At 42.0% G+C, this 72089-nt stretch overlaps 4 protein-coding genes across 5 annotated transcripts in view; 3 read left to right on the plus strand and 1 right to left on the minus strand.

The window, feature by feature from the left end:
- Positions 1 to 24141: 24141 nt before the first annotated feature.
- LOC139456287 (zinc finger protein 420-like) lies at positions 24142 to 34319 on the plus strand. Its single transcript, XM_071237908.1, has 7 exons — positions 24142 to 24191; positions 25209 to 25269; positions 25922 to 26024; positions 27382 to 27458; positions 28409 to 28603; positions 30592 to 30847; positions 31150 to 34319. Exons 2-7 carry the CDS (start codon positions 25258 to 25260, stop codon positions 33738 to 33740), a joined length of 3234 nt encoding a protein of 1077 aa, XP_071094009.1. The 5' UTR covers positions 24142 to 24191; positions 25209 to 25257; the 3' UTR covers positions 33741 to 34319.
- Positions 34320 to 40146: 5827 nt separating this feature from the next.
- Positions 40147 to 54944, plus strand: LOC139456289 (zinc finger protein 616-like). The gene is made up of 8 exons (XM_071237910.1): positions 40147 to 40218; positions 40651 to 40711; positions 41553 to 41655; positions 43729 to 43805; positions 45221 to 45415; positions 48969 to 49224; positions 50871 to 51107; positions 51858 to 54944. Exons 2-8 carry the CDS (start codon positions 40700 to 40702, stop codon positions 54836 to 54838), a joined length of 3861 nt encoding a protein of 1286 aa, XP_071094011.1. The 5' UTR covers positions 40147 to 40218; positions 40651 to 40699; the 3' UTR covers positions 54839 to 54944.
- An 8861-nt stretch (positions 54945 to 63805) lies between these two features.
- On the minus strand, positions 63806 to 68565 carry LOC139455517 (thioredoxin domain-containing protein 17-like). The gene is made up of 4 exons (XM_071237062.1): positions 68385 to 68565; positions 67945 to 68026; positions 66744 to 66825; positions 63806 to 64142 (listed from the first exon to the last, which is right to left on the minus strand). The coding sequence occupies exons 1-4, from the start codon at positions 68521 to 68523 to the stop codon at positions 64074 to 64076; spliced, it is 372 nt and encodes a 123-aa protein (XP_071093163.1). The 5' UTR covers positions 68524 to 68565; the 3' UTR covers positions 63806 to 64073.
- A 233-nt stretch (positions 68566 to 68798) lies between these two features.
- LOC139455518 (transcriptional adapter 2-alpha-like) overlaps positions 68799 to 72089 on the plus strand; it is a 13868-nt gene continuing 10577 nt past the window's right edge. The window contains exons 1-4 of one of the 2 annotated variants that reach the window (XM_071237063.1): positions 68799 to 68871; positions 69435 to 69612; positions 70596 to 70687; positions 71511 to 71608. In XM_071237063.1, the coding sequence (XP_071093164.1) occupies positions 69445 to 69612; positions 70596 to 70687; positions 71511 to 71608 (358 nt within the window). In that variant the 5' untranslated portion in view covers positions 68799 to 68871; positions 69435 to 69444. Of the gene's footprint in view, positions 68872 to 68920; positions 69061 to 69434; positions 69613 to 70595; positions 70688 to 71510; positions 71609 to 72089 lie in introns of those variants that run through there. The other variant, XM_071237064.1, reaches the window with a different exon arrangement.

The following is a 72089-nucleotide window of genomic DNA, read 5'->3' on the forward strand; positions in this document are numbered from 1 at the left end:
TTATGGGGACACAATAAACAATGACGTTGCTTCATTGTTGACGTCACAGATTCCTGCTTGGCGACATCACCACTGTGTCCCCAACCGTTTGTGGACCCCTGTATTTATTTGGCAAGCGTCGCTCCTGATTATACGGGCCACTGAGACAGACATGCTCCCTTTATCAACCCAATAAGATGCTCTCTGTCATCAATTAGCACAGGTTGCAAACAAAATACACAAAATTTACAACAAAGAACGCACATCAAATCCTAGCAACGAAACCAAGCTCAGGTAGACCACCCGCGTTTTTACAGTAATACATGCGGCAGTATTTGGAAAGGGCCCTCACACTTACAACTGAATTCTATTCAAACAATCTGAAGCATCGTTGCACCTGCCGAGTAAATGAAGTGAACATTCTGTAATATACACCAAATAACTTCCTTCCAGCAAAGTGGCGGTCGGGTAGCCTAGTGGTTCAAGCGTTCGCTCGTCACGCCCTAGACCCGGGTTCCATTCCCGACATGGTTACAATGTGTGAAGCCCATTTCTGGTGTCCCCCGCCGTCATATTGCTGGAATATTGCTAAAAGCGGCGTAAAACCATACTCACTCACTCACTCCGTCAAGCAAATAGTTACTGATGGCACAAACGCAGACTCATGTTATAACTACGTCTGCGACTTGCTGATTTAATTTCCAAACAAAGACTTACGTACTAATTATACCTGTGTTAATCATGCAACATGATAGTTACGGTGGATGACAACGGAATGATTTTCCTTACTGACTGCGACTTCAATACACAAGAATGGATCCATCTGAACATCAACCTCAACACAAGTGATACTTTCCTTTTTACAACTACGCGATCTCATCTAGGCACACACATTCAAGGCATATTATGTGACGGCAACCAACAGTCACTACACAAATCCGAACGTTAACTCTGTACATTTCCTGGAAAGGGCAACATACTAGTTATCCAATCACATTCAATTAAAAGCACATTTAACGCTCGTAACAAGCCCATTCATTCACTACCACAATGCCGACGCTGCCAACAACACTTTCCTCGTCACCATAAGCTTTGTCTATTATTCATACTAAATTACTAGACACAGGAATTTAGGATACAATCACCAAATCTAAACAGTCGTCTGCAGTGAACACACGTCACTGGATAACGCGAAGGTCTGTTTGAATATTGAAAGGAAATGGTTTCGCATCAAAGAATATAGCCTCTGACTTACCTCTGACTAATCGTAACAAGCCCATTCATTCACTACCACATTGCCAACGCTGCCAAGAACACTTTCCTCGTCACCATAAGCTTTGTCTATTATTCATACTAAATTACTAGACACAGGAATTTAGGATACAATCACCAAATCTAAACAGTCGTCTGCAGTGAACACACGTCACTGGATAACGCGAAGGTCTGTTTGAATATTGAAAGGAAATGCTTTCGCATCAAAGAATATAGCCTCTGACTTACCTCTGACTAATCCCGTTCCTGTCACAACAAAACCTGCTTTTGTCATACATCCCGAAAGCAACACGTCCTCCGGCAGCGTACACTGCCGATAATCTGAGTTTCTATGACGTCAGCTGATTGTTGACGTATTTATTCTATGATGTCATTACTTATGGGGACACAATAAACAATGACGTTGCTTCATTGTTGACGTCACAGATTCCTGCTTGGCGACATCACCACTGTGTCCCCAACCGTTTGTGGACCCCTGTAATTATTTGGCAAGCGTCGCTCCTGATTATACGGGCCACTGAGACAGACATGCTCCCTTTATCAACCCAATAAGATGCTCTCTGTCATCAATTAGCACAGGTTGCAAACAAAATACACAAAATTTACAGCAAAGAACGCACATCAAATCCTAGCAACGAAACCAAGCTCAGGTAGACCACCCGCGTTTTTACAGTAATACATGCGGCAGCATTTGGAAAGGGCCCTCACACTTACAACTGAATTCTATTAAAACAATCTGAAGCATCGTTGCACCTGCCGAGTAAATGAAGTGAAAATTCTGTAATATACACCAAATAACTTCCTTCAAGCAAAGTGGCGGTCGGGTAGCCTAGTGGTTAAAGCGTTTGCTCGTCACGCCGAAGACCCGGGTTCCATTCCCGACACGGGTACAATGTGTGAAGCCCATTTCTGGTGTCCCCCGCCGTCATATTGCTGGAATATTGCTAAGAACGGCGTAAAACCATACTCACTCACTCACTCACTCCGTCAAGCAAATAGTTACTGATGGCACAAACGCAGATTCATGTTATAACTACGTCTGCGACTTGCTGATTTCATTTCCAAACAAAGACTTACTAATTATACCTGTGTTAATCATGCAACATAATAGTAACGGTGGATGACAACGGAATGACTTTCCTTACTGACTGCGACTTCAATACACAAGAATGGATCCATCTGAACACCGACCTCAACACAAGTGATACTTTTCTTTTTACAACTACGTGATCTCATCTAGGCACACACATTCAAGGCATATTATGTGACGGCAACCAACAGTCACTACACAAAAATCCGAACATTAACTCTGTACATTTCCTGGAAAGGGCAACATACTAGTTATCCAATCACATTCAATTAAAAGCACATTTAACGCTCGTAACAAGCCTATTCATTCACTACCACAATGCCGACGCTGCCAACAACACTTTCCTCGTCACCATAAGCTTTGTCTATTATTCATACTAAATTACTAGACACAGGAATTTAGGATACAATCACCAAATCTAAACAGTCGTCTGCAGTGAACACACGTCACTGGATAACGCGAAGGTCTGTTTGAATATTGAAAGGAAATGCTTTCGCATCAAAGAATATAGCCTCTGACTTACCTCTGACTAATCCCGTTCCTGTCACAACAAAACCTGCTTTTGTCATACATCCCGTACACTGCCGATAATCTGAGTATCTATGACGTCAGCTGATTGTTGACGTATTTATTCTATGATGTCATTACTTATGGGGACACAATAAACAATGACGTTGCTTCATTGTTGACGTCACAGATTCCTGCTTGGCGACATCACCACTGTGTCCCCAACCGTTTGTGGACCCCTGTATTTATTTGGCAAGCGTCGCTCCTGATTATACGGGCCACTGAGACAGACATGCTCCCTTTATCAACCCAATAAGATGCTCTCTGTCATCAATTAGCACAGGTTGCAAACAAAATACACAAAATTTACAGCAAAGAACGCACATCAAATCCTAGCAACGAAACCAAGCTCAGGTAGACCACCCGCGTTTTTACAGTAATACATGCGGCAGTATTTGGAAAGGGCCCTCACACTTACAACTGAATTCTATTCAAACAATCTGAAGCATCGTTGCACCTGCCGAGTAAATGAAGTGAACATTCTGTAATATACACCAAATAACTTCCTTCCAGCAAAGTGGCGGTCGGGTAGCCTAGTGGTTCAAGCGTTCGCTCGTCACGCCCTAGACCCGGGTTCCATTCCCGACATGGTTACAATGTGTGAAGCCCATTTCTGGTGTCCCCCGCCGTCATATTGCTGGAATATTGCTAAAAGCGGCGTAAAACCATACTCACTCACTCACTCCGTCAAGCAAATAGTTACTGATGGCACAAACGCAGACTCATGTTATAACTACGTCTGCGACTTGCTGATTTAATTTCCAAACAAAGACTTACGTACTAATTATACCTGTGTTAATCATGCAACATGATAGTTACGGTGGATGACAACGGAATGATTTTCCTTACTGACTGCGACTTCAATACACAAGAATGGATCCATCTGAACATCAACCTCAACACAAGTGATACTTTCCTTTTTACAACTACGCGATCTCATCTAGGCACACACATTCAAGGCATATTATGTGACGGCAACCAACAGTCACTACACAAATCCGAACGTTAACTCTGTACATTTCCTGGAAAGGGCAACATACTAGTTATCCAATCACATTCAATTAAAAGCACATTTAACGCTCGTAACAAGCCCATTCATTCAATACCACAATGCCGACGCTGCCAACAACACTTTCCTCGTCACCATAAGCTTTGTCTATTATTCATACTAAATTACTAGACACAGGAATTTAGGATACAATCACCAAATCTAAACAGTCGTCTGCAGTGAACACACGTCACTGGATAACGCGAAGGTCTGTTTGAATATTGAAAGGAAATGCTTTCGCATCAAAGAATATAGCCTCTGACTTACCTCTGACTAATCCCGGTCCTGTCACAACAAAACCTGCATTTGTCATACATCCCGAAAGCAACACGTCCTCCGGCAGCGTACACTGCCGATAATCTGAGTGTCTATGACGTCAGCTGATTGTTGACGTATTTATTCTATGATGTCATTACTTATGGGGACACAATAAACAATGACGTTGCTTCATTGTTGACGTCACAGATTCCTGCTTGGCGACATCACCACTGTGTCCCCAACCGTTTGTGGACCCCTGTAATTATTTGGCAAGCGTCGCTCCTGATTATACGGGCCACTGAGACAGACATGCTCCCTTTATCAACCCAATACGATGCTCTCTGTCATCAATTAGCACAGCTTGCAAACAAAATACACAAAATTTACAGCAAAGAACGCACATCAAATCCTAGCAACGAAACCAAGCTCAGGTAGACCACCCGCGTTTTTACAGTAATACATGCGGCAGTATTTGGAAAGGGCCCTCACACTTACAACTGAATTCTATTCAAACAATCTGAAGCATCGTTGCACCTGCCGAGTAAATGAAGTGAACATTCTGTAATATACACCAAATAACTTCCTTCCAGCAAAGTGGCGGTCGGGTAGCCTAGTGGTTAAAGCGTTCGCTCGTCACGCCCTAGACCCGGGTTCCATTCCCGACACGGGTACAATGTGTGAAGCCCATTTCTGGTGTCCCCCGCCGTCATATTGCTGGAATATTGCTAAAAGCGGCGTAAAACCATACTCACTCACTCCGTCAAGCAAATAGTTACTGATGGCCCAAACGCAGACTCATGTTATAACTACGTCTGCGACTTGCTGATTTAATTTCCAAACAAAGACTTACTAATTATACCTGTGTTAATCATGCAACATGATAGTTACGGTGGATGACAACGGAATGATTTTCCTTACTGACTGCGACTTCAATACACAAGAATGGATCCATCTGAACATCAACCTCAACACAAGTGATACTTTCCTTTTTACAACTACGCGATCTCATCTAGGCACACACATTCAAGGCATATTATGTGACGGCAACCAACAGTCACTACACAAATCCGAACGTTAACTCTGTACATTTCCTGGAAAGGGCAACATACTAGTTATCCAATCACATTCAATTAAAAGCACATTTAACGCTCGTAACAAGCCCATTCATTCAATACCACAATGCCGACGCTGCCAACAACACTTTCCTCGTCACCATAAGCTTTGTCTATTATTCATACTAAATTACTAGACACAGGAATTTAGGATACAATCACCAAATCTAAACAGTCGTCTGCAGTGAACACACGTCACTGGATAACGCGAAGGTCTGTTTGAATATTGAAAGGAAATGGTTTCGCATCAAAGAATATAGCCTCTGACTTACCTCTGACTAATCGTAACAAGCCCATTCATTCACTACCACATTGCCAACGCTGCCAAGAACACTTTCCTCGTCACCATAAGCTTTGTCTATTATTCATACTAAATTACTAGACACAGGAATTTAGGATACAATCACCAAATCTAAACAGTCGTCTGCAGTGAACACACGTCACTGGATAACGCGAAGGTCTGTTTGAATATTGAAAGGAAATGCTTTCGCATCAAAGAATATAGCCTCTGACTTACCTCTGACTAATCCCGTTCCTGTCACAACAAAACCTGCTTTTGTCATACATCCCGAAAGCAACACGTCCTCCGGCAGCGTACACTGCCGATAATCTGAGTTTCTATGACGTCAGCTGATTGTTGACGTATTTATTCTATGATGTCATTACTTATGGGGACACAATAAACAATGACGTTGCTTCATTGTTGACGTCACAGATTCCTGCTTGGCGACATCACCACTGTGTCCCCAACCGTTTGTGGACCCCTGTAATTATTTGGCAAGCGTCGCTCCTGATTATACGGGCCACTGAGACATACATTGTCCCTTTATCAACCCAATAAGATGCTCTCTGTCATCAATTAGCACAGGTTGCAAACAAAATACACAAAATTTACAGCAAAGAACGCACATTAAATCCTAGCAACGAAACCAAGCTCAGGTAGACCACCCGCGTTTTTACAGTAATACATGCGGCAGCATTTGGAAAGGGCCCTCACACTTACAACTGAATTCTATTCAAACAATCTGAAGCATCGTTGCACCTGCCGAGTAAATGAAGTGAAAATTCTGTAATATACACCAAATAACTTCCTTCAAGCAAAGTGGCGGTCGGGTAGCCTAGTGGTTAAAGCGTTCGCTCGTCACGCCGAAGACCCGGGTTCCATTCCCGACATGGGTACAATGTGTGAAGCCCATTTCTGGTGTCCCCCGCCGTCATATTGCTGGAATATTGCTAAGAGCGGCGTAAAACCATACTCACTCACTCACTCCGTCAAGCAAATAGTTACTGATGGCACAAACGCAGACTCATGTTATAACTACGTCTGCGACTTGCTGATTTCATTTCCAAACAAAGACTTACTAATTATACCTGTGTTAATCATGCAACATGATAGTTACGGTGGATGACAACGGAATGACTTTCCTTACTGACTGCGACTTCAATACACAAGAATGGATCCATCTGAACACCAACCTCAACACAAGTGATACTTTCCTTTTTACAACTACGCGATCTCATCTAGGCACACACATTCATGGCATATTATGTGACGGCAACCAACAGTCACTACACAAATCCGAACGTTAACTCTGTACATTTCCTGGAAAGGGCAACATACTAGTTATCCAATCACATTCAATTAAAAGCACATTTAACGCTCGTAACAAGCCCATTCATTCACTACCACAATGCCGACGCTGCCAAGGACACTTTCCTCGTCACCATAAGCTTTGTCTATTATTCATACTAAATTACTAGACACAGGAATTTAGGATACAATCACCAAATCTAAACAGTCGTCTGCAGTGAACACACGTTACTGGATAACGCGAAGGTCTGTTTGAATATTGAAAGGAAATGCTTTCGCATCAAAGAATATAGCCTCTGACTTACCTCTGACTAATCCCGTTCCTGTCACAACAAAACCTGCTTTTGTCATACATCCCGAAAGCAACACGTCCTCCGGCAGCGTACACTGCCGATGATCTGAGTATCTATGACGTCAGCTGATTGTTGACGTATTTATTCTATGATGTCATTACTTATGGGGACACAATAAACAATGACGTTGCTTCATTGTTGACGTCACAGATTCCTGCTTGGCGACATCACCACTGTGTCCCCAACCGTTTGTGGACCCCTGTAATTATTTGGCAAGCGTCGCTCCTGATTATACGGGCCACTGAGACAGACATGCTCCCTTTATCAACCCAATAAGATGTTCTCTGTCATCAATTAGCACAGCTTGCAAACAAAATACACAAAATTTACAGCAAAGAACGCACATTAAATCCTAGCAACGAAACCAAGCTCAGGTAGACCACCCGCGTTTTTACAGTAATACATGCGGCAGTATTTGGAAAGGGCCCTCACACTTACAACTGAATTCTATTAAAACAATCTGAAGCATCGTTGCACCTGCCGAGTAAATGAAGTGAACATTCTGTAATATACACCAAATAACTTCCATCAAGCAAAGTGGCGGTCGGGTAGCCTAGTGGTTAAAGCGTTCGCTCGTCACGCCCAAGACCCCCGGGTTCCATTCCCGACATGGGTACAATGTGTGAAGCCCATTTCTGGTGTAACCCGCCGTCATATTGCTGGAATATTGCTAAAAGCGGCGTAAAACCATACTCACTCACTCACTCCGTCAAGCAAATAGCTACTGATGGCACAAACGCAGACTCATGTTATAACTACGTCTGCGACTTGCTGATTTCATTTCCAAACAAAGACTTACTAGTTATACCTGTGTTAATCATGCAACATGATAGTTACGGTGGATGACAACGGAATGATTTTCCTTACTGACTGCGACTTCAATACACAAGAATGGATCCATCTGAACACCAACCTCAACACAAGTGATACTTTCCTTTTTACAACTACGCGATCTCATCTAGGCACACACATTCAAGGCATATTATGTGACGGCAACCAACAGTCACTACACAAATCCGAACGTTAACTCTGTACATTTCCTGGAAAGGGCAACATACTAGTTATCCAATCACATTCAATTAAACGCACATTTAACGCTCGTAACAAGCCCATTCATTCACTACCACAATGCCGACGCTGCCAACAACACTTTCCTCGTCACCATAAGCTTTGTCTATTATTCATACTAAATTACTAGACACAGGAATTTAGGATACAATCACCAAATCTAAACAGTCGTCTGCAGTGAACACACGTCACTGGATAACGCGAAGGTCTGTTTGAATATTGAAAGGAAATGGTTTCGCATCAAAGAATATAGCCTCTGACTTACCTCTGACTAATCGTAACAAGCCCATTCATTCACTACCACATTGCCAACGCTGCCAAGAACACTTTCCTCGTCACCATAAGCTTTGTCTATTATTCATACTAAATTACTAGACACAGGAATTTAGGATACAATCACCAAATCTAAACAGTCGTCTGCAGTGATCACACGTCACTGGATAACGCGAAGGTCTGTTTGAATATTGAAAGGAAATGCTTTCGCATCAAAGAATATAGCCTCTGACTTACCTCTGACTAATCCCGTTCCTGTCACAACAAAACCTGCTTTTGTCATACATCCCGAAAGCAACACGTCCTCCGGCAGCGTACACTGCCGATAATCTGTGTGTCTATGACGTCAGCTGATTGTTGACGTATTTATTCTATGATGTCATTACTTATGGGGACACAATAAACAATGACGTTGCTTCATTGTTGACGTCACAGATTCCTGCTTGGCGACATCACCACTGTGTCCCCAACCGTTTGTGGACCCCTGTAATTATTTGGCAAGCGTCGCTCCTGATTATACGGGCCACTGAGACAGACATGCTCCCTTTATCAACCCAATAAGATGCTCTCTGTCATCAATTAGCACAGCTTGCAAACAAAATACACAAAATTTACAGCAAAGAACGCACATTAAATCCTAGCAACGAAACCAAGCTCAGGTAGACCACCCGCGTTTTTACAGTAATACATGCGGCAGTATTTGGAAAGGGCCCTCACACTTACAACTGAATTCTATTAAAACAATCTGAAGCATCGTTGCACCTGCCGAGTAAATGAAGTGAAAATTCTGTAATATACACCAAATAACTTCCTTCAAGCAAAGTGGCGGTCGGGTAGCCTAGTGGTTAAAGCGTTCGCTCGTCACGCCGAAGACCCCCGGGTTCCATTCCCGACATGGGTACAATGTGTGAAGCCCATTTCTGGTGTAACCCGCCGTCATATTGCTGGAATATTGCTAAAAGCGGCGTAAAACCATACTCACTCACTCACTCCGTCAAGCAAATAGCTACTGATGGCACAAACGCAGACTCATGTTATAACTACGTCTGCGACTTGCTGATTTCATTTCCAAACAAAAACTTACTAATTATACCTGTGTTAATCATGCAACATGATAGTTACGGTGGATGACAACGGAATGATTTTCCTTACTGACTGCGACTTCAATACACAAGAATGGATCCATCTGAACACCAACCTCAACACAAGTGATACTTTCCTTTTTACAACTACGCGATCTCATCTAGGCACACACATTCAAGGCATATTATGTGACGGCAACCAACAGTCACTACACAAATCTGAACGTTAACTCTGTACATTTCCTGGAAAGGGCAACATACTAGTTATCCAATCACATTCAATTAAACGCACATTTAACGCTCGTAACAAGCCCATTCATTCACTACCACAATGCCGACGCTGCCAAGAACACTTTCCTCGTCACCATAAGCCTTGTCTATTATTCATACTAAATTACTAGACACAGGAATTTAGGATACAATCACCAAATCTAAACAGTCGTCTGCAGTGAACACACGTCACTGGATAACGCGAAGGTCTGTTTGAATATTGAAAGGAAATGCTTTCGCATCAAAGAATATAGCCTCTGACTTACCTCTGACTAATTCCGTTCCTGTCACAACAAAACCTGCTTTTGTGATACATCCCGAAAGCAACACGTCCTCCGGCAGCGTATACTGCCGATAATCTGTGTGTCTATGACGTCAGCTGATTGTTGACGTATTTATTCTATGATGTCATTACTTATGGGGACACAATAAACAATGACGTTGCTTCATTGTTGACGTCACAGATTCCTGCTTGGCGACATCACCACTGTGTCCCCAACCGTTTGTGGACCCCTGTAATTATTTGGCAAGCGTTGCTCCTGATTATACGGGCCACTGAGACATACATGGTCCCTTTATCAACCCAATAAGATGCTCTCTGTCATCAATTAGCACAGCTTGCAAACAAAATACACAAAATTTACAGCAAAGAACGCACATTAAATCCTAGCAACGAAACCAAGCTCAGGTAGACCACCCGCGTTTTTACAGTAATACATGCGGCAGTATTTGGAAAGGGCCCTCACACTTACAACTGAATTCTATTAAAACAATCTGAAGCATCGTTGCACCTGCCGAGTAAATGAAGTGAAAATTCTGTAATATACACCAAATAACTTCCATCAAGCAAAGTGGCGGTCGGGTAGCCTAGTGGTTAAAGCGTTCGCTCGTCACGCCGAAGACCCCCGGGTTCCATTCCCGACATGGGTACAATGTGTGAAGCCCATTTCTGGTGTAACCCGCCGTCATATTGCTGGAATATTGCTAAAAGCGGCGTAAAACCATACTCACTCACTCACTCACTCACTCACTCCGTCAAGCAAATAGCTACTCATGGCACAAACGCAGACTCATGTTATAACTACGTCTGCGACTTGCTGATTTCATTTCCAAACAAAGACTTACTAGTTATACCTGTGTTAATCATGCAACATGATAGTTACGGTGGATGACAACGGAATGATTTTCCTTAATGACTGCGACTTCAATACACAAGAATGGATCCATCTGAACACCAACCTCAACACAAGTGATACTTTCCTTTTTACAACTACGCGATCTCATCTAGGCACACACATTCAAGGCATATTATGTGACGGCAACCAACAGTCACTACACAAATCCGAACGTTAACTCTGTACATTTCCTGGAAAGGGCAACATACTAGTTATCCTATCACATTCAATTAAAAGCACATTTAACGCTCGTAACAAGCCCATTCATTCACTACCACAATGCCGACGCTGCCAAGAACACTTTCCTCGTCACCATAAGCTTTGTCTATTATTCATACTAAATTACTAGACACAGGAATTTAGGATACAATCACCAAATCTAAACAGTCGTCTGCAGTGAACACACGTCACTGGATAACGCGAAGGTCTGTTTGAATATTGAAAGGAAATGCTTTCGCATCAAAGAATATAGCCTCTGACTTACCTCTGACTAATCCCGTTCCTGTCACAACAAAACCTGCTTTTGTCATACATCCCGAAAGCAACACGTCCTCCGGCAGCGTACACTGCCGATAATCTGAGTTTCTATGACGTCAGCTGATTGTTGACGTATTTATTCTATGATGTCATTACTTATGGGGACACAATAAACAATGACGTTGCTTCATTGTTGACGTCACAGATTCCTGCTTGGCGACATCACCACTGTGTCCCCAACCGTTTGTGGACCACTGTAATTATTTGGCAAGCGTCGCTCCTGATTATACGGGCCACTGAGACATACATTGTCCCTTTATCAACCCAATAAGATGCTCTCTGTCATCAATTAGCACAGGTTGCAAACAAAATACACAAAATTTACAGCAAAGAACGCACATCAAATCCTAGCAACGAAACCAAGCTCAGGTAGACCACCCGCGTTTTTACAGTAATACATGCGGCAGTATTTGGAAAGGGCCCTCACACTTACAACTATTAAAACAATCTGAAGCATCGTTGCACCTGCCGAGTAAATGAAGTGAAAATTCTGTAATATACACCAAATAACTTCCTTCAAGCAAAGTGGCGGTCGGGTAGCCTAGTGGTTAAAGCGTTCGCTCGTCACGCGGAAGACCCCCGGGTTCCATTCCCGACATGGGTACAATGTGTGAAGCCCATTTCTGGTGTCCCCCGCCGTCATATTGCTGGAATATTGCTAAAAGCGGCGTAAAACCATACTCACTCACTCACTCCGTCAAGCAAATAGCTACTGATGGCACAAACGCAGACTCATGTTATAACTACGTCTGCGACTTGCTGATTTCATTTCCAAACAAAGACTTACTAATTATACCTGTGTTAATCATGCAACATGATAGTTACGGTGGATGACAACGGAATGATTTTCCTTACTGACTGCGACTTCAATACACAAGAATGGATCCATCTGAACACCAACCTCAACACAAGTGATACTTTCCTTTTTACAACTACGCGATCTCATCTAGGCACACACATTCAAGGCATATTATGTGACGGCAACCAACAGTCACTACACAAATCCGAACGTTAACTCTGTACATTTCCTGGAAAGGGCAACATACTAGTTATCCTATCACATTCAATTAAAAGCACATTTAACGCTCGTAACAAGCCCATTCATTCACTACCACAATGCCGACGCTGCCAAGGACACTTTCCTCGTCACCATAAGCTTTGTCTATTATTCATACTAAATTACTAGACACAGGAATTTAGGATACAATCACCAAATCTAAACAGTCGTCTGCAGTGAACACACGTCACTGGATAACGCGAAGGTCTGTTTGAATATTGAAAGGAAATGCTTTCGCATCAAAGAATATAGCCTCTGACTTACCTCTGACTAATCCCGTTCCTGTCACAACAAAACCTGCTTTTGTCATACATCCCGAAAGCAACACGTCCTCCGGCAGCGTACACTGCCGATAATCTGAGTTTCTATGACGTCAGCTGATTGTTGACGTATTTATTCTATGATGTCATTACTTATGGGGACACAATAAACAATGACGTTGCTTCATTGTTGACGTCACAGATTCCTGCTTGGCGACATCACCACTGTGTCCCCAACCGTTTGTGGACCACTGTAATTATTTGGCAAGCGTCGCTCCTGATTATACGGGCCACTGAGACATACATTGTCCCTTTATCAACCCAATAAGATGCTCTCTGTCATCAATTAGCACAGGTTGCAAACAAAATACACAAAATTTACAGCAAAGAACGCACATCAAATCCTAGCAACGAAACCAAGCTCAGGTAGACCACCCGCGTTTTTACAGTAATACATGCGGCAGTATTTGGAAAGGGCCCTCACACTTACAACTATTAAAACAATCTGAAGCATCGTTGCACCTGCCGAGTAAATGAAGTGAAAATTCTGTAATATACACCAAATAACTTCCTTCAAGCAAAGTGGCGGTCGGGTAGCCTAGTGGTTAAAGCGTTCGCTCGTCACGCGGAAGACCCCCGGGTTCCATTCCCGACATGGGTACAATGTGTGAAGCCCATTTCTGGTGTCCCCCGCCGTCATATTGCTGGAATATTGCTAAAAGCGGCGTAAAACCATACTCACTCACTCACTCCGTCAAGCAAATAGCTACTGATGGCACAAACGCAGACTCATGTTATAACTACGTCTGCGACTTGCTGATTTCATTTCCAAACAAAGACTTACTAATTATACCTGTGTTAATCATGCAACATGATAGTTACGGTGGATGACAACGGAATGATTTTCCTTACTGACTGCGACTTCAATACACAAGAATGGATCCATCTGAACACCAACCTCAACACAAGTGATACTTTCCTTTTTACAACTACGCGATCTCATCTAGGCACACACATTCAAGGCATATTATGTGACGGCAACCAACAGTCACTACACAAATCCGAACGTTAACTCTGTACATTTCCTGGAAAGGGCAACGTACTAGTTATCCAATCACATTCAATTAAAAGCACATTTAACGCTCGTAACAAGCCCATTCATTCACTACCACATTGCCAACGCTGCCAAGAACACTTTCCTCGTCACCATAAGCTTTGTCTATTATTCATACTAAATTACTAGACACAGGAATTTAGGATACAATCACCAAATCTAAACAGTCGTCTGCAGTGAACAGACGTCACTGGATAACGCGAAGGTCTGTTTGAATATTGAAAGGAAATGCTTTCGCATCAAAGAATATAGCCTCTGACTTACCTCTGACTAATCCCGTTCCTGTCACAACAAAACCTGCTTTTGTCATACATCCCGAAAGCAACACGTCCTCCGGCAGCGTACACTGCCGATAATCTGAGTTTCTATGACGTCAGCTGATTGTTGACGTATTTATTCTATGATGTCATTACTTATGGGGACACAATAAACAATGACGTTGCTTCATTGTTGACGTCACAGATTCCTGCTTGGCGACATCACCACTGTGTCCCCAACCGTTTGTGGACCCCTGTAATTATTTGGCAAGCTTCGCTCCTGATTATACGGGCCACTGAGACATACATTGTCCCTTTATCAACCCAATAAGATGCTCTCTGTCATCAATTAGCACAGGTTGCAAACAAAATACACAAAATTTACAGCAAAGAACGCACATCAAATCCTAGCAACGAAACCAAGCTCAGGTAGACCACCCGCGTTTTTACAGTAATACATGCGGCAGTATTTGGAAAGGGCCCTCACACTTACAACTATTAAAACAATCTGAAGCATCGTTGCACCTGCCGAGTAAATGAAGTGAAAATTCTGTAATATACACCAAATAACTTCCTTCAAGCAAAGTGGCGGTCGGGTAGCCTAGTGGTTAAAGCGTTCGCTCGTCACGCCGAAGACCCCCGGGTTCCATTCCCGACATGGGTACAATGTGTGAAGCCCATTTCTGGTGTAACCCGCCGTCATATTGCTGGAATATTGCTAAAAGCGGCGTAAAACCATACTCACTCACTCACTCCGTCAAGCAAATAGTTACTGATGGCACAAACGCAGACTCATGTTATAACTACGTCTGCGACTTGCTGATTTCATTTCCAAACAAAGACTTACTAATTATACCTGTGTTAATCATGCAACATGATAGTTACGGTGGATGACAACGGAATGATTTTCCTTACTGACTGCGACTTCAATACACAAGAATGGATCCATCTGAACACCAACCTCAACACAAGTGATACTTTCCTTTTTACAACTACGCGATCTCATCTAGGCACACACATTCAAGGCATATTATGTGACGGCAACCAACAGTCACTACACAAATCCGAACGTTAACTCTGTACATTTCCTGGAAAGGGCAACGTACTAGTTATCCAATCACATTCAATTAAAAGCACATTTAACGCTCGTAACAAGCCCATTCATTCACTATTACAATGCCGACGCTGCCAAGAACACTTTCCTCGTCACCATAAGCTTTGTCTATTATTCATACTAAATTACTAGACACAGGAATTTAGGATACAATCACCAAATCTAAACAGTCGTCTGCAGTGAACACACGTCACTGGATAACGCGAAGGTCTGTTTGAATATTGAAAGGAAATGCTTTCGCATCAAAGAATATAGCCTCTGACTTACCTCTGACTAATTCCGTTCCTGTCACAACAAAACCTGCTTTTGTGATACATCCCGAAAGCAACACGTCCTCCGGCAGCGTATACTGCCGACAATCTGTGTGTCTATGACGTCAGCTGATTGTTGACGTATTTATTCTATGATGTCATTACTTATGGGGACACAATAAACAATGACGTTGCTTCATTGTTGACGTCACAGATTCCTGCTTGGCGACATCACCACTGTGTCCCCAACCGTTTGTGGACCCCTGTAATTATTTGGCAAGCGTTGCTCCTGATTATACGGGCCACTGAGACATACATGGTCCCTTTATCAACCCAATAAGATGCTCTCTGTCATCAATTAGCACAGCTTGCAAACAAAATACACAAAATTTACAGCAAAGAACGCACATTAAATCCTAGCAACGAAACCAAGCTCAGGTAGACCACCCGCGTTTTTACAGTAATACATGCGGCAGTATTTGGAAAGGGCCCTCACACTTACAACTGAATTCTATTAAAACAATCTGAAGCATCGTTGCACCTGCCGAGTAAATGAAGTGAAAATTCTGTAATATACACCAAATAACTTCCATCAAGCAAAGTGGCGGTCGGGTAGCCTAGTGGTTAAAGCGTTCGCTCGTCACGCCCAAGACCCCCGGGTTCCATTCCCGACATGGGTACAATGTGTGAAGCCCATTTCTGGTGTAACCCGCCGTCATATTGCTGGAATATTGCTAAAAGCGGCGTAAAACCATACTCACTCACTCACTCACTCCGTCAAGCAAATAGCTACTGATGGCACAAACGCAGACTCATGTTATAACTACGTCTGCGACTTGCTGATTTCATTTCCAAACAAAGACTTACTAGTTATACCTGTGTTAATCATGCAACATGATAGTTACGGTGGATGACAACGGAATGATTTTCCTTAATGACTGCGACTTCAATACACAAGAATGGATCCATCTGAACACCAACCTCAACACAAGTGATACATTCCTTTTTACAACTACGCGATCTCATCTAGGCACACACATTCAAGGCATATTATGTGACGGCAACCAACAGTCACTACACAAATCCGAACGTTAACTCTGTACATTTCCTGGAAAGGGCAACATACTAGTTATCCAATCACATTCAATTAAACGCACATTTAACGCTCGTAACAAGCCCATTCATTCACTACCACAATGCCGACGCTGCCAAGGACACTTTCCTCGTCACCATAAGCTTTGTCTATTATTCATACTAAATTACTAGACACAGGAATTTAGGATACAATCACCAAATCTAAACAGTCGTCTGCAGTGAACACACGTCACTGGATAACGCGAAGGTCTGTTTGAATATTGAAAGGAAATGCTTTCGCATCAAAGAATATAGCCTCTGACTTACCTCTGACTAATCGTAACAAGCCCATTCATTCACTACCACATTGCCAACGCTGCCAAGAACACTTTCCTCGTCACCATAAGCTTTGTCTATTATTCATACTAAATTACTAGACACAGGAATTTAGGATACAATCACCAAATCTAAACAGTCGTCTGCAGTGAACACACGTCACTGGATAACGCGAAGGTCTGTTTGAATATTGAAAGGAAATGCTTTCGCATCAAAGAATATAGCCTCTGACTTACCTCTGACTAATCCCGTTCCTGTCACAACAAAACCTGCTTTTGTGATACATCCCGAAAGCAACACGTCCTCCGGCAGCGTACACTGCCGATAATCTGAGTTTCTATGACGTCAGCTGATTGTTGACGTATTTATTCTATGATGTCATTACTTATGGGGACACAATAAACAATGACGTTGCTTCATTGTTGACGTCACAGATTCCTGCTTGGCGACATCACCACTGTGTCCCCAACCGTTTGTGGACCACTGTAATTATTTGGCAAGCGTCGCTCCTGATTATACGGGCCACTGAGACATACATTGTCCCTTTATCAACCCAATAAGATGCTCTCTGTCATCAATTAGCACAGGTTGCAAACAAAATACACAAAATTTACAGCAAAGAACGCACATCAAATCCTAGCAACGAAACCAAGCTCAGGTAGACCACCCGCGTTTTTACAGTAATACATGCGGCAGTATTTGGAAAGGGCCCTCACACTTACAACTATTAAAACAATCTGAAGCATCGTTGCACCTGCCGAGTAAATGAAGTGAAAATTCTGTAATATACACCAAATAACTTCCTTCAAGCAAAGTGGCGGTCGGGTAGCCTAGTGGTTAAAGCGTTCGCTCGTCACGCCGAAGACCCCCGGGTTCCATTCCCGACATGGGTACAATGTGTGAAGCCCATTTCTGGTGTAACCCGCCGTCATATTGCTGGAATATTGCTAAGAGCGGCGTAAAACCATACTCACTCACTCACTCCGTCAAGCAAATAGCTACTGATGGCACAAACGCAGACTCATGTTATAACTACGTCTGCGACTTGCTGATTTCATTTCCAAACAAAGACTTACTAATTATACCTGTGTTAATCATGCAACATGATAGTTACGGTGGATGACAACGGTTCGAATGATTTTCCTTACTGACTGCGACTTCAATACACAAGAATGGATCCATCTGAACACCAACCTCAACACAAGTGATACTTTCCTTTTTACAACTACGCGATCTCATCTAGGCACACACATTCAAGGCATATTATGTGACGGCAACCAACAGTCACTACACAAATCCGAACGTTAACTCTGTACATTTCCTGGAAAGGGCAACGTACTAGTTATCCAATCACATTCAATTAAAAGCACATTTAACGCTCGTAACAAGCCCATTCATTCACTACCACAATGCCGACGCTGCCAAGAACACTTTCCTCGTCACCATAAGCCTTGTCTATTATTCATACTAAATTACTAGACACAGGAATTTAGGATACAATCACCAAATCTAAACAGTCGTCTGCAGTGAACACACGTCACTGGATAACGCGAAGGTCTGTTTGAATATTGAAAGGAAATGCTTTCGCATCAAAGAATATAGCCTCTGACTTACCTCTGACTAATCCCGTTCCTGTCACAACAAAACCTGCTTTTGTCATACATCCCGAAAGCAACACGTCCTCCGGCAGCGTACACTGCCGATAATCTGAGTTTCTATGACGTCAGCTGATTGTTGACGTATTTATTCTATGATGTCATTACTTATGGGGACACAATAAACAATGACGTTGCTTCATTGTTGACGTCACAGATTCCTGCTTGGCGACATCACCACTGTGTCCCCAACCGTTTGTGGACCACTGTAATTATTTGGCAAGCGTCGCTCCTGATTATACGGGCCACTGAGACATACATTGTCCCTTTATCAACCCAATAAGATGCTCTCTGTCATCAATTAGCACAGGTTGCAAACAAAATACACAAAATTTACAGCAAAGAACGCACATCAAATCCTAGCAACGAAACCAAGCTCAGGTAGACCACCCGCGTTTTTACAGTAATACATGCGGCAGTATTTGGAAAGGGCCCTCACACTTACAACTATTAAAACAATCTGAAGCATCGTTGCACCTGCCGAGTAAATGAAGTGAAAATTCTGTAATATACACCAAATAACTTCCTTCAAGCAAAGTGGCGGTCGGGTAGCCTAGTGGTTAAAGCGTTCGCTCGTCACGCCGAAGACCCCCGGGTTCCATTCCCGACATGGGTACAATGTGTGAAGCCCATTTCTGGTGTAACCCGCCGTCATATTGCTGGAATATTGCTAAGAGCGGCGTAAAACCATACTCACTCACTCACTCCGTCAAGCAAATAGCTACTGATGGCACAAACGCAGACTCATGTTATAACTACGTCTGCGACTTGCTGATTTCATTTCCAAACAAAGACTTACTAATTATACCTGTGTTAATCATGCAACATGATAGTTACGGTGGATGACAACGGTTCGAATGATTTTCCTTACTGACTGCGACTTCAATACACAAGAATGGATCCATCTGAACACCAACCTCAACACAAGTGATACTTTCCTTTTTACAACTACGCGATCTCATCTAGGCACACACATTCAAGGCATATTATGTGACGGCAACCAACAGTCACTACACAAATCCGAACGTTAACTCTGTACATTTCCTGGAAAGGGCAACGTACTAGTTATCCAATCACATTCAATTAAAAGCACATTTAACGCTCGTAACAAGCCCATTCATTCACTACCACAATGCCGACGCTGCCAAGAACACTTTCCTCGTCACCATAAGCCTTGTCTATTATTCATACTAAATTACTAGACACAGGAATTTAGGATACAATCACCAAATCTAAACAGTCGTCTGCAGTGAACACACGTCACTGGATAACGCGAAGGTCTGTTTGAATATTGAAAGGAAATGCTTTCGCATCAAAGAATATAGCCTCTGACTTACCTCTGACTAATCCCGTTCCTGTCACAACAAAACCTGCTTTTGTCATACATTCCGAAAGCAACACCGTCGTCCGGCAGAGTACACTGCCGATAATCTGTGTGTCTATGACGTCAGCTGATTGTTGACGTATTTATTCTATGATGTCATTACTTATGGGGACACAATAAACAATGACGTTGCTTCATTGTTGACGTCACAGATTCCTGCTTGGCGACATCACCACTGTGTCCCAAAACGTTTGTGGACCCCTGTAATTATTTGGCAAGCGTTGCTCCTGATTATACGGGCCACTGAGACATACATGGTCCCTTTATCAACCCAATAAGATGCTCTCTGTCATCAATTAGCACAGCTTGCAAACAAAATACACAAAATTTACAGCAAAGAACGCACATTAAATCCTAGCAACGAAACCAAGCTCAGGTAGACCACCCGCGTTTTTACAGTAATACATGCGGCAGTATTTGGAAAGGGCCCTCACACTTACAACTGAATTCTATTAAAACAATCTGAAGCATCGTTGCACCTGCCGAGTAAATGAAGTGAAAATTCTGTAATATACACCAAATAACTTCCATCAAGCAAAGTGGCGGTCGGGTAGCCTAGTGGTTAAAGCGTTCGCTCGTCACGCCGAAGACCCCCGGGTTCCATTCCCGACATGGGTACAATGTGTGAAGCCCATTTCTGGTGTAACCCGCCGTCATATTGCTGGAATATTGCTAAAAGCGGCGTAAAACCATACTCACTCACTCACTCCGTCAAGCAAATAGCTACTGATGGCACAAACGCAGACTCATGTTATAACTACGTCTGCGACTTGCTGATTTCATTTCCAAACAAAGACTTACTAGTTATACCTGTGTTAATCATGCAACATGATAGTTACGGTGGATGACAACGGAATGATTTTCCTTAATGACTGCGACTTCAATACACAAGAATGGATCCATCTGAACACCAACCTCAACACAAGTGATACATTCCTTTTTACAACTACGCGATCTCATCTAGGCACACACATTCAAGGCATATTATGTGACGGCAACCAACAGTCACTACACAAATCCGAACGTTAACTCTGTACATTTCCTGGAAAGGGCAACATACTAGTTATCCAATCACATTCAATTAAACGCACATTTAACGCTCGTAACAAGCCCATTCATTCACTACCACAATGCCGACGCTGCCAAGGACACTTTCCTCGTCACCATAAGCTTTGTCTATTATTCATACTAAATTACTAGACACAGGAATTTAGGATACAATCACCAAATCTAAACAGTCGTCTGCAGTGAACACACGTCACTGGATAACGCGAAGGTCTGTTTGAATATTGAAAGGAAATGCTTTCGCATCAAAGAATATAGCCTCTGACTTACCTCTGACTAATCGTAACAAGCCCATTCATTCACTACCACATTGCCAACGCTGCCAAGAACACTTTCCTCGTCACCATAAGCTTTGTCTATTATTCATACTAAATTACTAGACACAGGAATTTAGGATACAATCACCAAATCTAAACAGTCGTCTGCAGTGAACACACGTCACTGGATAACGCGAAGGTCTGTTTGAATATTGAAAGGAAATGCTTTCGCATCAAAGAATATAGCCTCTGACTTACCTCTGACTAATCCCGTTCCTGTCACAACAAAACCTGCTTTTGTCATACATCCCGAAAGCAACACGTCCTCCGGCAGAGTACACTGCCGATAATCTGAGTTTCTATGACGTCAGCTGATTGTTGACGTATTTATTCTATGATGTCATTACTTATGGGGACACAATAAACAATGACGTTGCTTCATTGTTGACGTCACAGATTCCTGCTTGGCGACATCACCACTGTGTCCCCAACCGTTTGTGGACCACTGTAATTATTTGGCAAGCGTCGCTCCTGATTATACGGGCCACTGAGACATACATTGTCCCTTTATCAACCCAATAAGATGCTCTCTGTCATCAATTAGCACAGGTTGCAAACAAAATACACAAAATTTACAGCAAAGAACGCACATCAAATCCTAGCAACGAAACCAAGCTCAGGTAGACCACCCGCGTTTTTACAGTAATACATGCGGCAGTATTTGGAAAGGGCCCTCACACTTACAACTATTAAAACAATCTGAAGCATCGTTGCACCTACCGAGTAAATGAAGTGAAAATTCTGTAATATACACCAAATAACTTCCTTCAAGCAAAGTGGCGGTCGGGTAGCCTAGTGGTTAAAGCGTTCGCTCGTCACGCCGAAGACCCCCGGGTTCCATTCCCGACATGGGTACAATGTGTGAAGCCCATTTCTGGTGTCCCCCGCCGTCATATTGCTGGAATATTGCTAAGAGCGGCGTAAAACCATACTCACTCACTCACTCCGTCAAGCAAATAGCTACTGATGGCACAAACGCAGACTCATGTTATAACTACGTCTGCGACTTGCTGATTTCATTTCCAAACAAAGACTTACTAATTATACCTGTGTTAATCATGCAACATGATAGTTACGGTGGATGACAACGGTTCGAATGATTTTCCTTACTGACTGCGACTTCAATACACAAGAATGGATCCATCTGAACACCAACCTCAACACAAGTGATACTTTCCTTTTCACAACTACGCGATCTCATCTAGGCACACACATTCAAGGCATATTATGTGACGGCAACCAACAGTCACTACACAAATCCGAACGTTAACTCTGTACATTTCCTGGAAAGGGCAACATACTAGTTATCCAATCACATTCAATTAAAAGCACATTTAACGCTCGTAACAAGCCCATTCATTCACTACCACAATGCCGACGCTGCCAACAACACTTTCCTCGTCACCATAAGCTTTGTCTATTATTCATACTAAATTACTAGACACAGGAATTTAGGATACAATCACCAAATCTAAACAGTCGTCTGCAGTGAACACACGTCACTGGATAACGCGAAGGTCTGTTTGAATATTGAAAGGAAATGCTTTCGCATCAAAGAATATAGCCTCTGACTTACCTCTGACTAATCCCGTTCCTGTCACAACAAAACCTGCTTTTGTCATACATCCCGAAAGCAACACCGTCGTCCGGCAGAGTACACTGCCGATAATCTGTGTGTCTATGACGTCAGCTGATTGTTGACGTATTTATTCTATGATGTCATTACTTATGGGGACACAATAAACAATGACGTTGCTTCATTGTTGACGTCACAGATTCCTGCTTGGCGACATCACCACTGTGTCCCCAACCGTTTGTGGACCCCTGTAATTATTTGGCAAGCGTCGCTCCTGATTATACGGGCCACTGAGACAGACATGCTCCCTTTATCAACCCAATAAGATGCTCTCTGTCATCAATTAGCACAGGTTGCAAACAAAATACACAAAATTTACAGCAAAGAACGCACATTAAATCCTAGCAACGAAACCAAGTTCAAGTAGACTGGCGTTTTTACGGTAATACATGCGGCAACTGAATTCTATTAAAACAATCTGAAACATCGTTGTACCTGCCTAGGAAATAAAGAGAAAATTCTGTAATATACACCAAATAACTTCCTTCAAGCAAATAGTTACTGATGGCACAAACGCAGTCTCATGTAACTACGTCTGCGACTTGCTGATTTTATTTCCAAGAAAGACTTACTAATCATACCTGTGTTAATCACGCAACATGATAGTTACGGTGGATGACAACAGAATGCATTTCCTTACTGACCGCGACAAGTCATATTATGTGACGGCAACCAACAGTCACCACACACACACACACACACACACGAACACACACACACACACACACACACAGAATCCCACGTACCAACAGCGTTTCAACTTGAAGGGTTGGCGGCTTCCTGTATGTTGTATATATATATTAATAATGCGAACTGAAAATTAAACGCGTACGTGTATTAGAAACATACTTATGCTTTCCCGCATTCTTGGCCGTTTTACTAAGGTTTGTCAATGGCCGTTTAATGGCATGGCCGTTTTAGCTAAACCCAATCGCAACTGGGTTACCAGCCCATGCCTGCGCCGGCTTGTTTACAAGGGACCACAAGACACAGGCGGTGGGTTGCATGTTTAATACAAATGCCAAGTCTGGTTAATCTAATGTGCTCTATTAGCCTAATACACGTGTTCATCATACGTGTTGTAAGAAAGGTGCATGCATCTTAGTGGGTGTTTATATGTATGTAGTGATGGGTTCTGACAGTCAAAAGATTACCTAAAAACACAGAGTATAGGTTAATCTACATGGTGCACACCAGGTCAGCTTTCCATGTTGTCGTTGATGGTGTTGACTTCGAGGGATGTGTCTATATTGAAAGTTGTGGTTTCAGTGAACGAGACTTCGTCCTGGGGTGAAAAGTGCAATACAAATAATACACTATGGTCCCATGCCAAAACGGCCCAACCCGGAACCATTCTAGATTGACTTCTTTGAGAGTCATCGAAAATTTGGAGTACTAAGTAAGGATAAGATATATGCCGGAACAAATTCTTCTTTACGTCTCTCCTAATTATAATAAATAAGTTGTTCATCCTTACTCATTCGAGATTGATCAAAATGCCCGGTTCTTTCCTGAAAAACTCAGTTGAAATCTGGGGCTGTGTTATGAAGAAGTAAATACGTTTTATAGCTTTTCTTTCAAACTTTAGTTCTGAGAAATGAGTAACTGTGATGATATAGAACTAAGAAGATAAACATCCCCTTCTTGACTAACTTTAACATGTTTAAAGGTAATAACTGGGGCGGTCGGGTAGCCTAGTGGTTAAAGCGTTCACTCGTCTCGCCGAAAAACCTGGGTTCGATTCCCGACGTGGGTACATGTATGACTCCCATTTCTGGTGTCGCCCACCGTGATATTGCTGGAATATTGCTATAAGTGGTGTAAGACCATACTCACTCACTCACTAAAGATAATAACTGATTGATCAGCGTTCATGCTATGTGCGATTTGATGATTAAACACACTCATCATTTGACTGTTAATTTGCTGTCTGGCTTGTAATGTTTTGGCATGTATTTTTCAGGCCACTGTACAGCGATGTCTACTTTCTGATTATTTCTTTATGATGTTCAGGTTACAGAGAAGGGTGTTATACTTTCTTCGTGGATGAAGAACTTTAAAGATGGACTTTATTGTAAGTACCACAAGAATCCAATCTCATTCATGTTATGTCTGTTTTTTAACTATCAAACACTGTCAAACACCCCAAAACAAATCAAATTAATGTGATCACAAAAATTATGATCTCTAATTAACGTGTCACATTTCAATGAAAATCATTGCAATCAGGATGGGGATTTACGGGTTAGAATTTGTGCAAGCAACTGTACTGGTTGTAAGAGGCGACAAAGCAGATCAGGTAGTCACACCCATAGATTTATTGAGGGGCGGTGGGGCAGCCTAGTGGTTAAAGCGTTCGCTCGTCACATCGAAGACCCGGGTTCTTTTTCCGCCATGGGTACAATGTGTGAAGCCCATTTCTGGTGTCGCCAGCCGTGATATGGCTGGAATATTGCTAAGAGTGGCGTAAAACCATACTCACTCACTCACAAATTGGTGGATAGTTGATGCTCGTACCCTAACGGCCTGGATTGTTGTCATCACAATGTCGACCACTGACAAGACAAGATTATTTAATGGCCTTCATCCTACTGCTGGAGTATTAGTCACTGGTTTGTCTTGTTAAGACTCAGTTACTTTTAAGTAATGACACTTAGTATGGGGACTACAATGTTAAAAAATTACAACTATGCATAATATCATGTGTTCATGATGTGGAATTTCAGGTGAAACGGGAGCCATGTGGAGAAAGTCCGTCTTCTCCAGTGTGTGAGAGACTCCAGAATAATTACATGGAAGTTGAGGCACCAGGTGATGACCGTTTTCTGTGTAAGTAACATTTCTGTGTAAGTAACATTTCTGTGTAAGTAACATATCTGTGTAAGTAACATGTCTGTGAAAGTAGCTTTTCTGTGTAAGTAACATTTCTGTGTCAGATATATTTCTATGTCGGTAACATTTCCGTGTCGGTAACATTTCTGTGTAAGTAGAATTTCTGTGTAAATAACATGTCTGTGTAAGTAGCTTTTCCGTGTAAGTAACATTTCTGTGTAAGTAGCTTTTCTGTGTAAGTAACATTTCTGTGTCAGTAAGGTCTCTGTAGTTTGATGCGCACTTTTCCAGCTTTATGACGGCAAGGTGAAAGGTGAGAAGGTTTACATTGAAGAGAATGAGAGCACATGTTTGTGTGTAGGCATCATGTAAGGTACTGAAGCAAGCACATGTTTGTGTGTAGGCATCATGTCATGTACTGAAGAGAGCACATGTTTGTGTGTAGGCATCATGTCATGTACTGAAGAGAGCACGTGTTTGTGTATAGGCTTCATGTCAAGTTCTGAAGAGAGCACATGTTTGTGTGTAGGCTTCATATCATGTACTGAAGAGAGCACATGTTTGTGTGTAGGCATCATGTCATGTAGTGAAGAGAGCACATGTTTGTGTGTAGGCTTCATGTAATGTACTGAAGAAAGCACATGTTTGTGTGTAGGCATCATGTCATGTACTGAAGAGAGCACATGTTTGTGTGTAGGCTTCATGTAATGTACTGAAGAGAGCACATGTTTGTGTGTAGGCATCATGTCAAGTTCTGAAGAGAGCACATGTTTGTGTGTAGGCTTCATGTCATGTACTGAAGAGAGCACATGTTTGTGTGTAGGCATCATGTCATGTACTGAAGAGAGCACGTGTTTGTGTGTAGGCTTCATGTCAAGTTCTGAAGAGAGCACATGTTTGTGTGTAGGCTTCATGTCATGTACTGAAGAGAGCACATGTTTGTGTGTAGGCTTCATGTAAGGTACTGAAGCAAGCACATGTTTTTGTGTAGGCTTCATGTCATGTATGGAAGAGAGGACATGTTTGTGTGTAGGCTTCATGTCATGTATGGAAGAGAGCACATGTTTGTGTGTAGGCTTCATGTCATGTACTGAAGAGAGCACATGTTTGTGTGTAGGCTTCATGTCATGTACTGAAGAGAGCACATGTTTGTGTGTAGGCTTCATGTCATGTACTGAAGAGAGCACATGTTTGTTTGTAGGCATCATGTCAAGTTCTGAAGATAGAACACGTTTGTGTGTACGTATCATGTCAGGTATTGAAGCAAGCACACGTTTGTGTGTAGGCATCATGTCAGGTACTGAAGCAAGCATATTGAAAAAGCTAATACAGTAACCCCTGTGTTGTACCTCAGATTGCCAGGACTGCAACAAGGAATATGAAGGGGACTGTTCAGTACACGGACCTCTTCTCATGGTGGCAGACACCCAGGTAGTCTCCATGTACACTGATGGATAATAATGGTCTTTTTAGAATGTACCATTAGAAAACATTATTGAAGTAGATCCAAGTGAGTGAAGTTTTTTTATCAGTATTTGTTAGTTATTCATATATACAATTCTTTATAAATAGTCAGAATTTCACAACAAACTCTGATTCACACTGAACTCTGCTTGTTCTACTTTATGTCTTCACCCATGAAGATCCAGGTTTGAGTAGGTTTTCACTAACCATGATAGTTGTAACAGGCGACATTGATGGCCGTAAGAGGCAACTGACAGGATCGGGTGGTCAGGCTCGCTGACTTGGTTGATGCATGTCATTGTATCCCAATTGTGTGGATCAATGTTCACAACATCAATCACTGGACTGTCTGATCCAGACTTGATTATTTACAAACCTCTGTCATATAACTGGAATATTGTTAATGACGGTGTTAAACTACAGCCTTAATGCCCAGGTATCGACAGTTTCTTCTGTACTAAAAGGGTTTTGACAAGGGTTGTATGACACTATGAACATGATATCAGTTACTTCATGTCAGAATAGCTTCATTAGGTAGAAAATCTAAAAGTGAAGCAGATGTAGACATTTGCCACTTTGTTGAAAACCTATAGCAATAAATAAATAAATAAATAAATAAATAAATAAATAAATAAATAAATAAATAAATAAATAAATAAATAAATAAATAAATAAATAAATAAATAAATAAATAAATAAATAAATAATCAGTTTTAGAGGCAGTATATGTAGTATACTCCGGCATTTATAGCCCTCTTGTTTCAAAAAAGATTTTAGAAATGCAGAGGTGTATGACTGAGTGACAAACAACGAACGACAGTATGAGCTGTAATCAGTATAAGACAGTGACACACTGACATTCTCTCTATGGAAGTAAACACAAGTACAATGTATTTTCAAACGTGGAATGATTTCAGGAAACACCCGGAAGCTCAGACCGAGCGTGGAAAACGATGCCTGTTGGTCTGGAGATTGAGGAATCTGGGATCCCAGGCGCTGGTCTTGGAGTTTGGGCGTCTCGGGACTTTGGTCCACGCACCTGCTTTGGGCCGTACGAGGGAGACTCCATCCAAGATGAGGACACTGCTCATGCATCAGGATACAGTTGGCAAGTATGTTTGGTACTAAAATACTGTCAGAAATCATAGAAATGTACTTTTTGCCATTTTAATACTTCATTAAACATCAAATACGTGTTCGTTATGAAAAATGAAAAAGATGACCATATGTTTCGTCAACACTGTTCCCATTATGCATGCTGCATTGAGGGTTTTACATAAGCTTGTAAAAATGGGAGTCATAATGACTGACCACATATTTTGAGGGGAGTCCTTTACAAAAATTGATTTTCTTTAAACTTATACAGTTGTTTCTATTTTATGGAAGTTGTTTCAGTCTCATTTAATTCTGAAAGTTTGTAGAGTTGTTTTTTTCTTAAACTGATATGTTTTTCAAATATTGTAGATACTCAGCCTGAATTTAGATGTCTTTAGTGAAGTTACTGTGTTAGTTAATACTAGTATGAAATCTTTGCGTGTTTTTCAGGAAATTATTGCGTCAAATACGTTATAATGCTAATATGACTGCGTATTGTCTATGGAAGGTGCAAGAGCAGTATTTATTTATTTATCTATCTATCTATCTATCTATCTATCTATCTATCTATCTATCTATCTATCTATCTATCTATCTATCTATCTTTTATTTTTATTTATTTATTTTTTATTTTATTTTATTTATTTTTTTTTTTTTATATATATATATTTATTTATTTATTTATTTATTTTTATATATTTTTTTTCAAATATTGTAGATACTCAGCCTGAATTATGATGTCCTTAGTGAATTTACTGTGTTAGTTAATACTAGTATGAAATCTTTGCGAGTTTTTCAGGAAATTATTGCGTCAAATACGTTATAATGCTAATATGACTGTGTATTGTCCATGGAAGGTGCAAGACCAGTGGACAAGACTCCCTCAAATTGTCACTGGGAGTTTGATTCGGACCATGCCAAACCATATACACAGATGTTTGGCCAATCTTTGGGACTTGACACTCATCTCAAACATTCATTTTTTACTACACAACTTCTTTCTTGGCTGTCAGCGCCCTTACAATTCATTGTCAACATGTTCTGTTGATTGTCATGTCACACCTAGTTCTTCCTTTTTCTTATCATCCATCACTATCACTCAATCCATTGTCATAAGAGGCGACTAATGGGATCAGGTGGTTAGGCTCGCTGACTTGGTTGATGCGTGTCGTCAATCCCAATTGCGTGGATCGATGCTCATGATGTCAATCACTGGATTGTCTGGTCCAAACTTGATTATTTACAGGCCGCCGTCATATAGCTGGAATATTGCTAACAAACGAACAAACCAAATCCTTTTTGTATTTCTCTTACCATCTTCTTTTTCAAATATCCCATACTTTTTTAGGAGAGAATATGCATGACCAAAATCTGTGACCAAAGATTCTTTTCTGTGATACCTTAATGTCCATAAAAAATCCGCTTGAGTCCCAAGATTTGCTCAAATACAATTATCAGAAAAACGGGGGTGGGCCACGGGTGGCCCAGTCATCTAAGGCGCCGCGATTCGCTGTGCAGAGTTACATCCCTTGGACACGCCAGAAACCTATGGTTGTGGGTTCGAATCCCGGTTTGCCCTGATGATGTTTCTAGGTTTGTTAGAACCATACCCGTGCTCTTGGCTTTCACCGAAGTGGTGGACTTGAGACCTGCTGAGACCGGCATCACTTCGAGCTTTCCTCCCAAGTTAAGCTGACACGTCGCAATATAACTGAAATACTTTTAAAAGCGGCGTTAAACCCAACTCACTCACTCACTATTAGAAAAACACTTCAGGAAAACCACTAAAATCAGCTGTTTGACTGATTTTAACTTTATCAATACATATTGTGTTGTAATAAGTCTTAGTATGTGCATGCTGAAATTAACATAGTCTAATTGTCATTCATATTAATACATTTCATAGTGTTTGGATTATTCTTAAACCATGCAGATGCTGTGGGCTAAAAGGAGTTCTCATCACACCTTGTCATCTATAGTGTATTTTGTATTTGCTTTCAATCAGATCCACACAGATGGACAAGCTTCCCACTTTGTAGATGGCCAACACTGCCACACAGCCAACTGGATGAGATATGTCAACTGTGCTCGTACAGAGGAAGAACAGAATCTGACAGCATTTCAATACAATGGGCATATCTACTACAGAGCCTACAAGAAGATCGGTGTTGGTTGCGAGCTGCTTGTATGGTATGGACACAAGTATGCAAGGAACCTTGGTATCGAGAGACAACTTACACTCCAAGAGGGGCACACTGAAGGTAAACACTACAATGATAATGCAAGTAGAGAAGCTGCATTGGTAAAGGATACAAGTCAATATTTCACTGAGGGTACCAATTGTGCTCTCTCCTTGTTAATTATGCCCCGCCCAACAAAGTTGGCGGGGGATATAGAAACGGGCTCCGTCCATCCGTCATGTTGCGTTTCCGGAGCATAACTCAGAAACCGTTAAATATTTTTTCATCAAACTTTTCAGGTATGACAAGTACATGCTGAACTTGTCCCCTATCAGGTAGTATCAAACATTACAATAGCTTTTGTCTTGATCTTCCTTTTCCAGACATGTACCCGTGTGACAGCTGTGATCTTGGGTTCTCATCTGTGGTGTTCTTGTGGAAACATCTGAAAAAGATGCATGGAGGAAAACTGACAGCTCAGTTGAGGTTCATAGTGAACACTCAGGGCATTAATCTTTGTGACTTTAATGGGGAGATAGCTAGCCAGAAGCAGAAGCATGACACTAAGGGCACTGACTTCAGTGAAAGCCAGAAGCATGACACCAAGGGCGTTAACATCAGTGAGAGCCAGAAGCATGACACCAAGGGCGTTAACATCAGTGAGAGCCAGAAGCATGACACTAAGGGCGTTAACATCAGTGACTTCAGTGGGGAGATGGTGACCCAGAAGCAAAAGATTGACACTAAGGGCGTTAACATCAGTGACTTTAGTAGGAATGTAGAGAGCCAGAGACAGAAGCAAAAGAGTGACACTAAGGGCGTTAACTTCAGGGGGGAGATGGCAGTCCAGAAGAGAGGCACTAAGAGCGTTAACATCAGTGACATCAGTGGGGAGATAGAGGACCCAGAAGAGGACAGCAACAATGTCCTTAATGAAGATGCAAACACTGGAGGTGACGGAGCAGAAACAGCTAATCCCGGGAGACACAAACAGCATCAGAGACGGCCACTCCTTGAGTGTGGGGAGTGTGGGGAGGGATTCAATGCACCAAGTAAACTGCAGACACACATGACCTGTCACACAGAAATCCAGCCTTTTCCATGTAAGGAGTGTGGGATAACATTTACTCAACTAGAACACCTAAAGACACATATGAGGCGTCACATTGGAGTGAGACCTTATTCGTGCAGGGAGTGCAAGAAAACATTTAAACGGTTAGGAACCCTGAAGACACATATGAGGCTGCACAGTGGAGTAAGGCCTTATTCATGTACAGAGTGTGAGAAAACATTTACCGAAGCTGGTCACCTGAAGACACACATGAGGTGTCACAATGGAGAAAGACCTTATTCGTGCAGTGAGTGTGAGAAAACATTTACACAATTAGGAACCCTGAAGACACACATGAGACATCACAGTGGAGAAAGACCTTATTCATGTACAGAGTGTGGGAAAGCATATACACAATTAGGACACCTGCAGAAACACATGAGACTTCACAGTGGAGTCAAGCCTATTCCATGTAAGGAGTGTAGGAAAACATTTACAAGCTCACATGACCTAGAAAGACACATGAAACTACATGGGGAAAAACCTTTTGAGTGCACAGAGTGTGGGAAAACATTTATACAAGCAGCTTATTTGCAGAAACACATGAAGTATCACAATGGCGTCCGCCCACACAAGTGTAGTGAGTGTGGGAAAGCCTTTGTTCTAGCATCTGAGCTTAAGATGCACATGAGGTATCACAATGGAGTCCGTCCGTATCAGTGTGGTGAGTGTGGGAAGGCATTTGCACAATCAGGTGCCCTTAGTATACACATGAGGAGTCACAGTGGTATCAAGCCTTATAAATGTAGCGAGTGTGGGATGGCATTTGTTGCATCAGGTAGCTTGCAGCATCACATGATGGGTCACACAGGGGTCCGACCATTTCAGTGTGGTGAGTGTGGGAAGATGTTTGCAAAATCGGGAAACCTGCAGACACACATGAGGAGCCACAGTGATGTCAAGGCGTATGAGTGTGGTGAGTGTGGCAAGGCATTCGTACGATCAACTGGTTTGCAGAAACACATGAAGTGTCACATGGAAGTCACGCCTTATAAGTGTGATGAGTGTGGGGAAGAATTTACAGAGTCAGGTGACCTGAACCAACATACAGAGTGTCACATGGAAGTCACGTCTTATAAGTGTGATGAGTGTGGGAAAGAATTCACAGAGTCAGGTGACCTGAAGCAACATACAAAGTGTCACATGGACGTCAAGCCTTTTAAGTGTGATGAGTGTGGGAAAGGATTTACACGATCTTATAGCCTCAAGATGCACTTGAAATGTCACAGTGGCATTGAATGTTATCAATGTAGTGAGTGTAGGAGATCTTTTACTGAGTCAGATGACCTGAAGCAACATATGAGGTGTCACAGTGGTGACAAGCCTTACAAGTGTTTAGAGTGTGGGAAGGCATTTACACAATCAGGCAACCTCAAGACGCACATGAGATGTCACAGTGGTGACAAACCATATCAATGTAGTGAGTGTGGGAAAGAATTTACACAATCAAGTAACCTCAAGACGCACATGAGATGTCACAGTGGTGTCAAGCCTTATCAATGTAGTGAGTGTAGGAGATCTTTTACTGAGTCAGGTGACCTGAAGCAACATATGAGGTGTCACAGTGGTGACAAGCCTTACAAGTGTTTAGAGTGTGGGAAGGCATTTACACAATCAGGCAACCTCAAGGCGCACATGAGATGTCACACTGGTGTCAAACCATATCAATGTAGTGAGTGTGGGAAAGAATTTACACAATCAAGTAACCTCAAGACGCACATGAGATGTCACAGTCGCATTAAACTTGATGAAAATAGTGAGTCTGAGAAGGAATTTACACAATCGGGTAACCTTCAGAGACCTAGGACTGTTGACAGTGAGGCCAAATCATACAAGTGTAGTGACGTTTACACAGCCATCTAACCTTCAGGCAACCTCAAGAGTGTAGTCAAGCCACCGGAGTGTAGTCAGTGTGGGAAAACATTTGCACAGTCATCTAACCTTCAGACACAGGTGTCAAGCCTCCGGAGTGTAGTCAGTGTGGGAAAACATTTGCACAGTCATCTAACCTTCAGACACAGGTGTCAAGCCTCCGGAGTGTAGTCAGTGTGGGAAAACATTTACACAGTCATCTAACCTCAAGGTGTCGCTGAGATGTCACAAATTACTTATAAACCTACTGGCTGTTTGTGTAACTCGATATGGCGTTTTTGAAATTGTGATAACACCTCGTAGGCGGAATTACAACGATTGTAACAGCTTGCAGGAGGGCTTACAATCAGTGTAAACCCTTGATAGAACAAAAACTACGAACAGCCTACGAGACGCACGTGCAGATTTCGCACTGTTGCGAAACCCACGTGCTGAGGTCACCAGTTTCATTGAACGGCGTTCACGACTGCAGGCGATATTTCATCTCCGATACAGGTTATACATTTGAGAGTTTTTTATTACACTTGTTTAATTAAAAAACGTTGTCTATGCGATGAGTTGGGTTATAAGTTGGACAAACCATGTCTCCTCGAGATTACAAGAGATTGTAAACCCTCACATTCGGGAACGTCCCTCATGTGAGGGTTTACAATCTCTAGTAATCCCTCGGAGACATGGTTTCTCCTACACATAACACCTTGACCCTGTGGGAAACATTTTTCACAATCAATAAATATCTGTATGAAGGCATACATGAATTGCCTCGGTTAATTTGGAGCCTATGTTGTCATGAGTGTGAAGAAGATCATGCTGTCAACGAGTTTATTTCAGTGGGGAGTGTTGTGTCCATTACGATGATAACATGTTTCTGGTCAATCATATGTTGTGTGTTTCTTTTGTTCATACACAATCTCATAAAAATCAGATCTTAGTTCTCACTCTCGCGAAACAAAGATCTGAGGACATCCCATTACGGGTCACGTCAGAACGACCTTTCATCCGACCAATCAAAGCGTCGCTTACCAGATCATGAAAGTGGCAGTTGGAATGTGAAAGGTCGTTGTGACGTGACCCGTAATGGAGTGTCCTCAGATCTTTGTTTAGCGGCAGCCAGATACTTCCACTGGTGAGATCATTTTCCGCTGTAAACCTCTATATTTTATCTCACTAGTGGAAGTATCTGGCGGCCGCCAGACAAAATATAGAGGCATACAGTGAAAAATGATCTCAACAGTGGCGGGTATGGGCCACCGTACATGTGCTATCGAGTTCACTCATGAATAAATGACATTAACAACATAACAAAGCCAGTATATACCTAAAACTCAGACTCATGATCATCAAAGGTTATTCATGTCTGTGTGACGAAAGGTTAACAAGATAAAACAAATACACTTACATTTACATATATTGAATTGCCATAACATTAACCTTCTTACAAGAAACAAATGTACATATACTGAACCGCAAAAGAAACGTCACCCCAAGTCACAATACATGAACAAGTATCCTTTAAATATCTGGGGAATTTTTGTCAAAGTTTCTAAAATTTAACATTACCTTGTCCGGAAAAAAATAAATTTGATGATAAAAAAACAAAGCAGATGACAATAAAACCGATCGCCCAAACGCATCACGGCAACGGCCATGGTAACCAGATGCACGTGAATTCCGTGCAAATTGAAATCCACATGCGCACCCCCATTTCTTGCCCTATAACAATCCACCCAGATCGGATAACATTCGTTCGTTATTGAATTGCTGCCACATGCCAAGATTGACAAGAAATCAGCGACACCAAGCCCTTGGACGATTGCAAGCTGGACAAACCGCCCGGCAAGTAGCCAATGCATTTTAAGTCCACGTAAGGACCATATACAGGCTCCAGCAACGGTACCAGACCACCAACACCACAGATGACCGACCACGTAGTAGAAGACCAAGGGTCACCACCAGACGTCAGGAATGTCAGATTGTGCGACAGCATCTTCAAGATCGCTTTGTTACTGCTGCGGACACCTCCACTGTCACGGGCCACACCGAGGACCCGTTTTGACACCACGTCATCGCCGGGACGTCTTCATTGGGCAACACAACACCAGCATTGGCGCCACTAGCAGTGGAGAAGAGTCCGCTTCTCAGACGAGAGCCGTTACTGTATCTCAACAGCAGATGGCAGACAGAGAGAGAGAGAGAGTCTGGTGACGCCGCGGAGAACGTTATTCGGATGCTTGTGTTTTTGAGAGAGACTCGTTGGGTGGTCCGAGCATTATTGTGTGGGGTGGAATTGGTCTTGCACAAAGGGTCGGCCCTGTGGTCTTCCAGGACATCGGTCCAGGGAGTTGCAATGGTGTCATGGCAGCTGGGTACATTGATCAAGTCTTAAGACCACACGCCATACCCCATTTGGCACGTCGCCGCAACCACGAGTTTCAGCTTGATATCGCCCATGCCCACACTGCGAGAGCAACAAAAGACTTCCTCCAGCAGAATGGCATCAGACCCATGCAGTGACCCGCCCTCAGTCCCGATTTAAATCCCATTGAGCACCTGTAGGACGAGATTCAAAGACGACTGAATGACGTCCGACCAAGGCCGACAACTGCAGCTGAACTGCGTCAGGCGTTCCTCAAGAGTGTGGGCTCAAGTGCCTATGGCCTTCATCAACCGCCTCATCCATTCCATGTATCGACATTTCACGGCAGTCTTCAATGCACATGGCGGACACACGAGATCCTGACTTGTGATGCAATTTTCTCAGAGACTAGTGTTGTGTTTCACTTAAGAACATTTGACACTTTAATTTCAACCTTGATGATCAGTTTTGCCAAGTTTCATCTTTTTAATATGTCTCGAAGTATGTTTACAGTGTTTGGACAAATAAGGTTTCTCATATATCTATCCATGATGACGTTTCTTTTGCGGTTCAGTATATTAGCTCGTATATTTACTCTTTGGCAACAGCATCTTATGCATTTACATAAGACATACTGTATAACTCATCCATGCATCATATCAATGAAAGTTACTATTATGGACTAACAAACTGAAACTTCTGATCATCAAATACAATCCAAAAAAGTATTAATAAACAAGTATTACTATTATGAGCATCAGTCAAAATAGTGTTATACTAATACCTATTACATCTTAAGGTGAAATAATTCTGCAATATGTTGGCTGGTTTATTTGTTGTTTAACGCCGCACTCTGCAATATTCCAGCTATATGACGGCAGTCTGTAAATAATCGAGTCTGGACCAGACAATCCAGTGATTAATATCATGAGCATCGATCCACACAATTGGGATCGGTGACATGCATCAACCAAGTCAGCGAGCCTGACCACCCGATCCCGTTAGTCGCCTCTTACGACAAGCAGAGTCGCCTGTTACGGTAAGCATGAGTTGCTGAAGACATATTCTACCCCGGATCTTCAGGGGTCAAATTCTGCAATATGGTAACAAGTAGGTGGTTAACATGGCACAAATAATACATTGTACTGTGATTTCCAACATTTGACCTTTTCAAGGTTCGCAGAACTTTATCTAATAAAGAAAGGAGAGAAAATGGAATATTAAAACTAGTAAATTACCAGAATCATAAATATTGACCAAAACGTGATCGTTAAATACTTTGACATGTAATCAAATTCTAAATCTAGGGATCAAGTTAGCTATTTATTTATTTCGTATATTATGATCATATGCCCCATCGTACAAACGAAGCATCATTTCTTGCTATATTTTCTCACTTTTAAACCGTTCATTTAATTCCAAGACATATAAGCACAATTTTGTAAGGGCACCTCACGACTTAATCTAATTTCAAGTCAACCACAACAAAATAATCTCTCTTTCTGTGTGAATATATCACAAGGAAGAAACCATGATAGGACTCATAGACTGGCATCCACCCATTGACTTGCAAAAATGATCAGTATCACCTAAGAAGATAGAATAACACCAGGATACAATCCATTAAAAGGTACGGTATGTTCGCAATGAAGTTGAGGTGGAAAATCAGTAGAGCTTTGGAAAATAATATCACACTGCATTTAGTTGGGGGGGGGGGGAGGGGGGGGTGTTCATCTGATCTACTTCTTAGAACGATGCTGGACATGAAAAACAAAACTAAGGTAAGCTTCATCTTCAGGTCCACTTTTGTCATACATGGAGTTGTCTTCTTGAACTGCTTTTGGTAGCGCCTAATTGGCCCAGGTGATTGTGGTTCCCAGAACTAACAAAGATGGCTGGGAACCCGGCAATGGTGCTCCCTATGTAGAGGAAGCACCTTGACGGCTCAATGGCTCATCGCTTGTGTAGCATTTGCAAAAGGCATTAACGACCAGATGATTTTCGGTAAAAGCAAAGCAAGTCATTCTGCAGGCTCCATTGAATTTAAACTCTACTAGGCAGCTTCACGACAAGAAGTGACCTTTTAGGATAAACAGTTCCTTGATTATTTGTACCCAAAAAAGCATCAACCTCTAAAAACGTTTGTTAAATTGTGTGCCGTTTATTGCTCCATGTGTCATTTTCTGTTGCTTTCTAAGTCTACAATAAGTTACATGTAGCACCTTCCTATATACAAAAACATCCACCTTGGGTTAGTATTATCACCGTCATCTTCTACATCCTCATCGTTATCGTCATAGCGGAGGAGGATGCTAACACAACGAGGGAGGCGATAGAACCGATGAACGGCAGATTCCAAATTGGGTTTGAGTGAGTGAGTGAGTGAGTTGGGTTTAACGCCGCTTTTAATAGTATTCCAGTTATATCACGGCGTGTCAGCTTAATGTGGGAGGAAAGCCCGAAGTGGTGCAGGTCTCAGAACTTGGGTTTGAACATAAATCTCGCACTAATGTGTACAGGTTATAAATGCTGATAATAAATAGAGGTTATCACGTGAGTGTGTTTGGGGATGGTAAATATACTGCATTAGGAATAAACATTGTATTTAGCGAGCCTTGGAATGTTTATTCCTACTGCAGGATATTTACCATCTCCAAACACAACCTCTTTATCATATAATGTCATTCTTTAATTCTGTGCTTTAAAATCACTTTCCCTCTCTCACAAACATTACCGAAACATTGCGCGTTTTCCTGGAATGCGCGCATTAATATTTATTACGTCACAGGGTAAGTGATGTGTCAGTCGGACAGTGACAATAGCCAATATAGTTCCAACTGAAATCTGTTTCTTATACAGTGGCCAAGCAACATATCCGCAAAACAACAGTTGTTTTTATTAATTAATTGCCTTTGCGGCAATCCATCGGTCTGTCCGCTAGAGTAACTGCCCTTTGTCAAAGGGAAGCTACTCTAACCCTAGTCTATGAGACGTCACGGCCACGGTCAGACGTTGACAGTCGGTCTGTCCTGTTATAACGTTAAGAAGTGTAGTCAGATGTACACACAGCGACAAAACGAAACAAGGTAAAAATTCAAACATAATTCGGCAAACTAATGATGTCAATTATCCCTGTAGTTTATCCAGATTCCCGATGGTTAATTCTGACTCGATTACCGAATGGCGAGGGCGACGCCATGTTTGTTTATAAACAGTGAAAGCAGTCCTACTTGACCTTTGATATTTTCATCTCTATCCGCATATGACCCCAACGGATATCGTTTTTATCTGTTGGATTTATCCTGCCGAGAAACCTATCCATTATATGATAAAGTAATATATATCTGTAACTGGTGATTTGAATGTAGCTTTCGTTGAGGTGTTTTGTAACCGCGACGTCAGCACAGTGCGGCACTGTGCGGTTTGCAGGCTGACTGACGTCCAGGCACCATGAGGGTTAACATTACCCTGGCGCTACATCTAATCATAATGATTTTTCACATCATGCATGAACACAGAAACCAAAGTACATGCGCCTATAGGAGAATCATTAATGCAATTTAGCTAAACACACGCTTACAAAAGCCTCCGAGACAGACAAATGGTGATTGGTGCGGCGTTAAACAAGAAACAAAAGAACAAACAAACATATTATTTACCAATAGATGATTCAGACTATGATCATGATATTTTTTCAATTAAGCAGAAAATCAAAAGGGTTGCTGGAATTGTGTAGTAACTTTTACATGCACAATTTGAATGGCAGATCAGGGAACGATTCATACGATGATTTTATCGGACACCCAGGTAACAGTGTGATGGATCATTTCATTGTTTGTAGTCTGTATTCTTGCGTTAAGAATTTTAATATAATTTTACGACCCGAATCCGATCATTTACGCATTACGGTTAAGATGCCATTGTATTTTTGACCGAATGGCCGCCCATAGAAATAGCGTCTTTTCCGCTGGTAGAGAAAACCGCTTGTAGAAATCCCATTCAGAAACAGACTATAGAATACTCGCGCATGCGCTGACCATGTCAACATGTCAGCTCCCTACCGCCGAAACAAGAAGTGAACGGGTTACCGGTCTGTTATTACCTCAAGTTGTGGTAATAAAATTATGACAAGCACGTGTATAGATAGGAAAATTATCTGGAAGAATAGCGATATCAACTTTTCAGTCACAGATCCACGGGAAATATTTTTATAAAATCTCAGAAAAATACGAGGGTATTCGGCAAAACGAGGGTAATCCAAGGATTTATGAAAGTGGTGTTTTCGGCCGCGATGTAGGTAGGCTGTAGGGACACATTGCGGCTCTCGGCTAGATGTTCTTAGACCTGGTCAATCCTTCCACGTTGCCAATGTTGATGTTGTTCACTCTGAAGTCATGTGTTGAAAGTTGATACTATGGTCCCTTACCAAACTGGAACAAGCCTAAACGATCCCATGTTGATAAAAACGCACCAAAAGTCGGAATAAGTCATTTTTTCAAAGCTTTCTTTTCTAATTCTTCATTGAGTTTTCTTTATGATCTTCAGGTAACGGAGAAGGGTGTTAAACTTTCTTCGTGGATGAAGAACTTTAAAGATGGACTTTATTGTAAGTACCACAAGGATCCAATCTCATTCATGTTGTCTGTTTTTTAACTATCAAACACTGTCAAATCACAAGTTAATGTGATTCAGGATATTTTGTCTTTAACTTTCTTACTTTGTCTCAACAACAACAAAAAACACAAATTATGATCACAAAAATTATGGAAACGGTATAATCAATTTCTATAGTTTTGACATTGACAAGACAAGCTTTCTCAGAATAGGTCTTCAGCAACCCAATGCTTGCCTTAAAAGGCAACTATGCTTATCGTAAGAGATGACTAACGTCATCGGGGAGTCAGGCTCGCTGACTTGGTTGATACATGTCATCGTATCCCAATTGCGTGGATCGATGTTCATGATGTTAATCACTGGATTGTCTGGTTCAGCCTCGATTATTTACAGACCGCCGTCATATAGCTGGAACATTGCTGAGTGCGGCGTTAGGCAACAAACAGTACGATTTACATCATTCCACTGGTTATTAAGTAGTACATCAGGGGTAGGTTTGGGACTTGGGTACTTGAGTGGGGTGGGTACTGAGTAGGACCCAGGTACCCACAGAACTACCTGGACCCTTGGTTACTGTAGTCAATGACAACAAATTCTAAAACTCTATGGTAACACTATAAGTCACTAATGTTCCCATTTCTTTCTGCCAGGGCTTTGGTCAAACTATTCCCAATCGGACAGTTTGTACCTATCTCTTGATATCTACAGCAAGTACCTGGGTAGGGTCGGGTAATGGGGTGGTGGGTGCCCGGGTAGTAAATTTGGACTCGTCGCAACTCCCTCAGTTGAGACAACTATGCAATATGTCTGCATTTATGATGTTGACATTTCAGGTGAAACAGGAGCCATGTGGAGAAAGTCCGTCTCCTCCAGAGTGTGAGAGACTTCAGAATAACTACATGGAAGTTGAGGCACCAGGTGACGACCGTTTTCTGTGTAAGTAACATTTCTGTGTAAGTAACATGTCTGTGTAAGTAACATGTCTGTGAAAGTAGCATTTCTGTGAAAGTAACATTTCTGTGTAAGTAGCTTCTCTGTGTAAGTAACATTTCTGTGTAAGTAGCTTTTCTGTGTAAGTAGCAGTTCTGTGTAAGTAGCATTTCTGTGTAAGTAACATTTCTGTGCAAGTAACATTTCTGTGCAAGTAACATTTCTGCGTAAGTAACATTTCTGTGTAAGTAACATTTCCGTGTAAGTAACATTTCCGTGTAAGTACCATATCTGTGTCAGTAACATTTCTGTGTAAGTGACAGTGGCTGACTTACAGGTAGAGTACCATAAAGTATGAGTAGATCATCTTCCCGAGGCAAGAGAGTTAACTGACTTAAAAGTCCAGTTTCCACCCTTGCCGAACTTGGCTGGAATTACTGGGCTCGATCGTAACGCCACCAGTGGCTATTACCAGTTATGTCCCTTCTAAGCCTCTCCTATGAACCAATCAGATTCCACCTCTTATATCACTGGCGTTTGCTTCACACAAAATGGTGGGACCGAGTCAGGACGATCTGATCGATAATCAAGATCTATATTGTGATAAAACGGGTCTTACATCACGAAATGCATCAAATCACATGAGCACCTTGATTAAAAACATGAAAAGATTTGGAAAATATCTACTGACAATGAGTTGGCGGTGCACATGTTTTGCAAATCCTGCAATCGACCAAAATCTGGACTACAGTTTATGAACTGGATTTCGATTTCGGTGCGCGATTTTGATTGGACTATGCATAGACTCGTCAGTCCAGCCAAAATGTAACTCCATAATACCAGCCTAGTTCGGCAAGGACGGAAACTGGACTTTTACAGTCAGTTAACTCTCTTGCCTCGGGAAGATGGAGTAGATTTGTAAAAGCAAAACCACAGCATCTACAAGAACTTCCTTCACGTATGGTGAGAAAATAATATCATTCCCATTGCGGAGGTAAATGGAAACAGAGCAACTGGACATCAGTATGGGTGTGCGAAGCCCAAAAACAAGGTGGACACGGTGAAGCTGGTTGTACGACTGATCAGAGGCCTCGTCATCGCTTAACAAGTTGGGCATCGTATCAGCTAAATTCAAGGCCGGCATTGGATGGGACACAGCTTCAGCTTCATGAGTTGTCAGACACAAGATTCACTTTGCCCAGAAACTACCCGCTGACTTTGAAGAAAAGAGGGAGGGTAACAGTCTGGACCAGATTGGCAATACCTTTGATATTCCATACCAGCAGAAAATCGGGTTCCATACCAGCAGAAAATCGGGTTCAAGGGAGAGAAAAGGGGGCACGGGTGGCCCAGTCGTCTAAGGCGCCGCGATTCGCTGTGCAGAGTTGCGTCCCTTGAGCATGCAAGAAACCTCTGATTGTGAGTTCAAATCCTGGTTCGCCCCGATTATGTTTCTAGGTTTGTCAGCACCATACCTGTGTTCGTGGGTTTCACCGAAGTGGTGTATGTCTGAGACCTGCATCACTTCAGGCTTTCCTCCCACATTGTGTTGACACGCCGTGATATAAATGGAATACTATTAAAAGCAGCGTTAAACCCAACTCACTCAAGGGAGAGAAAAGGACTGAAGGGAATGACAGAGAGATTCACAGAGATGCTGGCTGTTGCAGGAACAAGTTGCCACCCTATGTGTTTTTCAGAGAAAGACATTGCTAAGAATGAGCCACTTTCCAGGTGGTAGAAGTACATGTACAGGAATAGGACTAGTTTGATGAAGAAATCACAGAAGACTGGATCAGAATTGGAATTTAACCGTTGTTAAAACTGCACAATTGTGTCTGAGTGGGTTAGCTTGGTAAAACCAGCATTAATCCGGACCAGTACAGACAACCGCCAGACACGTGAAGTCGTTCTGGCATGTTGCTATATTAGTGCAGTAATCTTGGAACGCATTGTTAAACCCCACCTCACCTAACCTCACCTCACCTCACCTTGCCACCCCTTTGTTGACAGTGGTACTGCCATGATGATCTAATAAGCTAATATACATGATATATTAACGTGTGTGTTTTACCTCAGATTGCCAGGACTGCAACAAGGAATATGAAGGGGACTGTTCAGTACACGGACCTCTTCTCATGGTGGCAGACACACAGGTATTCTTCTCTTTTCGATAATAATAATCATTTTTAATTGTACCAGTAGCAATCTTCAGTCATGTAGAGACAAGTGAGTAAATCTTGTTATCAGTACAGTCAAGACAATCGGCTTTATTTGACGCTAATGATGAGAACCGATTTAATCAGTGCTATTTAGACCCGTTAATCCGACAGTCTCGCACTCCGACTCCGACACACCTAATTTGCAACGAATTACCGAAATCACTCATTAATCAGTCTCGTAAATCCGGCACAGTCCTCCGCGTACTCCGTGGTGATCTGCGCGCGAGTACACAGCCCATGTTTTGATGCAAGACGAATCGGCTGGTAGCTGCATATTACAACTGCTGCAGAGATAAACTTGCTTAACAATAAACAATTAATGCTTTAAATAAAAAGAAAACAGGATAAACGACATGCTTAGATTACCTCAATCTTATTAAAATCAGATACAAGTTCTCGCTCTTGACGAGGACATCCCATTACAGGTCACGTCAGAACAACCTTTCGCGAAATATGACCTACCAATGAAATGACCAACAGGAAGTCGATGTTAGCCACTTAGAAAGCAGCTTTCTTAAGCTTTAGGTACCAAGTTGCGACTTCCATTCCAGACTATGCTTTTTAAAGTATTTTGAATAAGTCATACAGTCCGTAACAGTTGTTTTGTGTTAAACTTTAGAAGTTACATGATTACAAAACATATTCCGCCAACAATGTAACATAACAATATTAATATTTATTTTATATTTTTTATTACGTGTTTGAATCCTTATATCCATCGTGTAGTTTTCCGATTTTTTATCACGAACGTTGATACTAGTTAATTTTCTTTATCCGACATACTCGTTAATCCGACATAATCATATGCCATCGATGTCGGATTAACGGGACTTGACTGTATTTGTAAGTGAGCCATTAACACATACTTATGATATACCATATTCGACATAATAAGCGCCCAGGGCGCTTTTAAAATTAGAAATAGGGGCTGTTATTAGAATATGATTTTGGTGAGAGAAAAAACAGAGTTGAAAGATTGTATATTTCGTGGTTTATGCTGACAGCCTGAAATGATACAAAAGAAGAACATGTGCGTATTATACTCAATAGATATATTCTCCAGAATTTAATTGCCCATGAATAAGGGTGCATATATCACAAGAGTGCGTATTATACATGAATAGATAAGTCTTGTGTACATTGATTAATGGGAAGGGGTGCTAATTGGGATTGTTCACTAGCCAATATTTTCGCAAATATAACTGTGGGTGCTTATTAGAGCGGGGCTCTTATTACGCCTAATGCGGTTGTTGGAATCATGCAATGGACTCTGCAGAAATTTGTTATGATTATGGAAAGAGTTTTGAAAAACTTTATACAATTTATTTTCAAACGTGGAATGATTTCAGGAAACACCAGGAAGCTCAGACCGAGCGTGGAAAACGATGCCTGTTGGTCTGGAGATTGAGGAATCGGGGATCCCAGGAGCTGGTCTTGGAGTTTGGGCGTCTCGGGACTTTGTTCCACGCACCTGCTTTGGGCCGTACGAGGGAGACTCCATCAAAGATGAGGACACTGCTCATGGATCAGGATACAGTTGGCAAGTATGTTTGGTACTAAAATACTGTCGGATATCATAGAAATATGCTTTTTGCCATATAAATATTCATGGCATTTAACAAAGAAGTCTACTCTTTAATGATCAAGTAACAACCACTTCTTGGATAGGCATTTAGAAGTTGGTGTAGTAGGTAAGGATAAGAATTTATGGATCAGCAACTTCTTTCTTACAATTAAGAGCGATGTTACGGTGTAGGTTCTAACACAATCTCATTTAAATCAGATCTTAGTTTTCGCTACCACTAATCAAAGATCTGAGGACATCCCATTACGGGTCACGTCAGAACGACCTTTCGCGAATTTTAATTGATCAATGACTGACAAGAAATCAACATTAGCCAATCAGAAGACAGCTTTCTCGAGCTGTACGACACTAGTTTCAAACTGGCGACTACGCCTCGAAACATATTTTGACGTATTCTCAATTAAAAAATTAAAACTGATAAGAAGAACATTCTGGAATGGCTTATAGATGGCCTAGATTGTATGGATATACTCATAAAACCTGTAGCTGTTGTTCGGAATATCCCGTGTTAAATATTTCGTGGTTGCATGATTAGAAAACACATTCCGACTGTCACTTTCATGATCTGGTTAGCGACACTCTGATTTGCTGGGTGAAAGGTCGTTCTGACGTGACCCTTAATGGGATTGTCCTCAGATCTTTGTTTAGCGATAGCGAGAACTAAGATCCGATTTTAATGAGATTGGTTCTAACACAGTTATCAAGTAAGTGATATACAGAGTGTGGTTGGCAAGTATATTTACAACTCATCAAAGACCCCAATAGCCATAATCCCGTTGTTTATATTACTGGCTTCATCCTTTGTTTATGTCACTGACTTCACCAACGATTGTCATCACTACCCTTGTGTGTACATAACAGGCTTCTCTACTCCAGTATAACAATATCTACCCTACTGTATAAACATTGCCTCCTAAGTAAGTAAGTGTATATATACTTGCCAACCACACTCTGTAAATCACTTCCTTGATAACGGTGTTAGAACCTACACCGAAACGTCGCTCTTAATTGTAAGAAAGAAGTTGTTTATCCATAAATTCTTATCCTTACTAAGTAACAACCAGTTGACCTTCCTAAGGTTTTTTGGGGGCACGGGTGGCCCAGTCGTCTAAGGGGCCGCGATTCAATGTGCAGAGTTGCGTCCCTTGGGTACGCCAGAAACCTGTGATTTTGGGTTCGAATCCCTGTTCGCCCCAATTATGTTTCTAGGTTTGTCAGCACCATACCCGTGCTCATGGGTTTCACCGAAGTGGTAAACGTCTAAGACCTGCATCACTTCGGGCTTTCCTCCCACATTAAGCTGACACGCCATGATATAACTGGAATAATGTTAAAAGCGGCGTTAAACCCAACTCACTCACTCACTCCTAAGGTTTTTGTGTTCTGTCTGCAATTTCACAGGGGGGAAAAGTAGCTCTGAAAAAACATGTTGCGATTGTTTCCAATGAACAAAATCTGAAAAATATACCTTTTTTTATAATCATTTTCGCTTCATTTAACATCTTATTCACAAAACAAGTTTATGTGTGTGTTAAATTAACAAAATGACTCTGTGTTAACACTTCTCCCATGATGTATGCCACATAACACACATTGCTAAACTAGGTTCAGGCCACTGGGATGTCAACTTGGGTGAAATATATACCTGTTAAAAGACACAGGATAGGTGCTAGGTTATCACCTCTAGTTACGACCCGTGCAGATTCGGGGTAGAATAGGTCTTCAGCAACCCATGCTTGCCGTAAAAGGCGACTATGTTTGTTGTTAGAGGCGACTAATGGGATCGGGTGGTCAGGCTCGCTGACTTGGTTGATGCATGTCATCGATCCCAATTGCTAGGATCGATGCTCATGATATCAATCACTGAATTGTCTGGTCCAGACTCGATTATTTACAGACCGCCGCCATATAGCTGGAATATTGCTGAGTGCGGCGTTAAACAACAAACCAACCAACCAACCTCTAGTTACAGTTTGTTTTATTTAGCATGTTTCAAATGCAAAGTTTCTAAGCTTGTCATCCTTCTACCTATAAACAAGTATTTTGAGAATTATCAGCTTTGATTCGAAAAGCTAGATTAGGTAGGTTAAAATAATTTTGTATTATTTATTTTATCCCAAGGAATTGTATTGAAAGCAGGGAGAACATTTCTCTAGCCTTCCAACAGTACTTCACACATCTTTGAAATCATTTCGATTACATTCTGTTTCTTATTTTCAGTTTAGTCGGCCCGTTTCTCTGTCTTCAGTTAATCTGCATCTGTTAGTCTGGCCCCCTTAGTCTTTCTTCTGTTAGTCTTCCCCTGTTAGTGTGCCTCCCTCCCTGTAATTCTGCCCCTGTAAGTCTGCTTGACATTCTTGATAAAGGTCATAGCATATCTACCATATATCTGCATTGAAACTTTTTTTCAATATATTTCCATTTACAACATGAATGACCAATATTTTCATAATCTTTCTCTCTCTAAAGGTACAAAATATATTAAATATTTCTACTAATATTTCTGCTTGTCGTAAGATTCGCTGACTTGGTTGATGCATGTCATCGTAAACCCAACTACATAGATTGATGCTCATGATGTCGGTCACTGGATTGTCTGGTCCAGACTCAATTATTCACAGACTGCCGTTATATAGCTGGAGTACTGCTGAGTGCAGCGTTAAACAACAAACAAACAAACAAAACAAACATATCCCCCTCAACACATTTTGCAGGGGTATTAAAATGGACACAGTCCGTCCGTAAGTCCGTGCAAGATGTTGTTTCCTGAGCAGATCATCAAAACTGTACAATTCTCCTTCACCAAACTTGGCCCATAGATAGGTCTATTGATGAATTGCTGCCATTTCATAATATGGAATTTAAAAAAATAATTTTACAACTTTTTAGGCTTGAAAATTGAAATACTCAGGGTTATTTTTTTAGCAGATCCACCAAACCAAACTGTACAATATTTCTTCACTAAACTTAGTGTTGACCTAGTGCCTTTTGCCTTCAAGGGAAAATATATGCCGGAGGAAGCCTGTGACCAAAGATTCTTTTCTACGATAAGGGGCACGGGTGGCGATTCGCTGTGCAGAGTTGCGTCCCTTGGGCACGCCAGGATCCTATGATTGTGGGTTTGAATCCTGGTTCGCCCCGATTATGTTTCTAGGTTTGTCAGCACCATACCCGTGCTCATGGGTTTCACTGAAGTGGTAAACGTTTCAGACCTGCATCACTTTGGTCTTTCCTCCCACATTAAGCTGACACGCCGTGATATAACTGGAATACTCTTAAAGCGGCGTTAAAAACCCAACTCGCTCACTCACTTTTCTACAATATGATTGTAGAATCTGTTCCTACAAGTCCAAAGAAAATCAGGTTGGGTTCAAGATAAATCTAGTTGTCATTCATATTAATACATTTCATAGTGTTTGGATATTTCTTAAACCATTCAGATGCTGTGGGCTAAAAGGAGTTCTCATCACGCCTTGTCATCTATAGTGTATTTTTTATTTGCTTTCATTCAGATCCACACAGATGGACAACCTTCCCACTTTGTAGATGGCCAACACTGCCACACAGCCAACTGGATGAGATATGTCAACTGTGCTCGTACAGAGGAAGAACAGAATCTGACAGCATTTCAATACAATGGTCATATCTACTACAGAGCCTACAAGAAGATCGGTGTTGGTTGCGAGCTGCTTGTATGGTATGGACACAAGTATGCAAGGAACCTAGGTATCGAGAGACAACTTACACTCCAAGAAGGGCACACTGAAGGTAAACACTTTTAGAATACTGCCATTAGAGAGGCTGCATTGGTAGCGGAAACAGGTCAATATTATCATTCGCTAATTTACATGACTTAATAAAAAGATTAATGCAAGAGACAAATCACTAAAATCTAACAAATTTCTGATCCAGCTTTTATTTTGTTGCACATTTTCCTGAATTATATGTCAATAATTATATTAATAGTGATCAAAAGGGCGGTCTGGTAGCCGAGTGGTTAAAGCATTCGCTCGTCACGCCGAAGACCCTGGTTTGATTCCCGACATGGGTACAATGTGTGAAGCCCATTTCTGGTATCCCCTGCCGTGATATTGCTGGAATATTGCTAAAAGCGGCGTAAAACCATCCTCGCTCATTAGTGATCTCATGGCATTTTTTCAATTATGTTCCCATAATCTGAAAACAAAACATGTCCACTAGCGTGGCAGCCATATTGTGTTTGTTCAAATTGAAATGATATTCGGGATATGTGTAGTTAGTAGCAACATTTTGTACAAGCATATTTATTAGTGGGGATCAATAATTATATGTTCTGATTTTTTATTTTTTTTTGTGATATTTACATTTTAACCATAATTTCACCTTTGTACTTTGACCTTGCTCCTAAAGTCTCTCAAGATGCATTTCCTTGCACTGTGAACATAATAGCCTCGGAAAGCAATGATGACATCAGAATTTGTTCAAGAGGTTAGAAGGGGCGGTCGGGTAGCTTAGTGGTTAAAGTGTTCGCTCCCCACGCCGAAGACCCGGGTTCGATTCCCGACATGGGTACAATGTGTGAAGCCCATTTCTGGTGTCCCCCGCCGTGATATTGCTGTAATATTGCTAAAAGCGGCGTAAAACCATATTCACTCACTCACTCACTCAAGAGGTTAGAATCTGATTTTCAATATGGCCACCTCGGCAGCCATGTTGTAAAAGCTAGTTATGCTGTTGACTGCATGTCCAGGTGAGCTACAAGGCAGTGGTAATATTCTTTTGCTGTGAGGTTGAGAATCAAACACTGGTCTTTTGTTCTTGAACCACTTGAACCTTTGTCAGAGGGCACCTTGCACATGATGTTCTAGATCAATGATGTTGTGAAAATGGGCTGAATTTATTGTTGTGCTGGCAGATTTGTTTGCTTTGACAGGGAGGGTGGTTATCAGAGATATTGACAAGCAAAGTCTCATCATGTGCAGGACATAAAGATCATGATGTAATATACCAGAATGTGTATTACCATATTCAACGTAATAAGCGCCCAGGGCACTCTCAAAATTACAAATAGGGGGCTCTTATTAGAATATAATTTTGGTGAAAGTGTTGAAAGATCGTAAATTTCGTGGTTGATGCTGACAGCCAGAAATGATACAAAAGAAAAGTCTGTGCATATTATACACAACAGATATATTTTTCAAGAATTTAATTGCCCGTAATTAAGGGTGCATATAACACATGAGTGTGTATTATACACGAATAAATAAGTCTTGTGTACATGGATCAATAGGAAGGGTGCTATTTGGGATTGTTTACAAGCCAATATATCAGCAAATATCGGCTTAGGGGCTTATTACGTTGAATACAGTATTAAACATTCCCAGTACTTCCATCAAATAGTGCACTATTTTTGTATCTCGATCTTCCTTTTTCAGACGTGTACCCGTGTGACAGCTGTGATCTTGGGTTCTCATCTGTGGTGTTCTTGTGGAAACATCTGAAGAAGATGCATGGAGGAAAACTGACAGCTCAGTTGAGGTTCATAGTTAACACTCAGGGTGTTAGCATCTGTGACTTTATTGAGAAGATAGAGAGCCCAGAAGAGGACACAGACTCTCAGGAAATTAGCATCTGTGACTTTATTGTGAAGATAGAGAGCCCGGAAGACAACAGTGCCAGTCAGGGCGTTAACATCAGTGACTTCATTGGGGATGTAGAAAGCCGGGAAGACAACAGTGCCAGTCAGGGCGTTAACATCTGTGACTTCAATTGGGATGTAGAGAGCCGGGAAGACAACAGTGCCACTCAGGGCTATAACATCCGTGACTTCAATGGGGATGTAGAGAGCCCAGAAGAGAACAGTGCCAGTCAGGGCGTTAACATCAGTGACTTCATTGGGGATGTAGAGAGCCGGGAAGACAACAGTGCCAGTCAGGGCGTTAACATCTGTGACTTCAATGGGGATGTAGAGAGCCGGGAAGACAACAGTGCCACTCAGGGCGTTAACATCCGTGACTTCAATAGGGATGTAGAGAGCCCAGAAGACAACAGTGCCACTCAGGGCGTTAACATCTGTGACTTCAATGGGGATGTAGAGAGCCCAGAAGACAACAGTGCCACTCAGGGCGTTAACATCCGTGACTTCAATGGGGATGAAGAGAGCCAGGAAGAGAACAGTGCCACTCAGGGTGTTAACATCCGTGACTTCAATGGGGATGTAGAGAGCCCGGAAGAGAACAGTGCCAGTCAAGGCGTTAACATCTGTGACTTCAATGGGGATGTAGAGAGCCGGGAAGACAACAGTGCCAGTCAGGGTGTTAACATCCATGACTTCAGTGGGGATGTAGAGAGCCCAGAAGTGAACAGTGCCACTCAGGGCGTTAACATCCGTGACTTCAATGGGGATGTAGAGAGTCCGGAAGACAACAGTGCCACTCAGGGTGTTAACATCCGTGACTTCAATGGGGATGTAGAGAGCCCGGAAGACAATAGTGCCACTCAGGGTGTTAACATCCGTGACTTCAATGGGGATGTAGAGAGCCCGGAAGACAATAGTGCCACTCAGGGCGTTAACATCCGTGACTTCAATGGGGATGTAGAGAGTCCGGAAGACAACAGTGCCACTCAGGGTGTTAACATCCATGACTTTAATGGGGATGTAGAGAGTCCAGAAGAGAACAGTGCCACTCAGGGTGTTAACATCCGTGACTTCAATGGGGATGTAGAGAGCCCGGAAGAGAACAGTGCCACTCAGGGCGTTAACATCGGTGACTTCAATGGGGATGTAGAGAGCCCGGAAGAGAACAGTGCCACTCAGGGTGTTAACATCGGTGACTTCAATGGGGATGTAGAGAGCCCAGAAGAGAACAGTGCCACTCAGGACGTTGACATCCATGACTTTATAGTTAAGATAGAGAGCCCAGAAGAGGACAGTGACTTCCAGGACGTTGACATCCATGACTTTATAGTTAAGACAGAGAGCCCAGAAGAGGACAGTGACTTCCAGGATGTTGACATCCATGACTTTATAGTTAAGACAGAGTGCCCAGAGAATAGTGACACTCAGGACGTTGACATCCATGACGTTATAGTTAAGATAGAGAGCCAGGTACAGACCAGTGACGATGTCAATGAGGACAGGAACCCTGAACCAACAGAAACAGATAACCACCAGAAACGTAAACAGCGTCAGGGTGGGAAAGTGCATCGGTATGGTAAGCATAGCAAAGAATTCAATGCACCAAGTCGCTTGCAGACACGCTTGCAGACACGCCTGCAGACACACATGGAGAGACACTTGAGGAGTAAAGTGAGGAGTAACACTCGAGTGAAGCTTTTTCCATGTGGGAAATGTGGGAAAACATTTTCACTGGCAAGTAACCTGCAGACACATATGAATCTTCACAGCAGAGTTAAATCTTATTCCTGTAAAAAGTGTGGGAAAACATTTAGAAAAACAAGTGCCCTTCAAAGGCACATGGGAAGTCACAGTAGAGCCAAACCATATGCATGTCCTGCATTTGAGGAGACATTAGCAAGATCTTCTGATTTGAAGAAGATGAAACATCACAACAAAGTCCAGCCATACATGTGCTGTGAATGTGGTAAAGCATTTAAAAAATCACAATACCTGCAGGCGCACATGAAGCTTCACGTTACAGTCAAATCGTGTATATGTAGTGAGTGTGGAAAAGCATTTTCGACTTCGCAAGGCCTTTATAGGCACATGAGTTTACACACTGGTGTTAAACCATTCCAGTGTGGTGAGTGTGGCAGTGTGTTTTCACATTCAGAAAGCCTGAGGAAACATAGAATGTTACACACTGGGGAGAAGCCATTCAAGTGTGGCACTTGTGGGAAAGCATTTATAGATTCAGGTCATCTGAAAATACACATGAGAAGTCACAGTGGAATCAAGCCTTACAAGTGTAGCGACTGCGGGAAAGAATTTACACAGTCAGGTAACCTCAAGATACACATGACAAGTCACAGTGGCATTAAGCCTTACCTGTGCAGTGAGTGTGGGAAAGCATTCAGCTTGATGAGTTACCTTCAGGGACACATGAGGCATCATGCTGGTATAAAACCACACAAGTGCAACGTGTGTGGGCTCAGATTTTGTGGCAACAAGAAGGCTCACATGAGAACTCACACTGGAGATAGGCCCTTTCTGTGTAGAGAATGTGGAAAAAAATATACAACTGCGGGTAACCTACGGACACACCAGAGAAAAAGTCACATTGAAGTCAAACCTTACAAGTGTGATGAGTGTGACTTGACATTTACATCATTGGGTAAACAAAAGGTACACGCCAGAATTCACACTGGAGTTCAGTTTTACAACTGTGACACGTGTGACAAACCATTTACAACACTGGGTAACCTGAAGGCACACAAGAAAACTCACATTGGAGTCAAATCTTACAACTGTGAGAAGTGTGGGAAATACTATTCAACATCAGGTAATCTAAAGGCACACATAAAAAGAACCCACTCTGGAGTAAAACCTTATACGTGTAGTGAGTGTGAGAAAGCATTTTCGACTTCGCAAGGCCTTTATAGGCACATGAGTTTACACACTGGTGTTAAACCATTCCAGTGTGGTGAGTGTGGCAATGTGTTTTCACATTCAGAAAGCCTGAGGAAACATAGAATGTTACACACTGGGGAGAAGCCATTCAAGTGTGGCACTTGTGGGAAAGCATTTATAGATTCAGGTCATCTGAAAATACACATGAGAAGTCACAGTGGAATCAAGCCTTACAAGTGTAGCAACTGCGGGAAAGAATTTACACAGTCAGGTAACCTCAAGATACACATGAGAAGTCACAGTGGCATTAAGCCTTACCTGTGCAGTGAGTGTGGGAAAGCATTCAGCTTGATGAGTTACCTTCAGGGACACATGAGGCATCATGCTGGTATAAAACCACACAAGTGCAACGTGTGTGGGCTCAGATTTTGTGGCAACAAGAAGGCTCACATGAGAACTCACACTGGAGCTAGGCCCTTTCTGTGTAGAGAATGTGGAAAAAAATATACAACTGCGGGTAACCTACGGACACACCAGAGAAAAAGTCACATTGAAGTCAAACCTTACAAGTGTGATGAGTGTGACTTGACATTTACATCATTGGGTAAACAAAAGGTACACGCCAGAATTCACACTGGAGTTAAGTTTTACAACTGTGACACGTGTGACAAACCATTTACAACACTGGGTAACCTGAAGGCACACAGGAAGACTCACACTGGAGTCAAATCTTACAACTGTGAGAAGTGTGGGAAATACTATTCAACATCGGGTAATCTAAAGGCACATATAAAAAGAACCCACACTGGAGTCAAACTGAAGAACACTGAGGTGATGAGTGTGGGAAATCAGTTAAAGATTCCAGTAACATGAAGCAACGCATGCCTGTTGACAGTGGTTTCCAGCCTTGTTGGTTGCCAGAAAGAATTCACACATTGAGATAACCTGAAGGCACACTTTTGATGTTGCATTTAACCCAAACTCAGGGGCGGTCGGGTAGCCTAGTGGTTAAAGCGTTCGCTCGTCACGCCAAAGACCTTGGTTCAATTCCTGACATGGGTACAATGTATGAAGCCCATTTCTGGTGTTCCCCATCGTGATATTGCTAGAATATTGCTAAAAGCGGCGTAAAACATACTCACTCACTCATTAAATTGGCATGTCCGTTCTCGCTATCAGGAAATAAGGATCTGAGGACATCCTATTATGGGTCATGTGGGAACAACTTTTCATCCAACTAATCAGAGCGTCGCTTACAAGATTGGAAAAGTGACACTCAGAATGTGTTCACAAAAGTCGAAAGTTCACAGAAGTTCAGTCAGACATGACCTGTAATTGGATGTCCTGAGATCTTTGTTTTGAACTTAGACCTGATTTTAAAGAGACTGGCTTTGAACTACATCCATGTAGTTGTTGTGGCAAAGTATTGACAACACCATCACTGAAGACACACTTGACTGTGAACAAGACCGTTTGTAGATGTACTCATACTTTAATTACACAATTTAAGTATAAGATTTTAATTACATATGTATTACCTCAAATAATTACACTTGCTTTTACAATTTATGTTAACTTCCTCTTGTTTTTGGCCATATGAGCTTATGTCATCGCAAGTCGTCCATCAACCATCCATCATCTGTTGTCTATGTCCATATTCCTTTGACATGTGATCTGTGAAGATCCGGGGTAGAATAGGTCTTCAGCAACCCATGCTTGCCATAAAAGGCGACTGCTTGTAGTAAGAGATGACAATCGGGTGGTCTGGCCCACTGACTTGGTTGAAGCATGTCATTGTATCCAAATTGTGTGGATCGATGCTCATGATGTCAACCACTGGATTGTCTGGTCCAGACTCGATTATTTACAGACCACCATCATTTAGCTGGAATATTGCTGAGTGTGGCGTAAAACAACCAACCAACGTTTGACATGTTCAACTTCTCTAAAATGTCTTGATTGATTCAACTGAAATTTGGTGTCAAGTTGTTACTATTAGATGGTTCAGGTTTGGTCAAGGCATCGAGATTTTAATTTCAATATGGCCAACAGGTAGCCATTTGTGTCACCAATCATAAACATCTCGCAGAAACCACTGAACAAATTAACAAAAAATTTGCATGTTCACTGCATGAATTTGTGAAGGAATTTTAAATTGAGATAAAAATATTATTGTTTTGTGCGTGTGTAGTTAATATTTATTGACCTTTATTCTTTAGACCATGCGACCAGTGAAGATTCAGCAACCTATGCTTGTAGAAGGCAACTAAGGGGATCGGGTGGTCAGGCTCGCTGACTTGGTTGATACATGCCATCAATCCCAATTGCGTGGATTGATGCTCATGATATCAGTCACTGGATTGTCTGGTCCAGACTCGATTATTTACAGACCGCCGTCATATAGCTGGAATATTGCTGAGTGCGGCATTAAACAACAAACCAACCAACCAACGAACTTTAGACCATGCTTTTAACTTCTCACAAAATGCATTTCCTCGCACCATCAATGTCATCTTTTGAGAGTGGGAAACCACTTGACAAGTGAAACTGGAACTTATCAACAATGAATACAGCTGAATTTGTGTAAGAGGTTTGGATCTGATTTCCAAAATGGCCTCCATGGCAGCCAAATTTAAAACCTCATACATCTCTGCTCAAAGTGTACAGTAATGATTTTAACATGTTAGTTGCATTTTTTGTAAACATCTCTGAAATTGCCACCGAGGAATCATAATTTTGTCTATGCTAAATTTAACTGTTGTGTATTGCAATAATGTTTTACAATAACACATTTATTCTTGGAGATTTGGAAACGTGGAAGTTAAGATACTTGTTTCATATCAATACACGCCTTGGAGCGTCCGCCCAGAGAGCGGAAGGTCCGGGGTTCGATCCCCGGCCTCGTCATACCAAAAGACGTTTAAAGATGGAACTTATTGTTACCATGTCTGGCGCTTGGCATTAAGGGGCTAAAACAAGGACTGGTCGGCTTGGAATCAGTATACTGTGTCTGAGTGGGGTATTCATGTTAAACTGCAGCATGGTATCCTAATGAGCTAGCACTATAAATCGACATCAGTGAGGACTAGTACACACGTACACACACAGATGTAACACAAACGGGTACATGTGCATGCACATCTCTTAATAAGTGCAATATTCTTCGATGCGACGTTAAACAGAATTTCACGTCACCTCACCTCTTATTAGTACATTTCTCCTCAGTATTTGTGCAATGCTGCTGACATCAACTTTTATCAATTGGATTTCTTGTACGTCAATGTACACCAAACCGAGGAATTGTTTTACAGGCATTACTTAGGAGTTGACGGATGACAAGGAAGAGATAATATATGGATAACAACTTCTGTATTTCGGTATATGCTTGAAAACGGGATAAGGATCTATACCAAAACGTCGTATTTGCAGTAAATAAAGACGTTTTACATAAATTATCTCTGTATAATACTTTCCATGCTTACAGACCCAATTTTTAGCAAATATACAACCAGGCAGCAGAATTCTGCGGGCATCAAAGCAACTAATCTTTTGTTGGAAGAAAACTGACAAAATCGGCTACAGCTTTGCCATCACCTGCAGCCGCTATCCATGCAGACATGGTGTCAACTTGAGGGGATGCTGCTCTTACCTTTGCCACTGTTAAGAGTTCAAGCGGAGTTCAAGGGATGAAGAGAGAGCTTCGAAGATGACCCAAGATCAGGAAGATCATAAAATACCTGATGTAATCATGGATTATCGACGGATCAATGCAGTAGGCATCTCCCATAACAGAGTTGAGAACATTATAATATAACATGACAATACAAGAGAATAACCACTCTTATTCGGCGAAACATTCCATTTGGCGAAAAGGAAAAATAGCTGTAAAAATGATATACTCGGCAACAAAAGTTCTAAAGAATTCAGATTTTCAAACAGACAATGGACCAGTAAAACAAGTTTACACATTTAATGACACGTCTAACACGGAAATAACTTATGGCAAGAGAACGATGCAAGAACAGAATTGTCCATTCACGTCAGTAGCGTGTGTGTCCCCCTCTCGCCTGGATGCATGCAAAGCACCTCCATCGCATTGGACGGATCAAACGTCTAACAGTAGTGTGTGATGACCATATCTCCACCAGCTTTTCTCAGTTCCTGAACTGTAGTCGGAGCTCGTTGTACACGTCATTCAATTGGAGCAAGATCTGGGAAGCGAGCAGGCCATGTAATCGCATTGGCGTTGTTCTGTCAAGTGCTTGATGAACAATCCGGGCTGCATAGGGTCGGGCGTTGTCATACTGAAAAATCATGCGTGGTCCGTGTTGATTCAAAAATGTCGCAGCGATAGGCTGGATGAGTGAGTGAGTTGGGTTTAACGCCGCTTTTTACAGTATTCCAGTTACATCACGGTGTGTCAGCTTAATGTGGGAGGAAAGCCCGAAGTGATGCAGGTCTCAGACTTTTACCACTTCGGTGAAACCCACGTGCACGGGTATGGTGCTGACAAACCTAGAAACATAATCTGGGCGAACCGGGATTCCAACCCACAATCATAGGTTTCTGGTGTGCCCAAGGGACGCAACTCTGCACAGCGAATCGCGGCGCCTCAGACGACTGGGCCACCCGTGCCCCTGATAGGCTGGATGAACTCGTTACTGTAACACTGACCGTTTACATTGCCATTGATCACTTGCAAACAAGTTCTGTCTCTCGGTGATTCCTCCCCACACCATAACACTTCTTCCTCCACAACACAGCTCTGAGCGTAACGTTCACGGCGACGTCAGTATGTTCGTATTTGGACATCCCCGTGATCGAGATGTAAACGAGACTCGTCGGTGAACCGAACCTGACTCCACTGAATTGCCGTCCAACGGACTCTGTATACGCCACTGCAGACGCAATCGGAGGTGATTGTTGGTCAGAATTGGGCGTCTGGCTGGTCTCCTCGCAACAATATCGTAACGTCTAAGACGTGGACGTACAGTCTGTGCCGATATTCGACAAAGGCCAGCGATGGTTCTGGCAGTGATTGTTGCAGGCTGTAACCGATTTCACAGATGGGTGGTTCGAATCCAACGATCTTGACGGACGCTCGTAACGGGGGGCTTTCCGCTCCTTGGTCGTTGTCTGAAAGTGTTTGTTTGCTGCCATAACACCCAAATGGTGTGTCTGTGCATGTTCAATCGCCTGGCAACTTCACGCTGCAACGTTCCTGATTGGAGCATACTGGCTCTAAAACAGATAAACGTGGCATCTCCAAACTTAAAGTATGGATTGAAATTTGATGTTTTTTCCGTGTGGCACTTCTCGAGACAAGCAGAAACAATGCATACTGAATGCCTACAGCACGCGTGCTTTTATTCCATGGTTTACATAATCAATTGTATGATTGAGGCATGAAAGACTCTTTTTGCCACGAGATCATGCTTTTCTGATGAGGTTGCGTTTTGTGCTACATGTTTTCATATTTGGACAACTGAAAATCTGCAACTCAGGATCCACCAGGACACTTCTTCCCGAGGCAAGAGAGTTAACTAACTATAAAAGACCAGTTTCCACCCTTGCCGAACTAGGCTGGTATTATGGACTTACATTTTGGCTGGACTAACTTCGCGATGTAAGACCAGTTTTATCCCAATAGAGATCTTGAAAATAGATCACATCGTCTTGACTGGGCGCCGCAATTTCGTTTGAAACAAATGCAAGTGATACGACAGGTGGAAACTGACTGGTCCATAGGAGAGGCATAGACAAACATAACTCCTAATTACCACTAGTTCGTTATTTTACAAGAGGTAGTGAGCAGCCTTTTCTGGTGCCCCTTTTCAAACATCACCCGCTGCAATGTTTCAAACAAATTAATGCGCGTGCAGCGAAGAGTGAGTGAGTTTGGCTTTACGCCGCTTTTAGCAATATTCCAGCAATATCACGGAAGGGGAAACCAGAAATGGGCTTCACACATTGTACCCATGTCGGGAATCGAACACGGGTCCTCGGCGTGACAAGCGGGGGGGGGGGGGGGGGGGGGGGGGGAGATGGGATGACGGGTGACTCAGTCGTGCAGAGTTGCGCCCATTGGGCACGCTAGAAACCAATGATTGTGTGTTCGAATCTCAGTCCGCCTTGATTATATTCAATGGTTTGTCAGCACCTAGCTCGTGGGTTTCCGACCCAACTCACTCATTAAGAGAAACCAGGCTTGGGCAAGGAGGAAATTCCAGCAGACATGTTTCATTAAAAGCGGCAAAAACATTTTCATTATAAGTTATCTCTGCTGAAATTCCAACTTTATCAAGATACTCAAAACACCCCTTCCTTGTCTGAACCCGAAGTGGGCTGCATGTTGGGGCAGTCCCATTTAAGGGGAGACTACTCCACGATATGGTTCAGGTTTCCTTTCGAGGTCAAGATGTGAGTGACAGATTAAAATCGAAACATAATCACTGTTAGTGAGTGAGTTTGGTTTTACGCCGCTTTTAGCAATATTCCAGCAATATCACTGCGGGGGACACCAGAAATGGGATTCACACATTTTACCCATGTCGGGTTTCGAACCCGGGTCTTCGGCGTGACGAGCGAACGCTTTAACCACTAGGCTACCCGACCGCCTCATAATCACTGTGTAAACTGAGTGAGTGAGTATGGTTTTACGCAGCCATAAGCATATTCCAGCAATATCACAGCGGGGAACACCAGAAATGGGTACAATGTGCCCTGTCGGGAATTGAACCCAGGTCTTCAGCGTGACGAGCGACCGCTTTAACCACTTGGCTACCCGACCGCCCCCTGTGTAAACTGAAAAATGCTAGATTGTTCATCATAAAGGATAAGGTGTTGTATTGGCTCTTTTCGGTCCACAGGATCTACATATTTTACGAAAATAGTCAAATGCTTACAATTCTTTGTGGAAGTTGGACAAATACCCTCATGATTTGGATTATAGGCAACTTTTAATATATATTTTTTTCCCTTTCTCAAGATTTCCTTTCTGTTAGAGCAGTGTGTGTGCTTGCATGCGTGCGTGCGTGCATGCGTGCGTGCGTGCATACGTGCCCAGGCACGGGGGCTTGTAACGCCCAAAATGGCACTCCTTGTGTCAGTATACTTTATATAAGGATCCTTTTATACTGAACAGCAAAAGTTCCTGTGACATTGAATAACATTAAATGCAAAGTTATGTTTTTTACCAAATCTGAAACAATTTCGGTTTGCAACAGATAAAAGACTGATGTAAGTCTTCAAATGGTATAATTTGCCATACTGACTTCAGCAAGTGCGTGATTTCATAAAAAAAAAAAAAAAACATGAACATGCCAAAATGTCAATTTACAAATCAAAAGCGTGTGTGTCCACCTCTGGTTGCTATGCAAGCAACACATTTACGTCTCATGGAATGGACCAGGCGTCGCACAAAGTCCTGTGGGATATTTGTCCATATCTGCTGCAGCATGTTCCTGGAGAGTCTCATCCCACATGTGCTCGTTTGGTGTGAGATCAGTGGAGCGAGCCGGCCAGTAGATGACATTCCCCTTGTTTTGTTGAAGAGAATCCTGAACAAGTCGAGCTATATGAGGCCGGGCGTTGTCATGTTGGAAGGTAATGCCTGGGCCATGACGACGCAAAAACGGTAGAACAACAGGGCCGATGATCTCGTCGCGGTAGCGCTGTCCATTGAGATTTCCCTCTACCACTATCAAACGGGTCCTCTGTCTTGCTGTAATCCCACCCCATACCATAACCCTGCCGCCCCCGAACCGATCTTTTTCCATGACACAATGATTGACGTAACGTTCACCTCGACGTCGGTACACTTGAATCCGTCCATCGCTGTGGCTGAGGTGAAAACGAGACTCGTCAGTGAATAACTGCATGGCCGGCCGGCCGTCTAGCGTAGACGCTGTCTGCACCACTGCAGACGTGCTTGACGGTGGTTTCCTGTCAAAATGGGACGTCTGGTGGGTCTTCTGGCGACAATCGCTGCAAATCTGAGCCGACGACGTACGGTTTGTGAAGATATTCGTCAAAGGTCCGGGATGCTTCTTGCAGTCACTCTTGCTGACTGGAATCGATTTCGTAGGTGTGTTGTTCGAATCCAGTTGTCTTGTCGATTATTGGTTACGTGTGGCCTGCCACTCCGAGGATGGTCTCTGACTGCATTCGTCTGTTGCCAACGTTGCCATAAACACCAAATGGTGTTTCTGTGGACGTTAAATTGTCTTACAAAATCAAGTTGACTCGATCCTCGATCGAACCGGGTCTTCCACGTAACGAGAAATGCTTTACCCACTAGGCTACCCCACCGCCCATATGGCATCTTGAAATGGAAGACTTGACATGATTATTAATAATTAAGTGTTTTGTGCATATTGTCTATCATGTTCATTTCTCGATATCAAAGAGTATGGCTTTGCTCATGTATTGATGAGGATGGCCATATTGCGATTGAGGATGAGAATAAGATTTTTATTTTTCAAGTAGATGGAGGTTAAAGTTATATTTCCACAAAATTTTGACTTTTACACATGATGTCTCACTGTACTCCAGACTTAAAGCGTGTGGGAAAGTTCTTGAACAATCAATAACACTGCAGGAACATAAAATGTGTTGAGAGTCAAATATTTTCAAAGGGACTAGTGACCGTCGGAGGTAAGGTTATATGGAGTGTATTAAAGGTCTCTTCAACATTATTGGACCTATATAGTGCCATGCATTGCGGCAGCTGGTTGTACTAGTCGGGACTAATGGCTGTTTTATTGTGCCGGCTCAATGAGACACATATCACAGATTAATACTGACACCACAAAGACACATGATACTGACTCCGAGCGGCCAAGCGCAAGGCAGGGAAGCAACAAGTACCATCTTTTGGTATGAAGATCTGGGCAGATGCTCTATCCACTATACCGTGGAGGCAGTCTGTATTAGAGAGAGCAAGGATTTTTTATGTATTCTCACAACTGTTGATGTCATTTTTCTTAATTTTACTGTCTATGATTTCCATATTTAAGTTGTAGACAAATATTTAAATGGAAGTTAATGCAGTTAAATCAAACTAACCAATGGTATTTACTCCACAGTGTAGCCCCTGTGCTAATGTTTATATTTGTGGTCTCATTCTAGTTTTGAAGCTCTGTCTTTCAATGGACACATATCAACATTTCATGTTTACTGATCGGGTGGCCAGGCTCGCTGACTTGGTTGAAGCATGTCATCGATCCCAATTGCGTGGACCAATGCTCATGATATCAATAACTGGATTGTGTGGTCCAGACTCGATTATTTACAGACCGCCGTCATATAGCTGGAATATTGCTGAGTGCAGCGTTAAACATCAAACAAACCAACCAACCAATCATCTTCATCCACAGAGAATACCCAGACACATACCTGATGCCGGCAGAAATAGGCTTACTAGCTATGTAGCTGGTTCAAATGCAGCCTGTAAGCATGGACAGTACTGTACTTATTACGTGCAAACTGTTGAGGGTGTAAGATACATCCTTCATAGTTAGGCTCAGAACTTTACAGTCACCCCAAGCAATGAAAGGGTCACAACTCACGGCATCCTGAAATGAATCTAAGAAAAAGGATATGTAACCATGGTAACAGCTTAGGTGTGATAACCAAATGTCTGTACATGATTAGGGGCGGTTGGGTAGCCTAGTCGATAAAGCGTTCGCTCGTCACGCCGAAGACCCGGGTTCGATTCCCGACATGGGTACAATGTGTGAAGCCCATTTCTGGTGTCCCCTGCCGTGATATTGCTGGAATATTGCTAAAAGCGGTGTTAAACCATACTCACTCACTGTACATGATAAAAAAATCACTTGATTAAAAGACGATATTTATTGATTTTACATTGAAAGTTGTTTTGTCACATCATTGAGAGAAAAGACAACAATCTATCATCTTGGAATTCTCTTCCATATTTCACACGATCAACATGATTAAGATAGTAGATACATGTACTTCAAAGTTCCAAGTTTGACAGCACCCATTTCTTCTGAATATCAAGTTGCACATTGTACCACATCAGAGTCAGCTATCAACAAACACTCTCATTAATTGTGGTCATATCAGTGTTCAAGGTTGATCTGAATCAGTCCTCCTCAAGCAGCATCTGCACCATGTCATCCTTCGCACACTGCGCCTCCTCCAGTCTCTGTGGCTGAAGTACACAATCAAACAGGGGATTAACAAGAAGACCAATCTCATTAAAATCAGATCTTAGTTCTCGCTATCACTAAACAAAGATCTGAGGACATCCCATTACGGGTCATGTCAGAACGACCTTTCATCCGACAAATCAAAGCATCGCTTACCAGATCATGAAAGTGACAGTCGGAATGTGTTTTCTAACATGCAACCTCGAAAACGTTAAAACGGGGTATTCCGAACGACAGTTACCGTCAAAATTATCGTCTGTCTCCCGCTTCTGTAGGATAAACATTTGAACGGAGGAGGCGTTGCACAGTACTTTGCAAGCACTACAATACAATCGTAAACACATATTAGACATTCCTGGTTGTCCTTTTGTTCAGTTTTCAAAATTCTAATCGAGAACAGTGTCAACATATTTTTCAAGCGTAGTCTGAAATGGGAGTCACAAGGTTGAAACGAGTTCCGTAAAGCTTGAGAAAGCTGCTTTCTAATTGGCTGATGTTGACTTCTTGTTCTTCGTCTCAGTGGTCGGTCAAAGTTCGTGAAAGGTCGTTCTGACGTGACCCGTAATGGGATGTCCTCAGATCTTTTATTAAAGAATACATTTAAGGTAAGAAACAATACTTTTTACTTAGTGTGCAGTTCTGATTGCATCTTCCCGAGGCAAGAGAGTTAACTGACTATAAAAGTCCAGTTTCCACCCTTGCCGAACTAGGCTGGATTTACTGGGCTCAATCGTAGCGCCACCAGTGGCTATTACAAGTTATGTCCCTTCTAAGCCTCTCCTATGGACCAATCAGATTCCACTTCTCGTATCACTTGCGTTTGCTTCACACAATATGGTGGCGCCCGGTCAAGACGATCTGATCGATAATCAAGATCTATATTGTAATAAAACGGGTTTTACATCGCAAAATGCATCAAATCACGCGAGCATCTTGATTAAAAACATGAAAAGATTTGGAAAATATCTGCTGACAACGAGTTGGCAGTGCACATATTTTGCAAATCCTGCAATCGACCGAAATCTGCACGAAAGTTTACGAATTGGATTTCGATGTGCGATTTTGATCGGACTATGCATGGACTCATTAGTTCAGCCAAAATGTAACTCCACAATACCAGCCTAGTTCGGCAAGGACGGAAACTGGACTTTTATAGTCAGTTAACTCTCTTGCCTCGGGAAGATGTTCTGATTGATACTTGTATCAAGAAGTAGAAACGTGCCATCGTGCAACGATATATCGTCCCACTACTACAAAATATGTCAAATTACCAACAAAACTCATTGAAATATAAGGAAATTCTTATCACTGTTAACTTGTCCCTATGCAGTACAACTTGGGAGCCCTAAATCACTGAACCTGTTTGTCATTCCCACTTGACATACAACAGTCACACTGGTAGTTTATGGTCATATTGTTACATGACAACACAATTACTTCACAATAGGCTGGTCAGATTTAATATTCATATTTTAGGCAAGCTATGTCAGCAGTTATTAGTGGTATAATCGTATTTTTTTAATTTTTACGTCACTATAGGACTATAAACATGAAAGGTTATAAAAAGGACTTCTTGTGAATCTGCAAGTTGTAATTGAATATTTCATGTGGGTTGACTTTCAAATAAACAATTTTCTTTAAATAATCAGGATAAGCAAGATCAATATCCATGGATCTCAGAACTCTTCAGACCTGTGAAGATCGGGGGTAGAATAGGACTTCAGCAACCCATGCTTGCCGTAAAAGACGACTATGTTTGTCGTAAGAGGCAACTAACGGAATGGGGTGGTCAGGCTCACTGACTAAGTTGATGCATGTCATCATATCCCAATTGTGTGGATCGATGATCATGATGTCAATCACAGGACTGTCTGGTCCAGACTCGATTATTTACAGACCGCCGTCACATAGCTGTAATATTGCTGAGTGCGGCGTTAAACAACAAACAAACAAAAAAAACACAACTCTTCAGATGGGCCATGCACATGATGCGTTTGAATTGAAATGTTTAGTTTTGAAGAACCAGAACTGTTGTATTTTTGATGGACAACTGACGACAAATACACACAGTATTCATTCACACAAAACACTTCTTACCAATTTAGGGGCAAAGTTTTACATTGTTTCTGACACATGGGTTACCAGTACCTCATCCATCAGTTACTGCTTATCAAACGGGCAAAAAGGAAAATACAATTTTGTTTTCATCTTTTAAGTGAGTGAGTGAGTTGGGTTTAACGCTGCTTTTTACATTATTCCAGTCATATCCTGGCATGTCAGCTTAATGTGGGAGGAAAGCCCGAAGTGATGCAGGTCTTAGACGTTTACCACTTCGGTGAAACCCACAAGCATGGGTATAATGCTGACAAACCTAGAAACATAATCGGGGCGAACCAGGATTTGAACCCACAATCATAGGTTTCTGGCATGCCCAAGGGACGCAGCTCTGCACAGCGAATCGTGACGCCTTAGACAACTGGGCCACCCGTGCCCCCTCATCATTTAAGAAATAGGAACAGGTGAATATATTTTCGAAGTAGCAGAGGAAGACTTAGTATTGCACGCGTAGATTTGACTATCAAATCATACAGACTGATACTTACTTTTCCCATTCTCAGTAATGTGGGAACACTCTTCAAGGCAAGATTGGGATCTGTGCGGAAGATGTTGCTTTGGTCTTTCCAGCTGAAATACATTTGAAAGATTAAACTCCTTAAAACTGAATTAAAAAAACTATGCAATAATAACCCCACCTCACACCTACCTCCAGGGGTCACATGGTACTTTTGAATGTTGATAGTCTATACTGTATATATATGGTAGATGGTATGCAATAATTTATAGGGTTATTTTGACTTGATAATGAACGCTGTTATTGTGTTAATGGACAGAAATTAGAACTAGCCAGCTATCCTGGACAATTTTTGTTAATGTTAAGGTATCCTGAGGACTAGTAATAGAATTTAAACATTTGCAGGGAATTAATATATGATATCACTATTCGGGCTACTGGATTTTCTAGGTTAATTTCCGTCCGTGATTAAGATTTAATTATAGAATATTCTCATTAACTGGCAACAATTCAACATTTGTTGAAGCCCAATGGCCTGAAACTTAGCATGATACAAACAAACACATGACACTTATGACATCAAAAGTCAATTTAAGCTCTTTTCAACTGGGTTATGGCTAAAATGGCACCCCAGCACAGCACAGATTGGCGAAAACGGAACCATGGTCAAAGCAAAAACAGCTACTAATATTCAATGTAACTCAATGTCAATCTGCGATTGTACACAAGATGCATGACAGGGTGCTGTCAGATCACAATTCTTCACAATGTATCAAAGTGTTCACACAGTGCTTTGCCGTCATATAGCTGGAATATTGCTGAACGCGGCGTTAAAAACAAAAAAACAAAAAACACAGTGCTCTGGTGTTCACGGCCCAGGAGTATAAAGAAAATGTGACACGCTTAACATGCTTAAGATGACCATGATGACAATGATTATTGTGAATAGTGACACATGGTGACAATGATGGTGATAAATAAACCAAGCAATATAAATTAAAAAAACATATATACTGGTGCCATTTTTGCTCGACAATCAGTAGCTGTTTTAGCAAAAGCAGTGCCATTTTTGCCCGATGAAAATCGGTGCTGTTTTTGCCTGCACCCTTTTCAAACACATCATATAGTTGGTTGATTAGAGATGTCCAGTATTTGTGGATGAAATATACACATGATACATTGACAAACCCCCTGTAGAATATTCTGAAACGCGTATAAATGGTCATACTTACAAATCACGAGGTCCTACTTTACAGTGGATGAAAATAGCATCTTCTGGTGCACTCTTCAAATTCCTCATCACAACAGGTTCAGCTGGAACAGGTGACCTTGTCTTAGCAATATATCCATATTTTACTGATAGGTGTCTAACTTCAACAATCAACATACACAAACTTGCATCTGTCAGCACAACCACATATTCTGTTGGCCTTATTTGGCTTTAGCTTTACCAGCTTACTGGTCAGAAGCAATCAGGTAGCCTTCATAACTACGTCTACATCCAGCCTACAGGTTCGTCACGCACCCTACTTGGGCTAAGTCGGTCTAGGTGAATACGAAATCACCAATTAAAAACAGCTCGATAGCAACAAATATTCCAATACTAGGGGGTGTACCGTAGCTGCTGTACATGATGTGCATGCTCGGTGTCGGATACTCAATATTTTCTTACCAACGACGCAATCAGGGCACCAGCTCTTCCCTTGATCATCCACATCACCACAGAACAAAGCAAAGACGACCTTGTCTTTGTTCTCATCGGCTGCTTTCTGGAAGGCTTCGTATCCACTCACTTCGACTTCTTTCACCATGTTGATTTATTTAGGTTGTCCCACGCCTCTCGAGTAATGACCTTTACCTTCGTCAGTGACTACTACATGATAAACTCGTATTTATCATAATGTTCTTAAATAGCTCAAAATTGTATAGTAGTTTGATTTATACATAATGTAATAGAAGTGCATACTGTTTGAATATTATTCTTAGGTTTACATGATACCCTCAGATTATAATTAGCGGGAAAATATTTATCGATTTAAATATAAAGGAACTCTTCTCAAGGTGAGATAGACAATTTTTGACCGGAAGTTACAGATCTGTCTGCGTTGAGATTTAATTTCGTTGAATTTGAGGAACATTTCAGATTTTGCAATTCAAAGGTACCCTGATTTAACTGAAGAATCACGGCAAGAATGCCAATGATACATTTTCGGCCACCGTTTTAATACATGACAACGATGTGGTAAATGTTCGCACCATTAATGTTTTGGTGTAAATGTCACATGTCATCGGTTTTCGCGCACAGACTTATAGCAGCCCTAGAAAATCATCAACTTGAGCGATGAATGGTAGGCAGTTGGGAGAAAGTGGTACTGCAATTATTGAACTAGCTTTAACAGCTTGAAGCTAGACTTAAGACAAATGACACATTCTAATTAGCCAAAATTGTACCACAGGACCACCATCGCCGCTATCATATATACCCAGTGACCAGCAGTTGATTGTTAGCTTGATGTGCATTCACTGTACAGGTTTAAACATTGTACCATAACTCTCTCTCTCTCTCTCTCTCTCTCTCTCTCTCTCTCTCTCTCTCTCTCTCTCTCGTTGGGTACAAATTGTGTAGTTTCCCATATACATGTATAATGAATATGTTTTATTAACCTTTATGAAAAATATGTCGCTAGGACACACATCTGTATATATTTGTTTGTGTTGGTAGACTGGCCACCATGATGGATGAGGAGGACACCGCCTGCTGCCCCAAATGCACCACCTCCTTGACAGAACCCTTCATCCTCTGCACACAGTGTCAGCCCAACATCCACCTGTGCCTACACTGCTTCGCCCGTGGGGTAGAGTTTGGGGATCACGAAAGCAACCATGCATACGCCATTTGTGTAAGGAGATGCATTATCTTTTTTTAACATGTTATTGTCACTTTACCATGCTTGCTGTGCCCAATGTGAAATATGAAGCACATCATATTTCACCTCTGTGCTCTGATACAGTATTTTCGGATGCCAAAACTGTCCGTCGGATTTTGTTATAACAATCCATAATTTGGTCCACTGTTAGATAAAACGGAACAGCAAATTATGAGATGGAATGCCGCAACATACTATATGTAGGAATTTGTCAGTTTGTTTTGATGACCTCTCCTAGCATGGCTATATTAAGACAAACTGACAAAGGTAGCCATATTTTGTATATGACTAATGATACATGGTGTTTGTTTTCAATTGGACAATTCACTGGTCAGTTTTGAATAACAGTCGCTGTTTTGACCAGACAAATGACTACTGACACGCAGTCTTAAGGGTTAATGATGTTAATCTTTCAATGTTATCTACTTTCTCAATATATTGGAAACACTGCATTGTACATGTTGTAGCCATTTGAACATCTTACGTTGACAAGCATGCTAAGGGTAGCCTAGTGGATAAGGACTTCCTCTTGTCACACAGAATGCCTGGGTTCAATTCCCTATTTGTGTACAGGTGTAAAGCCCATATCTTGTGTCCTCTGAATTCATATTGCTGGAGACCCGTGAAGATTCCGGGATAGAATAGGTCTTCAGCAACCAATACTTGCCGTAAAAGGCGACTACGCTTGTCTTAAAAGGCGACTAACAGGATCGGGTGCTCAGGCTCGCTGACTTGGTTGATACATGTCATCGATCCCAATTGCGTGGATCGGTGCTCATGATGTCAATCACTGGATTGTCTGGTCCAGACTCGATATTTTACAGACTGTCGTCATATAGCTGGAATATTGCTTAGTGCAGCGTAAAACAACAAACAAGCAAACAAACAATGATATTGCTGGAATGTTATTAACAGTGACGTAAAACTATTTCATCACTATAACATTGATGTTTCAGAAAAAGGACTTTCCCGTGTTTGAGAGTCAGTGGTCTGCTCAAGATGAGGAGAGATTGCTGAGTCTTGTCCAGGAGAATGGATACGGGAACTGGTAAGATTTTCACAAACTCCATCGGACATGCCTGCCAAATACAGCACCCTCGATTATCCAGTGTATCAATCTCATTAAAATCAGACCTTAGTTCTCGCTACTGCTAAACAAAGATCTGAAGACATCCCATTTGGGGTCCTGTCAGAATGACCTTTCATCCGACCAATCAGAGCGTCAATTACCAGATTATGAAAGTGACAGTCGGAATGTGATTTCTAATCATGCAAATTCGAAAACTTTAACATGGGGTATTCCGAACGATAGTTACGGGTTTAACAACCGAATCCATACAATCTAGACCATCTATTAGCCATTCCAGAATGTTTTTTTGTTCAGGTTTAAAATTTGTAATGGAGAATTTGTCTAAATATGTTTCGAAGTGTAGTTGCCAATTTGAAATTAGTGCCGTAGTGGTCAGTCAAAGTTCACACAAGGTCAGTTTGACGTGACCCGTAATCACTTTGTTTTGCGATAGCGAGAACTAAGATCTGATTTTAATGAGACATGCATTAGAAAAACTATATGAGTGAAATGATCTTGAACACAACATTAAGCCCCACAATGGAAGAAACAACAGTCACTCTCCTCATTGAACTACAGATGAACTCGGGCGGTCGGATAGCCTAGTGGTTAAAGCGTCGCTCGTCTCGCCGAAGACCCGGGTTTGATTTCCGACATGGGTACAATGTGTGAAGCCCATTTCTGGTGTCCCCTGCCGTGATATTGCTGGAATATTGCTAAAAGCGGCATAAATTCATATTCACTCACTCACTCACTCACTCACTCACAGATGAACTCACTAACACCCTAATTTACCCATCAGGCGGGATGTGTCACAGCAGATGAAGAACAAGAGTAGCTCGGAGTGTGAAAAGCATTACAACCAGTGGTACATTGAGAATCCCCACCAGGCCCTGCCCAGTAAGTAGCTGACCTCCAATATGGCTGCATGCCACCTACTGGGATTTGAATCAAGGGTGTGAAAATTTGATCAAGGATCAAGGTATCAGTTTAGTCGTTTTGTTTTGATTGTTTGTTTGTTTGTTGTTTAACACCGCACTCAGCAATATTCAAGCCATATGAAAGCAGTCTGTAAATAATCAATTCTGGACCGGACAATCCAGTGATTGATATCATGAGCATCGATCCATGCAATTTGGATCGATGACATGCTTCAACCAAGTCAACGAGCCTGACCCCCCGATCCCGTTAGTCGCCTTTTACGGCAAGCATGGTTTGCTGAAGACGTATTCTACCCCGGATCTTCACGGGTCGGATGAAGATGGTCTAACCTGGATACTGTGTTGTCATCAAGTATCTCCATCTTCAACAGCCATCCTTACGGACATGTCAACTTTCATTCGTCACCAACTCGTGTTATTCCGGGACAAGCCGAATAGCG

Source organism: Haliotis cracherodii, unplaced genomic scaffold (assembly GCF_022045235.1).
Source record: "Haliotis cracherodii isolate W230 unplaced genomic scaffold, xgHalCrac1.p SCAF_11, whole genome shotgun sequence".
NCBI lineage: Eukaryota > Metazoa > Mollusca > Gastropoda > Lepetellida > Haliotidae > Haliotis > Haliotis cracherodii.

Bases quoted from the DNA above. Each gene is read 5' to 3' on its own strand.
- LOC139456287 (XM_071237908.1), top strand. The intron at 28,604-30,591 runs GTATGTTTGGTA...GCTTTCAATCAG, and splicing joins CATCAGGATACAGTTGGCAA to ATCCACACAGATGGACAAGC. The intron at 30,848-31,149 runs GTAAACACTACA...TTCCTTTTCCAG, and splicing joins CCAAGAGGGGCACACTGAAG to ACATGTACCCGTGTGACAGC.
- LOC139455517 (XM_071237062.1), bottom strand. From the start codon at position 68,523: ATGGTGAAAGAAGTCGAAGTGAGTGGATACGAAGCCTTCCAGAAAGCA. The intron at 68,027-68,384 runs GTAAGAAAATAT...CACCTGTTCCAG, and splicing joins GTGCCCTGATTGCGTCGTTG to CTGAACCTGTTGTGATGAGG. The intron at 64,143-66,743 runs GTAAGTATCAGT...TGTGTACTTCAG, and splicing joins CATTACTGAGAATGGGAAAA to CCACAGAGACTGGAGGAGGC.
- LOC139456289 (XM_071237910.1), top strand. The intron at 49,225-50,870 runs GTAAACACTTTT...TTCCTTTTTCAG, and splicing joins CCAAGAAGGGCACACTGAAG to ACGTGTACCCGTGTGACAGC. The intron at 51,108-51,857 runs GTGCCAGTCAGG...AGAGTCCGGAAG, and splicing joins AGAGAGCCCGGAAGACAACA to ACAACAGTGCCACTCAGGGT.